The 72,089-nt window shown below is 38.4% G+C and overlaps 2 protein-coding genes and 1 non-coding gene across 3 annotated transcripts; 2 read left to right on the top strand and 1 right to left on the bottom strand.

The window, feature by feature from the left end:
• Window positions 1-18,804: 18,804 nt before the first annotated feature.
• On the top strand, window positions 18,805-59,830 carry LOC133317205 (CASP-like protein 5A1). Its single transcript, XM_061519042.1, has 3 exons — window positions 18,805-19,079; window positions 57,897-58,029; window positions 59,360-59,830. Exons 1-3 carry the CDS (start codon window positions 18,874-18,876, stop codon window positions 59,549-59,551), a joined length of 531 nt encoding a protein of 176 aa, XP_061375026.1. The 5' UTR covers window positions 18,805-18,873; the 3' UTR covers window positions 59,552-59,830.
• LOC133317207 (small nucleolar RNA R71) lies at window positions 49,584-49,689 on the top strand. The gene has a single exon (XR_009752288.1). It is a non-coding gene; the product is annotated as a small nucleolar RNA R71 (small nucleolar RNA).
• Window positions 59,831-64,307: 4,477 nt separating the features above from the next.
• On the bottom strand, window positions 64,308-65,540 carry LOC133317204 (uncharacterized). Its single transcript, XM_061519041.1, has 2 exons — window positions 64,964-65,540; window positions 64,308-64,921 (listed from the first exon to the last, which is right to left on the bottom strand). Exons 1-2 carry the CDS (start codon window positions 65,538-65,540, stop codon window positions 64,308-64,310), a joined length of 1,191 nt encoding a protein of 396 aa, XP_061375025.1.
• Window positions 65,541-72,089: the final 6,549 nt, after the last annotated feature.

Here is a 72,089-nt window from a genome sequence, read left to right as displayed (position 1 = left end):
AGACCATATAAACTACAACGGTTGAATGATTGTGGAGAAATCAAGGTGAACAAGCAAGTGGTAGTTCCATATTCAAATGGAAAGTATAAGGATGAGGTGTTATGTGATGTATTGCTAATGCAAGCTGGGCATATTCTCTTAAGGGCGTCTATGGCAGTTTGATAGACGTGTAATGCATGATGGATATGCCAATAGATAATCATTGGTTATGAATAACAAAACCATTACTCTTGCTCCTCTAAGTCCAATGCAAGTATATGAGGATCAAGTAAGGTGAAAAAAAAAGAGTGACCAGAAGAAAGAAAGAGAAAATAAGAGAGAAAAAGAGAGTGAAAAACAAGTTTTAGGAAATGAGAAAAGAAAAGAGAGAAAAAAGAGATGGAGTCAGGAATTTAAAACAAAAAAATAAAGAACCTTGACCCGTTATCTATGGAAGATAAGAACCAAAGGTATAAGAAGGATAAAGACGCCACACTCAAGAAAGAAGAAGGTGAGTGATAAGTCTGGTTTGAACGCCACAAGAATAAACTTCTTGATAAGTTCAGAGTTCTAGATAAGAACCAAAGAGAAGAAACCTCTTTATTATAATGACTTCAAAATCTCATCACAAGAGTTATTTCCTCCCTTATTTATACTTGGAACATCCCTCCAAGAGTAGGAAAAGACGAGCAAATGAAATGACACTAATTTAAAGTTGACAACTTGGAAAAAGGAAAACACTCTAATCAGCCCACTAAACATTAATGACATTTGAAATGTGAATCAACCCCACTAGGCATTAATAACATTGAAAATGCTATCAGCCCCACTAAGCATTAATTGACATTGAAAATTGCTACTCATTCCACTCAACCTCCCTTGCATTGATGGTATTAACTAAATTCTGATCATGAATAAATTTGGACTTGATGTCTTCATGATTAGCCACATTTGCTGGATCAACCCACTGAGAGCTTCTTTAAACTTATTGGCCCTTGATCTTGTTATTGGCCCATTTGGCAATTGCAATGGATCAGTAGGTGTTGTCTCCTTATTCATATCATCCCCTCCCTCTTCAAAAGGATTTGTCCTCAAATCTGCACCTACATCAAAAGGAGATAAATCAGAAACATTAAATGTTGCACTAACATTGTACTCACCTGGGAGGTCAAGCTTGTAGGCATTATCATTTATCCTCTCAATCACTTGAAATGGTCCATCACCCTTTAGAAGCAGTTTGGAACATCTTTGGGCTGGAAATCTTTCCTTTCTCATATGTAGCCAAACCCAATCTCCGGGTTCAAAAACTACTTTCTTGCGCCCTTTATTGGCTTGGTTGGCATATTATTCAGTTTTCCTCTCGATGTGTTGCCGAGCTTTTTCATGAATCTGTTTAACAAGTTTAGCCTTCTTCTTTTCATCTAAGTTAACATGTTCACTTACTGGTAAAGGAGTTAAATCCAAAGGAGATAGTGGATTAAACCCATACACGATTTCAAATGGTGAAAAGTTAGATGCTGAATGGACTGTCCTATTATATGCAAATTCAGCATGTGGCAAACATTCTTCCCATGATTTCAAATTCTTTTGAATCAAAGAATGCAACAATGCAGATAAAGTCTTATTAACCACCTCTGTTTGCCCATCTGTTTGTGGGTGACAAGTAGTAGAAAACAAAATTTTTGTTCCTAGTTTATCCCACAAAGTTTTCCAAAAATAACTTAAGAACTTTGAATCTCAATCAGAAACAATACTTTTGGGAATACCATGCAATCTTACAATTTCTTTGAAAAACAAGTCAGAGATATGTGATGCATCATTGGATTTATGACATGGAGTGGAATGTGCCATTTTTGAAAATCTATCAACAACCATAAACACTGAATCCTTACCTCCCCTTTGACCTAGGCAATCCTAAAACAAAATCCATGGATATATCTACCCAAGGTTCATTAGTTATAGGCAAAGGAGTATACAATCCATGAGGCTTAACTTTAGATTTAGCTTATTTACAAGTAATGCATCCCTCACAGACTCTCTCCACATCACGTTTCATATGAGGCCAAAAGAAATGTTCATGCAGAACACCTAAGGTTTTAGACACTCCAAAATGCCTCATCAAACCTCCCCCCATGAGCTTCTTTAACAAGAAACTCCCGCAATGAACTTTTAGGCACACACAATTGTTTCTCTATAAACAAATATCCCTCATGTCTAAAGAACTTTCCAAATGCAGTTTTCTCACATGCTTTGAATACATTACCAAAGTCAAGATCATCAATACAATATGTACTCAAATCCAAGCAATCTTGCAGTTAAAGTGGAAAGTAGAACATACCTTCAGGATAATGCATCAGCCACAACATTTTCCTTACCCTTCTTGTACTTAATCACGTAAGGAAATGTTTCAATGAATTCCATCCATTTGGCATGTCTCTTGTTCAGCTTGTGTTGGCCCCTCAAATGTTTTAAGGATTCATGATCTATGTGAATCACAAATTCCTTTGGCCAAAGATGGTGTTGCCATGTTTCTTAAGCCCTAACCAGTGCGTACAACTCCTTGTCATAGGGAGGGTAATGTAAAGCAGCTCCACTTAGCTTTCACTAAAGAAGGCAATGGGACGTCCTTCTTGCATTAGAATATCTCCAATACCTATTCCTGAGGCATCACACTCAATGCGACGTCCTTCTTGCATTGATACTTCCTATATTATCAACCCTTTCTTCATTACGCACTCTTCTTCCTTCATGTGGACGTTCATTCTTCCTCATATAAACTGTAGAATTGGTGTCATCTTCATTTTGATGTTCTGAAGTTCTCGGTTGTGGCTCCCTTTGTTCAACTATTTCTATTCTATCTTGCATTTCATCAAACCTGAAGTTCAATCTTTCAAATCTCTGCGTCATGGCTTCAAAGTAGAATTTGAAATCTTTAGGAATTTGAGCATCACCCTCTTGAGACATTTTTTTCCTGCAAAAACAAAATTTTGAATATCCTCACAAACACACCCTCACATATTTCTCTCCCAATTAGTAGCTCTCACACTCGTGTTTCAAAATTAGGCTTTTACCCTCTTATAAGCTCACACACTCCTACCTTTTTTCCCTTTTTTTGAATTCTCTCTTTTAGTTCTTAGCTGAACTCAATTGAAGTTTTCTTGAAGAAATCCAAACAGATCACAAGATGTAATACAACGAGACAAGAAGAACAAGAGAATATTTTTTTATGTCAAGAATTAGGGTAAAGAAAGGTTGGAATGATAATAAATTTAAGCAATAACTGAAATTAAGTAAGAAAGGGAAGTACACACTGGAATAGAAAAGAACAAAATTGAAAAAAAAAAAATCAAAGAGACAAGTTTTACTTCTAGGAATTTGGATGAGATTTTTTTTTTCATTTTTTTTCTTCCTTTTTTTTGCTTTTGAAGATACTAGATTTTTTTTCGTTTTTTTTTTTTGCTTCTAAGGATACTAAGATTTTGTTTGTTTTTTCGTTTTTCTCTTTTTTTTAACAGTACCAATGGGAGTAGTTGACACAAGGAGAATAAAATAGAAAAAAAAAATTAACAATAAAATAAGGATAGATCAAACCTGATATAGAAGACTAGCTTTGATACCAAATGATATGAACCTCACCAAGAATAGTGAGACCCAAGACCAATTTAGTTAGGATCGTTTCTACAATCAAGAATTTAAAACAAGAAATAAAGAATCTTGACCTATTATCTATGGAAGATAAGAACCAAGGGTATAAGAAGGATAAAGACGCCACACTCAAGAAAGAAGAAGGTGAGTGATAAGTCTGTTTTGAACGCCACAAGAACAAGCTTCTTGATAAGTTCAGAGTTCTAGATAAGAACCAAAGAGATGAAACTTCGCTATTATAATATGACTTCAAAATCTCATCACAAGAGTTATTTTCTCCCTTATTTATACTTGGAACATTCCTCCAAAAATAGAAAAAGACTAGCAAATGAAAAGACACTAATTTAAAGTTGACAACTTGGAAAAAGGAAAAGACTCTAATCAGCCCATTAAACATTAATGACATTGGAAATATGAAACAACCCCACTAGGCATTAATAACATTGAAAATGCTATCAGCCTCACTAAGCATTAATTGACATTGAAAATTGCTACCCATTCCACTCAACCTCCCTTGTATTGATGGCATTAACTAAATTCTGATCATGAATAAATTTGGACTTGATGTCTTCATGATTAGCCCACATTTGCTGGATCAACCCACTAAGAGCTTCTTTAAACTTTTTGGCCCTTGATCTTGTTATTGGCCCATTTGGCAATTACAATGCATCACTAGGTGTTGTCTCCTTATTCATATCAAGGATACCCTCACTAGTTTGAAGGAGATGGGTGGGCTTGGCCTGAAGAAAACAACCTTGATGAAAGATGCTTTTCTAATGAAGTGTGCTTGGCGTATTGAAAATGAAGTTAACTCTTTTGGGACCCATGTGTTGCGTGGTAAATATAAGGTGCAGGTGGATCAAGTGCCAATCGTTAAGGCTGACTATTTTCCTTTTTGGAAGGTAATTTGCAATATTATGTTGAATATGCAAGACAACTTATAGTTGGGGAAATTGGAGACAGAGAGTCAATCTCCTTCTGGAAGAATAAGTGGGTTGATTCTTCTATTTGCCCCTTGGACCAAATTTGAAGCAATGTCCCTGATGACTTGAGGGACTACCATTATAATAACCTGAACTAGTAAAATGAGTAATTATGAATTATTCCATGATTATGGTAGAGTAATTAGATTAAAAATATGATTATCAGATTTTAATCACTTTTTGGGGAAAAGTGCAAATTGTGAAAGTTTTAGGGTAAAAATGCAATTGTGCAAATTTTTTTCTAAAACTTGAAATTGATTCTTTGGAGCTAGGAGGAGATTTTGATCTCTTTGGAGTTGGGAAGTTAATCTTACTACCATTCTAAGGGATTGTATGGTAAGAAAACCTAATATTTCTTGAGTTTTGTGGTGATTCAAGTATTTAAGTTTTTCTTGAGGAATTATGAATAGTGAGAGGTCATGATTTGAATTGGACATGAGTCATGTTGGAAGAATTGTTAAGGAGTTAAGATTAATGATAAAAAAGTGTTGAAACAACCATTTAAACCACCATTGTATTATGTTGGAAGTTAACCTATGAACAAAGTGTAGAGTTGTTATGCCATAAGGCTTTATATAGAAATTTGATGGAGGTTATTGGTTTTTGATTGATGCATAGTGTGGAACCTATTGGTATCCAAGTGGAACATCAAGCTTTGGATGGATCCATTAGTAAGGATATTGTATCTTGATTTGGTCAAGGTTAGGGTGAGTACACTAAACTCATTCTTTTGATGATATTCAAGTATTGACTTGATAATTTGTATGTGATTTGCAATGATAATTGTATTGTCAACCTTTAAATAAGTGATCTTGGTGTGAAAAGTATTGTTGATTAAGTTGCTTGGGCTTGAAGAAAGCATGGCAAGGAAGGAAGCTCTAAGAGGTAAACCTTCAGATTTTGGAGGTTAATCCCTCTTGTTATTCCATCATGATCCTATGGGAGTAATGGTTATTGATTGGATGATTGAGTGGTGTTAGTAATATGGTCTGACTACATTCATATAGAGGATGTCGTATCATTGGTGAAAGGACCAGTGGACAAGTACTATGGGCTATATTGTATATTAGTGGAAGGACCGATATACAATTGAAGTTTTGTGATGATTCAATTTTATGTTCCTTGACCATTTGAACTATTATGGACTTTCATAGTGGCGCTCACTTTAAGTGTTGACTCATTAAGGTGACCAAAGTGTACTAGGTGCACAACAGGGAACTGATGCTCGCTTTGAGTGTTGACTCATTAGGGTGACCTGAGTGTATTGGGTGCACAACTTATCCCTTGGAAGTTCCATATTGGCGCTTACTTTGAGTGTTGACTCATTAGGGTGACCTGAGTGTATTGGGTGCATAAGTTTCAATCATTACTGTTATTTGCCTCTAGCTATATATTGTATTTCATACCATATGTATACTAATATTTCAAGCGGGCAGTAAACTCATGGGTAGAGGAATACTCCAAAAACCCTGGGTTTATTGAGATTATAATCGCACCTCTACTGTGGTATGATATTTCAGGTACTCCAGCTGAAGGAGGTATGATCTCATAGGGCAAGAAGCCCATATAGAGCATGAGGCTCAGATTCCGGAGGATGGATATAGTTTATGTATATGACCATACTTTGGGAATTATGATGCATTACCATACTTTGCGTAAGTTAAATGAATATTTTGTATAGGCTTAAGACATTTATTGGAGCCAAACTTGTAATTATGATCTGTATATTTTCATATGGTTTAAAGAGTGTATTTTGAAATCCCTAAGCATAAGGGTCTTTTGTATAACATATATGGCATTGTACATTGTGAGATGTAAATCAATGGTTAGATGCTATGTTCATGAATTTTATGTATGAATGAATGAAGTATATGATGAAATTGATGGATTACATAGTTGAAGCCTTGAAATGGCTAGAATTATGAATGATATATAATTCAATGTCAATTAGGGATACAAAGGACCCATGGAGGGTTTAAACATACAAGAATGTGTAAGTTTCAAGTATGTATCAAGCTATGTTAAAAGATAACCTATAATGCAAGTTATGTAAGAAATAAATAACTTGATACCTAATAAATAGGTTGGTCTTTATGTACAAACCATTAAATGAGGTCTAATTATGTATGTATGGCCTAGTAATTGATAAATTGGTCATTTAGGTGTACAATGAAAATGGGAAAGTATCCCAACCATCGTAATAGTCCCTGATTACTACATTTTTTATTTTGTCTAGGAAGGATTCAAATCCTTCCAATAGGGATTCAGATCCTTACTGCAAAAATGATGGAATTAAGCCACTGTCTAACTACTATCCAGAAAATTTTATGAAGGATTCGAATCCTTCTACCAGGGATTCGAATCCCTACTATTGCAATGGAAGATATCAATAAAACATGCATATCTTGAGTTAGAGAGTTCCAAATTGAGTGATATTTGGACTTAAGTGAAGCTAACACATGAGGCTATAACCCCATGAAATTTTAGAGTCATTTGTTGAGTGGATTAATTCCATTTTAATTATGAAGTCGCTGCCCTATTTTGTCTCAGGCTGGTTATGATTCTATATTGGTGATTATAGATAGATTGACAAAATATGCACATTTTCTGCTGGTGAAGGTTAACTTCACTACGGAAAAGTTAGCTCAACTCTATGTCTGAGAGATAGTGAGACTTCATGGGATGCCTGATAACATACTCAGTGATCGGGATCCGAAGTTCACCTATCGTTTTTGGGGTGCATTACAAGGGGCTTTTGGCACTTAGTTGAGACTAAGTACTGCTTATCATCCTCAGACGAATGATCAGACTGAGAAGACCATTCAGACTCTAGAGGATATACTGAGAGCTTGCACTTTGAGTAGGGCACAAGATGGATACACATCTTTCGCTGGTAGAGTTTTATTATAATAATAATTTTCATGCTAGCTTGGGCATGACTCCTTATGAGGCATTATATGGCAGGAGGTGTAGGATTGCCACATGTTGGACAGAGGTTGGGAAGAGACAATCATTGATCCTGCAAGCAGCCGGGCGTTATAACCCTCTCAATCAAGTGATTGGCCAGGATAGAAGTGGAAATTCAATTTATTGCAGCAACTGTCTGATTCGAATATGGTGGCAAAAATTTGAGGCTCACTCCCTCCTATTATGCGTGATGGACCTGATAGGAGCTTCTGGTTATTGGATGGTAAGGCTATTGTAAAGGTCAGTAATTGTTATTTATATCTTGCGAAGCATTCTTTCCAACATAGAATTTTCTCTAAGGAGGTTTGGATCAAGGTGTGGAAATGGAAACGGCCTTAGTGGGTACTCATGTTTTTCTGGAGGCTACTACATTAGAGTTTGCTTACCAGAGATTGGACTAGCTCATGGTCAATGGTTGATCCAGACTTTCCTGTTTGTCAACAGGTGAGGGAGACATTGATACATATTTTCTGTGATTGCCCGGTCATTCGTGATTTATGGTATGGTTTCTTGCCATATGATAGGCTAGTTCATTTTTTTGAAGCCGCTTGGGATGATTGGGTGTTTGATAATTGGAATCATGATGATATTGTGTTCAAAGGGATTGCTTGGAGTTCATTGTATATTGTTTGTTGTTGGTATATTTGAAACTGGAGGAATGAAGTTATTCATGATAGTTCATCTAATGGGGATCAACACCTTGCTTGTCCAATACTTGATTGTTTGAAAGAGATACATGTTGCTTTTTCAGACACAACGCCAAGGCCGAGACATCAATTCACCATGGATGTTAGCTTGCAACCTCCTTTGACTTCATTTGTCAAATAAAACACATATAAGGCTTCAAAGGGTTAATCGGCTTTAGCAGCCCGTGGCAGATTTCTGTGTGACCTGAGGGGTGTTTTGGTAAGGGTTTGGTGTAAGAATTGGCCAATGCTCTGCTTTACAGGCAGAATTATGGGGTGTACTGAAATGACTGGAGCTAGCTTGGGAGGCAGGATGAATAAATGTTTTGGTTGAAAAGTGACTGTCAAACAGTCATTGCATTGTTTTTTAAGAAAGACAATGAAGCTCGTGAGTTTCATCTAGGGTGTGCATGATAACCTTCCCGGAGTATTTTTTTTAATTTATGTTCCTAGGAACAAAAATGGATATAAAACTCGATCGGTAAAACCGATTTAATTTTTTGTTCCTAGGATGAACCGATATAACTTTTGTGCTGGAAAAAACAAAAAAAAAGAATAAAAAATTTTCTGCATTTTTGTTCCCGGCATAAAATGAGAAACACTTGTCTTTCTTAATCACTCTCTACCACGACCATCATTACCACCACCACCATCATCCTAACACAACTACCCCCACCATTGTCACCATCACCACGACTTCCACCCATCGCCACCATCACCACAATCACTACCACCATGCCACTGTCACCACCACTACTACCATCACCGCCACCACCACGCCACCGCCACCATCACACCATCGTCACCAACCACTACCATCACCATTGCCACCACTACAACTATCCCCACCATTGTCACCATGCCACCACCACCACCACCATCGTCACCACTTCCATGCCTTCACCAGCGCCACCATCACCATAACGACCACTGCCATCAACCACCACCACCATCATCGCAACCACTGTCGTCGTCACCGCCACCGCCACCGCCACTATCGCCACCACTATCGCCGTCGCCGCCACCACCACACCATATAGAAAGTAAAGTGATGATCATTAATTTTTTATGCTTAATAGGAATTCTTTTTATTATATTATTTGTTGTTTTATCAGGCGTAATTATCATTCTCAGAATAAAAATAGAACATATTATCAAACACATTTTTTTTCTCAGAAACTGTTCCAAGGCACATAAATAGAAAAGAATTATTTCTTTTCAGAAATAGTGCTAGGAACAGAATGGTTGTCATGCACACACCTAGTGACTCGAATACAAGCAATTGTTGGTCGCCAATAGAATATTCAGTTTATGCATGTTCTTAAGAAGGACAATCAGTGTGCGGATTTGCTAGCAAATTATTTGTTGGTGCATTTGGAATTACCCGACGAGACTCACTTTTCTGACCCTCCCCTAGCAGTGACAGACCCATAATTTTGTTTAATAGGGGGCAAAAATAAAATTTAAAATTATAAGTATTATTAAGACTAATAAAAGAAATTAACTATTATAAATATTTTTAAGAAGGGACTAACTATTAGTGGTAATAGCTTATTATAATTAAAAACATTATTTTATATATATAGAAAAATTAAAATTTAGGGCCCTAGGTCCACCCCTATCCCCCCAAGGATATGGTGCCATCTTTAGGCTGATTGTAGGGATATGATGTTCGCTAGGTGTGCCTAGACTTGCTAGGAGTTATTCTATTTTATTTCCTTTCTATTTTTTTTGTCTGTTATTTATTTTTGTCGAGTTGTATATTTTTTATAATTGGAAAGATTTAATTTTTGATTTGATTGACCAATTTATGTAGTAATTAAAGGGAATCCGTTACATGGAGTGATTGTAGGAATTATGTGGAGAGAGTTTATGAGTTTTAATTTCCTGATTATTTGTAATTTTCTTCCTTGATTTATGGTTCATTTGTAGCCTGATTTGTGTCTGATTTGTAACTCTAGGACTTTGTATATAATGACCTCTATTGAGGTAGAAGAAATACAAATGAATTACTATTCTATAGAGTTCTTTGATTTCTAACATGGTATCAGAGCCTCTATTCTAATCTAGCAAAGGGACTGCGAAATCAGTCTCACATCAAAGCAATGGCCACTACCTCTGATGAAAGTCCCCAGCAGCCCACTACCAATGCTGCTTACTCGGATATTGTTGGTAAAACTCCTTTTGTCCCTACATGTTCTAGAGATGATATTTGGATAATTGACACTGGAGCTTCTGATCATATGATATAGGATTCTAGTAAGTTGCATTGTTTTTTCCCTTCTTCCCAATCATTCATTTCTACTGCTAATGGTAGTACCTCTTCTATCACTGCTAAAGGATCTCTTATCCTGTTTAAACATCTTCATTTGACTTCTGTTTTGGTTGTCCTTTCCCTTGACTATAACTTACTTTCTGTAGCACAACTTACTAATACATTGAACTGTACTGTCACCTTTTGGCCCTTATTTTGTGTGTTCCAGGACATTTTCACTCGGAAGACTCTTGACTACGGTGTTAAGCGAGACAAACTTTATTATGTGGATGTCACCAGAAAAAGACAGAATAAATTGGGAGAGGTCAATCATGCCAATAGTAAAGATAAGGCTCGGGAAACAATTTGGCTTTGGCATAAAAGACTAGGACATCTCTCTTTTGGCTATTTGAAAAAATTACATCCAAGATTATTTTCTAGTTTGAATATTGATGATTTCCATTGCGACACATGTGAACTAGCAAAAAGCCATCGTATTTCCTATTCTCCTAGTAGTAATAAAAGTTCAATTCCTTTTGAAGTTGCTCACTCAGATGTTTGGGGACCGGCTGGTGTCCCTTCCCTGTCTAAAGCTCGATACTTTGTGACATTTATAGATGAATGTACTCAAATGACATAGGTCATGTTGTTGCATAAGAAAAGTGATATTTACAGCCTTCCAAAACTTTCACCAAATGGTAGCTGTAACAGGTACACCGGTATTGTTAACATTAATTATGATATTAAGCGCAGTTACAATCACAGCAGTTCATTTATAAAAGTGCGAGTAAACTTTTTTTCGTTTATTACGCGAGCGTTTAAAACAATAAAAAGCGTAATAAATAAAAGTTGTGACCGTAACTGTAAAATCTTTGCGGAATAATTATTTAAACTACTTTTATAACTTATTTTACATCTCTCAAGTCACTAAGGGGTTCCCATAAACCCACTTAGCTAAAATCTCACTTTTATGTTTTCTACCTATCCGAACATGGTTCGGTAATTTAATTACTGCGGATAAACCGCATGCCGCGCGCTCCTCATCTTTTAGTATGTTATTTTAGACTTAAATAACTTTCTAACAAGCTATAACACGAGTCATAAGATTCTCGTTTGCTCCGGAATCGCTGTTTGAAGTTGGACAAGCAAATCTGCCAGCCAACCTCAAATCGGCTCCAAACAACCTTCATTCTATCACACATTCCACAAACTCCACTCAACCAGTTGCTCTCAAATTTTTATAGGTAAACTAGACACCTCAAGCTTCAATTTGACATATTATACACTTAATTTGACCGAGAAACGAAGCAGGAATAAAATTCCCAAAAACTGCTAGAAACAGCCCCTGCACAGGTGCGTTATGGACAGTCTGAATTAAATGGATTCTACAGGGCTGCGTCCAGCCCAAAAAATTTCCAAATTTTCCACAAGGTAGAGGACATCTCAATCTTCAAAACGGCATATGGAATGTCCCTATCAGACTTATGTGGAGGGAGATATGCTCTCCCAAAGTTCGCCTAAATTCTGCCAATTTCTAGAAATTTCGCCAGAGTTTCCTTTGTTTTTCCAATAAATCCCATATTTGCAAATGTGTTGTCTAACCTCAATTTGTGCCTAATAATCATGGGTGGCACACAAGGACCAGCAATGCCTTGGTGCTCTTACAACCCTTCACAGTTTATACTCAATTTGCTCAATATACATAATCAATGTTACTTTTTCAAGTTAACTAATTTCAATCACAAAGGTCCAATTGCATGCATTTTTTGAATCATAAATCATCATTCACATCATAGAATAGGCCTATTGCCTTTTTATCATATAGCATGCTTCAATATTACATCAAGTCTCCAATGAACATATTACAATTTACAACTTCAATGACAAATATTACAACGTAAAACCTCCAAAATGAAATGCAATAACATAAGCTAAACTTAGACAAAATCTGACATGAACATCAATGATACAATGCATAATCCTAACTCAATATGATGTTCAAGTCCTAAGTATAGCCTAGGCCCCATGGCCCCAAAATGCAAAATAAACATAAGTTCTCATGCTCAACCTACGGGCCTCTTGCCCGTCGCTCCAGCACCACAGTCACTACCTAAAATAAAGTTCCCAAAGCGGGGTGAGATATACAGATATATCTCAGTAACCCAGATGTTCTGGAGAATACTCCGTCTAATGGCTCACTTTGATGCATATCAACAACATAATATAACATTTAAAACGGGATAAAGCAAGGGATTTAGTGAAGTAGGGAAGCATAGGGAAACAAAATACGACGAAGCTGGCATGGTCAATGCCAATACCTCGCAATGTCCGGCCTAGTGGCCTCGGCACATAGCCTACGAGTTTCAAACCAAGGAGTGTTCCCAAAACATCAACCAAGGCACCCTCCATCCATATACACCCGAGACTTCCTAGTGTGCTCCTCTCCGGATGACACACCATGATCCCAGGTCAACTGGAACTCCCTCATGGAGACCTATCTAGTGGAAGTCCGTAACGTCCGAAGGCAACTGTCTACTGGCCAGAGACACGGTACATCCTATGTACCACTATACATACAATATGCATGAACATGTTTTACTACATTATTCACATACATTTCCTACCACTACCCTCAACGGGCATGGTTGAGCACACACGGGGATCAAACCCCAGTACCAAGGGATTACCTTACTAATCTCCTTCTCACAGCTCCAGTGCAATACGTTCCCGAGCTAGGTACAACAGATATGCCTACACATAGGACATTTCCAATTTAATTTCCATTCACCAAATACATACAAATTACCAAGCATAAATGCATGGTTCAGGAGTGCTTACCACAATCCCTTTGGCCCGAGACCAAGGGCAACCCACCGAGCTCACGGTTCATGGTTCAATTCCGCGGGAGGTGACCTACAATGATCACACAGGGATCATCAATACAGAGTGCAATCAACCAAGATTACAAAATATCAAAATTCTCCCCTACACAATGGTAGGTTCGGTCATTTAAGTGTTATTTTCCAAAATATTTTCCTAAATTTTCTTTTCATTTTTCTTTAGCATCCCAAGGCTACCACAATACCATTTTAGGTGCCACATTCCATCCTACACCATCACAATCGCATTTTTCCTTTTATTTCACTCTAGGTCCAATTGCAAACTCCCCACAATTCAATTATTTTTTCTTTGATTTTTCATTCATCCATTCACCTCACAACACCTGTAAAAACCATTTAACAACACAACACATTCATCAAATAATTTCACAACATAAAACCCCAATTTTTCCAAATATGGCCGAATTGTTCATGGCCCTACACCAAGAGAAACATTTCCACACAACATACAATTCTACTATTAACTCATACAAATACTCCACAACTCAATTACACGATCATCCCACATAGTCATTTCATAAAGTGTTGAATCATCCAATCCAAAATTTGCCTAAGTTACCAAATAAATCCACAATAATTTTTATTACATTTATCACTCCAAAACATCATTCTAAGTCACTTTTATCTAATACACAATTTTAATTTGAGATCTCTAACTACATCAATCACACAAACATGCTCTAGGTTTCATGAAAATTGATCTATCAATTCAACCAACAAAAAGTGTTGAAACTTACCCACAATCAAGTCACAAGACTCCTCCAAGTGATCCCCAAGCAATGGCTTGAGAAAACAACTCTAAAAACCCTAAAATTTCCTCCTAGGTCGTAGCTGGTTTTTCCCTATTTCTCCCAAATGAGTGAGTTTCAAGGGTTGGGAGTAGCACGGTTGCGTTCGGATGATGTTTTACTTCAAATTTCATGTAGTGGAACATTAATTTTGGTGGAGATTTGATGTAGTTATGGTGAAATGAAGTTTTCAAAGCAATTTTTGCATACCAATGAAGGGGCTGCGGGTTTGGAGAAGAAAGAGGGAGGAAGGGGATGATGAAATAGTGATTTGGCCATGTGGCACAAGTCACTTAAGTGAGGTGGGTCCCACCGCCACCTCACGCGATTCAAACTAATTCAAATCTCCCGCTTAAACCACTAAACGTTCATTAACTCGTAGACTATTTAGAAACTCTAATTATTAACATTAACCATTGTCCTTTAATTACCCTTTGTAAGATGAATCCGGAGTTTTCCGGTCGTTCGGAGAAATCACAGTTTTAAGCGTTGCGTGCGTCGAGGGCACGCTTCCCCAAACACACTAATTTCCATCAATTTTCACCGGAAATCATATTTTCTAGTCCTATATACCATTTATAACTTATATTCAAACCTAGAGCTCAAAATTCTATCGGTGCGCTTTACGGTGCAACTGTACCGCAATATTTTTACTCGGTAAAAACACTATTCACCAAAATTTCTGAAACTTGCCTATCCACTTAATTTTTCGTTCTGAATCCATTTCAAGGGTTATTTTTATTATTTGAGACCTCTTACTCAATTTTACCTTCCTAGGGTTACGTGTTTGGCTAATTATCGTTTTACCCTTCCTTTGTATTTTGACCTAATTTTCAGGATTTTCACTAATCCTACCCTTTAATCCGTATTTACTATATTAATACATGTTTTAGAAGTGCGAGGTGTTATAGTAGCCACTCAATTTCAATGCCAAATTCGAATTTTACAGTCTGATAATGGGACCGAATATTCAGATAAATCTTTTGCGCAGTTCTTGAATCACATGGGAATTAGACATCAGACCTCTTTTACTTATACACCACATCAAAATGGTTTGGCCGAAAGGAAGAATAAACAACTTATGGAGGTTGTTCGTGCTTCTCTCTTTGGCATGAATATGCCCCGTTTTTACTGGGGTGAAGCTGTTCGCTCTGCTGCTTATTTGATTAATCGTACCCCTTCTAGTGTCATCAACTTTGTGACTCCGTAACAGAAGTTTGAATCACTACTTTCAGTTCCCCATATTCCCAATCTTGAGCCTCGTGTGTTTGGCTGCACTGTTTATGTCCATATTCCCAAAGTACTGCGTAACAAACTAGATCCATGTACTAAAATGTGTGTGTTTGTTGGTTACTCTGATGTTCAAAAATAATACCGGTGTTATGATCCCCAACAACAAAAAGTACATATCACTTTAGATGTCTCTTTTCGGGAATTTGAACCTTATTATTCAGGGGGAGTTTCTGGGTCTTCTCTTCAGGGGGAAAGTTACTATGAGGAGCAAGACCAATTAGCCACTTTGAATGGAGGAGGAACTGAAGCAACATATACAGGTGTGGAGAATGTTGAAGTCTTACACTCTGACTCTCTGGTAACAACAAAGATACCTTGCTTAACACCAGAAACTGAGGGATCTCTTCGGGACCACCATAATCCAACAGAGGTAATTTCTAATCCTACTCCTCTTGAAGAAAATATCTTTCAGAATAATAATCTACCCACTACTGAAAGTGTCATTGTGTTTCCTGATATTCCTACTGAAACCATGATTGATTCTGGTGACGTAACTCTCAGAAGATCACATAGGATCAATAAGGGTGTAGCAAAGGAACTGTATGAACCTGACCCCAATGCTAAAGCTAAATATCCTATTAGTAACTATGTGTCTAATCACAGGTTGTCTGAGTCATATGCTCTTGTTGTTGATTAATTGTCCAGTATATCTGTCCCTAGTAATTTGCAGGATGCATTGGAGGATCCGAATTGGAAGAAGGCAATGAATGATGAAATGGAGGCCTTGCAAAATAACTCTACATGGGAGCTTGTGCCCTTATCGGATGGCAAAAGAACCATTGGATGTAGGTGGGTGTTTACTATAAAGCTCAAGGCAGATAGAAGCATTGACAGGTATAAAGCTAGATTGGTGGCAAAAGGATACTCGCAAAAGTATGCAGTAGACTACTAGGAAACCTTTGCACCAGTAGCTAAACTCAATACAATCCGGATAATTATGTCCATAGCTGCAAATAGAGATTGGCCACTACGACAATTTGATGTAAAGAATGCCTTTTTAAATGGAGATCTCGAAGAAAAGGTGTACATAGAGATACCACCAGGCGTCAAACAAAGTTCTTTTAGTGAGAATAAAGTTTGTAAATTGAAGAAAGCCTTATATGGACTTAAACAATCCCCTAGAGCATGGTTTGAGAGATTTTCTTCTGCAATGAGGAGATTCAGATATAAACAAAGCAATGCTGACCACACCTTGTTCATTAAACACAAGGAAGGAAAAATGACCGTATTGATTGTCTATGTAGATGACATGGTCCTGACAGGAGATGACATAGATGAGATGAAACTTCTGCAAAAGCAACTAGCAAGTGAATTCGAAATGAAAGATCTAGGAGACTTGAAATACTTCTTGGGAATTGAGATAACAAGATCAAAACAAGGTATTTATCTTTCACAAAGGAAATATGTACTAGATCTCCTCACTGAGACTGGAATGCTCGCGTGTAAGCCAACAGAAACACCGATTAAGATGAATCATGTGCTTGAAATATTTCAGAATCAAAAGCCAACAAATATTAGTTAGTACCAAAGGTTGGTTGGAAGACTGATATACTTGTCTCATACGAGGTCAGATATTGCATATGCCGTAAGTGTTGTAAGTCGCTTTATGCACAAACCAAGCGTAGATAACATGAATGCAGTGTAGCGAATTCTGAGGTACTTAAAGGGTGCCCCTGGACGAGGATTGTTGTTCTCAAAAAACAATGTCATATGTGTTGAAGGTTACACTAACTCTGATGGGGCACAAGATAAAACAACAAGGCATTCCACATCAGGCTATTTCACCTACGTGGAAGGTAATTTAGTTACTTGGAAAAGCAAGAAACAGAAAGTAGTAGCAAGATCAAGTGCAGAAGCTGAATTTCGAGGCATGGCTCAAGGAGTATGTGAGCTATTATGGGTCAACAACATATTAAAAGACTTGGGAATTTGTTATGACAAACCAATGAATCTCCACTGCGATAACAAGGCTGCCTTTGAAATAGCAAATAATCCTGTGCAACATGACCGAACCAAACATGTGGAGATTGACCGACATTTTATCTAGGAGAAGCTAGATCAGAAAATTATACAGTTCCCATTTGTTAAATCTGAAGATCAATTAGCTGATATACTTACTAAAGCTGTTTCTGAAAGAGTTTTTCAAGGTGCAATTGACAAGTTGAACATGATTGACATCTACGCTCCAACTTGAGGGGGAGTGTCGAGTTGTATATTTTTTATAATTGAAAAGATTTAATTTCTGATTTGATTGACCAATTTATGTAGTAATTAAAGGGAATCCGTTACATAGAGTGATTGTAGGAATTATGTGGAGAGATTTTATGAGTTTTAATTTCCTGATTATTTGTAATTTTCTTTCTTGATTTATGGCTGATTTGTAGCTTGATTTGTAACTCTAGGACTTTGTATATAATGACCTCTATTGAGATAGAAGAAATACAAATGAATTACTATTCTATAGAGTTTTTTGATTTCTAACAATTTTAATGTACAAAAAAAGCTTGTAATTATTAAAACTTCTTATATTGATTTTATCATGTTTGTTTGTCTTGAAATACTTCCTCACAAGTGAGCATTGACTCTTCAATAGTTCTTGCAAATATCAGTACAGTTTGAGATAAGTCAGAAGCTTAGTTTTTGCTTTCGAAAGCTTAGTTTTTGCTTTCGAAAGAAGTTGCTTAGCCTTCCCGCACCAATAATGTGACATGTTATTTTTATTGGATTTTGTTTTTAATATGAATTGTTTTCTCATTCTAGGGTGTATGCGTCAAATAATAGTTTTTTCTTTTGTCTTTCATATTTTTAATTAGTTTATGGGTTTAATTTTTTTTTAAAGATCCAACAAAATTCCATTCAAAATTAATTATATAATATAATAAATAATACATATGAACAAAAATAATAAAATCTTCTATTTATTTTTCATTTTAAGCTTTGTGAAATGCCCAGGCTACAAATTTATTCAATAAATAAGCAAAATAAAGTAATTAACCTTCTATATAAAAAGCTCAAAATAAAAATATATTAGTAAAATATATGTAAGAATTTCGACAAAAATTGATCGTAAAATATACATATAAAGATACATTCACAATTTCTAAAAAATAAAATAACAAATACAATCACTATTAAATTTTAGTAAATTATAATCATTGTGCGCTCTTAAATTTTTTTTTTTTTGATAACATGTGCGCTCTTAAATTAAAGCAATAATATTCTACACATTATTTAGAGCAGCAATTTAAAGCAGTAATAGCGCAGAAAAGCAAAAGGCCCTTATTGATCCACTTGGTGGTGTTGTAGGAGCGGAGAGAGCAAGAGGCAAGAGTGGACAGTGAAGAAGGGGATTGTTCGTTCCATGCTTACCTAATTGCGATGTCTATGGTTCGGCCTTCAGTTCACCCAATCGAAGCCCCACCACTCACTGACCATGCGATGCCAAGGCATACCTTGAAGGACATACAGGGCATGCCTGGCACGCTCGGTGGTTTCATTTTGCGTTTTCTTCAGTTCTCCTTTGCTCTTGTTTCCCTCTCTGTCATGCAGAGCGCCAGTGATTTCTCTTCAGTCACCGCTTTCCGGTATTCTCTCAACGAGATTGTTTATTTGGCCTTTGTTGATATGCTTTGAAATTGGGTCTATGATAATTATTGATATGGCCTTCTGTTTGGTGTCGGAAATCAGCACCCCAGTGAATGTGATGTCGTTTGTGAGTCCTTGAAGTTGATTAAATGGTTTCTTATGTAAAAAGTGCAAGGAATTTGTGTTTGGGAATCTATTAGTAGAATGAAACATTGTTCTTTTTTTTTTTTCTTTTAAAAGTTTTGAAAACTCTATTTCTTTTAATCAGTCTATTTCATGCATTTTAGACCATAAATCACTGTTTCCATTCCATTTTCTCTCTTAATGAATCCAAGGACTAGTTTATCTCCTGTTATGGCAAGTGTTGCTCTCGGTTTGCTTCACGGTCATGTCAAGTAGAGAAACTGTACCAAGTTTGTTTTATGGGTTGAGTGATTTGAGAAGGTGGATAATGTTAATTTTTTTTTTTTGGATACGGATAATGTTAAATTTTGCATGAAACTAAGGTCTATATGTGAACTTGTTATGATGAATATAGCTTTAATTAAGCTATTATTTGTTCTGTTGTTGATCAGTAGGAAAATGTAACCTTTTTTTTTAACCTTGCTTTCATTGTTGGGCTGACAGTACTCATCAATATTTACCAGCCCGCTTTTCTCTCTGTGGTCTGAGAAGTGACATTAATTGTGAATATTTCATTCAGATTTCAGCCTTGAATGTTTTACGTTGTTTTGCTGTTGTAGAACACCATATTGCTTATCCAGCGGCACATAACAAAGGCCTGTTTATGAGAAAATATGGATTGGAATACGATAGTTCTGGTTAATGCTACCTCAAATTTTTATTTTACCTATCATGAAAGGGCATTGGATATGGATTCATCCTTTGTTGATATGCAACTGATAAGTGTTTGTTCAATAATGGTTTTGCCATATTATGGTAACAACTCTGAATTAAGATCTTTTAGAAATGATATATATATATATATGGGGCAGGATATTCTTACACCGGTGTAAGAATTAGAAGTCTTACACTCAATCTTGACCATTGATCCACTTGTATCCAATGGCTCACATTACTAAAAAATTTGAGCCCTTAGATAAAAGTGGGATTAACGGCTAAGATTAAGAGTGTAACTTACACTGGTGTAAAATGATCTTTACCCATATATATATGGATAAACCACAAGTATCATCCATGGGAGGCAATCATGTTCGGGGCGGGTCCAGGATTAAGGCTTGAAACCCCTCCCAAAGATGGTATTGGGGAGGATCGAATACATCCTCTCACCCCATCTGCTAAAAAATGCTGTATATTTTAATCCTAAGGATTTTGAACAAAATTTACTCTAAACCTGTTATCTAGTACTATAAAATATTTTCGTTTAAAATACTATAGAACGTTGTTTATTTGTTATTGGGATAGGTTATTCTACCTACCTCTTTTTCTGCCTACCTTTGTCTATCACTTTAGTTGAGATTCTGATCTAATGGTGTTGGAGAGTGGTAGTCAAAGATAAACAGAAAAAAAGGCAGGTAGAATAACCTATCCCTTTGTTATTAGTGTTGTAATATGTTAAAACAGTCAATGACTTGGAAAGTGTTTAGAAAGGAGTATTGTTAAGGACAATAGGAATTTGGAGACAGATGGATATCGAGGCTGACCACTAGTTTGTGCAGGATGCGGGTAGGTTTCATTTTAATGTAGGATTGTCTTGTTTTGCATTTTTTGCTAGAGGTGTCATTGGTAATGGTCCTTGCCTAACTGGGAGTTCATAGGGGCTAATTCTTAACTTTAGCCGTATGGAACCCTATGCTTTTAAAAGTCTATTTGGTTAGATTCTGGTAGATTACTTCTTTTTTTTGTTTCTTTTTGTTGTTCCAACCATTCTTATGCAGTCTTTTTTTGGTCTAGTGTTCAACTTTATTTTCTTTTTTCTTGATTTTTATTGAGGTTCATGATAGGATTGGGCTCCTGTTTGGCCGTGTTATACAATTTCTACTTTCAGGGAATAATGCTTTTTTAAACTTTGCTTTTGTAAAACCTCCTCCCATTTTGGAGTGATCATTCAAGAAGTATTTAAAGTTACTTTATTTGTTTGGCCATTGGCTGGAAAAAGTGTTTTCAATTGTCAAAATACCAATGACACAATGCACAAGGCGAAAGGAAGAGCAAGGGGGCAACAACATGTGTTGTTCTGATGTTGCTTCTGAAATTCTGCTTGTGTGGTGGCAATGAACTTCTCTACTTTCACCAAACATCCAATTAATTTAGAAAGAAATATGATACGAATATACTATTTCAGGGTGTATTTTAAGTGCAATCATAGGGGAACAGGGGCTCCAAAAGGTGCTGAGGTGGCTAACTAACTTTGCGAGGGAGTTGGTTACAAATAGGAAAGGGGGGGTTTAGTATAGGGCATATGAGAAAGTTGGGACTGGGCTAGGAACCTGGGAGAGAAGGGTCGAATTGCATCTATTGTTTGTAATTCCTTTATGTCATTTACCTTATTAATTTCTTGTCATTTTCACAGTTTTGTAATCTTCCTATTTCAGCGGCTACTGCTATTATTATTGCTTGTAATTTTTCTCTATACTTTCTGTAAAGAACCTTGGGATACACCACCCCAAAAGCTAGCTCAAGGGGTGAGAGTGCCCAAGGCCTTATAAACTTCACATTCGTTGCACATACAACCAATGTGGGACTATATATCTCAACACGCCCCCTCACACAAGAGCCCATTGGGCTTGAAGAGTGGAAGATGCAACAGGCCCAACCTACCTGTGCTAAGAAAGTCCACAAGAGAAAGTGGGGGTGGCGAGGCTCTGATACCATGTAAAGAACCTTGGGATACACCACCCCAAAAGCTAGCTCAAGGGGTGGGAGTGCCCAAGGCCTTATAAACTCCACATTAGTTGCACATACAACCAATGTGGGACTATATATCTCAACACTTTCAATATATAAAATCTAGTTTTTATCCAGGTAATTCCCTTGTAAACCTTTTATTTTTTTGTTTTTGAGTAGAAGATCCTTTTAATTGCTATTAGAGCTTCTGATGTAGGAGCTCTATGAATCATGGCCATGCTAAGAAGAGAGAATATGGATGAAGAAGTTATGCAACAGTTAAATGATCGCTTGAGATCTAAAAGGGCAATTTCCCAAGTTCAATGGAGAAGACAATTAAGCTTTGGGATGGTTAATCTTTTTTGAACTTTATTTCCAGGTAGGCAGAAGCCATGAAGATGAGAAGTTGACAGAGGCTGTGATGAGGCTTAAAGGGAGTGTATTCAGTTGGTACAAATGTTGGAGTTGGCTCAATCCGAATGCTAGTTGGTGGACTTTTTTGAAGGCATTTTTACAAAGATACAAGCCTGAGATATGTTTAGCAGATTAAGATGCAAAATCAGACTTTCCAAAGTCAAAAACGCAGAGGCAAAAAGATTTTTTGGACTTTGGTTGAGAAAACAAAGAACATGGAAGAGAAGGAGACAAAGATCGTGGAAGAGAAGCATGAAACATAGACTATTGTAGAAAAATGCACTATAGACGAGAAGGTTGTCAATACCCCCCCAAAAAAAAGAAAGAGGAGAAACGAAGGGGAATCCATGGCAACAGATAAAAGTCAACCACTCAATTTGGCGATGACAAAGCATAAGGAAGAAGGTATACAAAGTGAAGAGAGTATAAATATGAGCAAGGCTCTAAGTGCACAAGAGCCAACGACGTTATAACCATCGGTAGTAGTCGATCCACCACCATTACCGAAGCCTCTGGACTTGAATCATATGGTGAGGTATGAAGCACGAATACCTGAAAAAAAAAAATTCCAACGTATCGGACACACGTCCGATGCGGAAACATTTCGGATACTCATTTTGGCGTATCAGATGGGTCAAATATAGTCAAATGGCACTTCGGTAAATTTAAAAAAATGAATGGTGTTTTTTGGCCCAAGAATACCCTAAATCAATCGAAATCTGAGAGCTCGCTTAAAGTTCTACTCATCTCGATTTGACAACGTTGTTCTTCTTCCACCGTTTGGTTGGCCGTCGTTGTTCTTCTATTCCCTCCTCCACCGTATCGTTCACAGTCGTTCTTTCTCCTCCACCGTTTGGTTCACCGTCGTCATTCTTCTGTTCCTCCTCCACCGTCGCCGTTTGGTTCACCGTCATCGTTCTTTTGTTCCTCCTCCACTGTTTGGTTCACCGTCGTCGTTCTTCTGTTCCTCTTTTGCTGTGGAGATTAATTTAGAAGTAAAAAAGTTCTTTAGGAGACATTTTTCTAGTGTGGAGGAAAGGTCTACAGTAAATTTGGAGCATGCCAACTTTGTTCAAATGAAGGGAGATTTTAGAGTATTTGAGCTTATTGAAAATCGATATACAATAAAATCGATATCAACCTTTGCTTAAAAAGCTAGCTTTGAAACTCACTGCACAACCCTCTTCTTCATCATGTGCTGAAAGCAATTGGAGTACTAAACGAGCTGAAGACTTAGTTTACATACAATTGAATCTGAATATTATTGTATATTCAAGTGTGTATAAAAGTACAAGAAGACTCTCTATTATAGAGACTAAAAGACCTAATGGGAAGACCTAATGGGCCAAGCCCACAATATGGACTATTCTAATAATAATAGATTAATATTATTTCTAACACTCCCCCTCAAGCTGGTGCGTATATATCAAAAGCTCCCAGCTTGTTACAAATATGATCTATTCGGGGACCTCTAAGAGCTTTAGTGAATACATCCGCAAGTTCATCATTGGAATTGACAAATGCTGTCTCGATCTCCCCTGACTGGATCTTTTCTTTAACAAAATGACAGTCAATTTCTATATGCTTGGTCTTCTCATGAAAGACTGGGTTAGATGATATATGCAAAGTGGCTTGATTGTCACAAATGAACTTCATAGGCCGTTGTTCACAGAGATGGAGTTCCTTAAGCAATTGTCTCAGCCAGATGAGCTCACAGGTTGCATTTGCCATTGCCCGATATTCTGCCTCCGCACTGGATCTGACGACCACAGTTTGCTTCTTACTCTTCCAAGAGATCAAATTTCCTCCGAAGAGAACACAATACCCTGAGGTGGATCGTCTATCTGAAGGAGAACCTGCCCAGTCAACATCTGAATAACTAGAGATCTCTGAACTCCCTTTATTTGTGTATAATAAACCTCTTCCTGGCGCCTTTTTAATATATCGGAGAATTCTAATAACTGTATCCCAATGGGAGTCACAGGGAGAATCAAGAAATTGACTTGCAACACTCACTGCGAAGGAGATATCTGGCCTTGTCACAGTAAGATAATTCAATTTTCCAACTAGTCGGCGGTAGCGACTAGGATCTGGCAGTGGCTCCCCCTGTCCTGGTAATAACTTAACATTGGGGTCCATAGGTGTATCAACGGGTTTACAGCCTAACATGCTAGTCTCATCTAGGATATCCAGTGCATACTTCCTCTGACAGATGGAAATGCCCCGCCTAGACTGTGCGACTTCGATCCCCAAGAAATATCGAAGTCTGCCAAGATCTTTGGTCTGAAATTGATTGAATAAATGCTCTTTCAACTGATCAATCCCGGTCTGATCGCTGCCTGTAATGATAATGTCATCAACATAGACCAGGAGATAAACGAACTGGCCAGAAGAGCTATGCCGGTAAAAGACAGAATGATCGGCTTTGCTTCTGATTAAGCCAAAGGATTCAACAACTGAACTAAAACGGTTAAACCAGGCCCGAGGAGATTGCTTCAGGCCATATAAAGAATTCCGAAGTTTACATACCATTCTAGAACTCTCCCCCTGAGCAACAAAACCTGGTGGTTGCTCCATATAAACTTCCTCCTGCAAGTCACCATGTAGAAAAGCATTCTTAATATCAAGTTGGAGAAGGGGCCAGTGATGAATGGCGGCAAGGGCAAGAAACAGGCGAACAGAAGCCATCTTAGCAACAGGAGAAAAGGTATCCCCATAATCAAGACCAAAGATCTATGTCTATCCCTTGGCCACTAAGCGAGCTTTAAGGCGATCAACAGTGCCATCAGGACCAACTTTAACTGTGAACACCCATCGACAACCAACAACAGACTTCCCGGGAGGAGCACGAACAAGACCCCAAGTGCCATTGGAGTGAAGTGCCTGCATTTCATCAAGCATCGCCTGGCGCCACCCTGGATGAGATAGTGCTTCACCTGTGGTTTTAGGGATGGAAACAGAAGAGAGACTAGAAACAAAAGTAAAATGTTGTGAAGAAAGTCTGTCATAACTCAAGAAAGAATAAAGGGGATGAGGATTTCGAGTGGATCGAATACCTTTCCGAAGGGCAATGGGAGGAGTCTCTGATGGAGGATCCGGAGGAGAAGAGCCGACAGGAAAGGGCGATGAGTCATCAAGAGGCAAAGTCGGAGGAGGTGCAGGCTGACGACGCTGGTATGTGAGGAGAGGACGATCTGCAGGTATGGAGGTAATGGGTTGCTCCTCTGGAATAGGGTCACCTGCAGCTGGTAAAGACAAGTCAAGAAAAGGAACAGGAAGGACCTGATCAACCTATGACACTGGAGACAGAGTAGAGTGAAAAGGCTGCTGAGCAAGGAAAGTGACATCAGCAGAAACGATATAACGCTTGAGATCAGGAGAATAGCAACGATATCCTTTTTGAAAACGTGTATACCCAAGGAAAATACATTTGAAGGCCTTGGATGTCAACTTGTCTTTCCCTGGAGTAAGATCATGAACAAAACAAGTACAACCAAAAATATGTAAGGCAGAGGATAAGAAGGTGCTCCGGAAAACAAAATACTATGGGGAACATCATTATTTAGCACAGAAGAGGGCATGCGGTTGATAAGGAAACATGAGATGATAATAGAATCTGCCCAAAAACGGAGTGCGACGTTCATATGAATGAGAAGGGTACGTGCAGTTTCAACTAGATGTCTATTTTTACGTTCAGCGACTCCATTTTGTTGTGGAGTGTGGGGACAGGTAGTCTGGTGTATCGTCCCATGTGTATCCAGAAATTTAGAAAATTCAAGAGACACATACTCTTTTGCATTATCACTGCGCAAGATTTGAATAGAGGCGCCAAATTGAGTTCTTATTTCTGCACAAAACTTTTGATAAATTGAAAATAACTCAGAACGATTTTTCATTAAATAAACCCAAGTGCAACGGGAGAAATCATCAATTAAGGTTACAAAATACTGAAAATCCAAAACTGACATAGTCCGACTCGGACCCTAAATATCAGAATGAACAATAGAAAAGGGAGCAGCAGCTCTCTTATTGACTCTACTAGCAAAGGAAGAGCGAGTATGCTTTCCCTGCTGACAAGACTGACAATTCAAAGACTTAAGACCTGACAAAAAAGGAACCATATGCTGAAGCTTCGAGAGACTTGGATGACCCAGACGACTATGGAGAAGCTCAGGAGACTCTGTGAGAGAGCATGCAACTGGAGCAGAGGGTGCATGCAGATAGTAGAGACCTCGTGACTCACTGCCCGCTCCAATCTTCTTCCCCGTACACGGATCCTGCATAGAAAAAGACTGTTTAGAAAAGGTGATAGAGCAAGAAAGAGAATGGGTCAATTGACTAACAGAAATTAAATTAAAAGGAATGCCAGGGATATAATAAACAGAGGTTAAAGTCAAGAAGGGAGTTGGTTTGGCTTGTCCAATGCCACGAGCAGGAGTCTTGGTGCCATCAGCAAGAGTAACAGAGGGAAGATTATTAGAAAAGGTAAGGGAAGTAAAGAGATCCTTATTACCACAAAGATGATCAGTAGCGCCTGAGTCTATTATCCAGGGTCCAAGAGACGATTGAGAAAAACAAGCAACATGATTACCAGTATCTGGAGCAGGTGGCTGAGAAGAACTTTTCTGGAGAAGGGCCTCATAGTCTGCAGCGGAAATAGTCACTGATCCGGTAGAGGGCGGCACAACATCTGTTTGAGCAAAGTTCATATGTGGTGGCTTCAAGTGAGGGTACTTTCTGTAGCAACGTTCTTCAATGTGGCCCAGATTTTGGCAATAATTACACCGAGGCCTTTGTCCTCGGCCACCCTGTCCATATGACGTCGTCTGTCCGCGCCTGCCTGGGCCATATGATGTCATGGGCCCACGACCGCCTTGTCCGCGACCACGACCACGACCGCGTCCACCATTGTTCCAATTACCACGAGAGATCAAAGCAGCAGAATCAGACAAGAGGGCAGTAAAGTCAGTAGCTGGCACGTGTGCGGGCGCCACCTTATCTTGAAGATTCAGAAGGCGCTGAAAGGTCTGGGATATGCTGGGAATCTCAGTACTGGTTAGAATGTTCTCACGAACACTTTCTAATGCGTTAGGGAGACCAGAGAGAGTCACAACCGTAAAGAGACGCTCCACTTGCGTCCTGTACACTGTAGCATCTGCAGCATCCAAAAATTCTTGCATCAAAGAACGAATCTTACCAACATAAACTTCCATACGAGCTTCGGGTGATTTGCGCGAATCCATCATCTGGGAGACAATGGAATAAAGTTGCTGAATATCATTGGTGTAGAGGTTTTTGGCTTCCGTCCACACATCATAGCAGGTCTCAAAGGGAATGAAAATATTGAGAAGAGATGAATCAATGGATTGCCAAAGAATACTGAGGAGCTGAACATCAACTTTCTCCCATTCATACGTCTGATCTTTGGAAATATCAGTCGTCTTAGTGGTGAGATGTTTGTCATGGCCTTGACCGGTAAACCAGACCTTAACGGAGGTAGACCAGGTCTTGTAAGTGGCAGATCTGGTCAATTTCAGAGTTGTGATAGATGGAATAGCACTTGAATGATGCCGGAAGGATGTTTACTGGTTCCTTTCATCAGAAACAGCAATCAGACGACCAAAAAACGGTAAAAGTCACGCGAAAAAGGAACAAAGTAGCAACTTTTGCACTGGAAACCCCTGAACGGAAGAGACCCACAACGAACGGGCACCGGATCTGGAAGGAGGAGGCAGAGGCGAGCTTGTCTGCCTTGGTTTGGCCGAAAAAGGTGGCCGGAACAGTGCACACGCGCGGGAGAGAGGTGGCGCGTGAGGCCCACGCGCAGACGGCTGTGGTGGCGCGTGCTGCAGCCGTTTGGGAAGGGTCTTGGACAGAAACGGTCGCCGGCGTGAGGGGATCCTGATCGCGTGGTTTCTCGTCGGAAAGGTGGCCGGAACAGTGATGAACAGTGACAGAACAATGTTTCTGGTGATGTGAACAGTGTTTTCCGGTCAAATAATGAAGGAGGATGACGATCTGAGATCGAAAAAGGGTCTAACAATGTTCGGAGGGTTGAAAAAGGTTGTCGGTATGATGCACGGCGGTAAAAGGGTTTGCCGGTATGATGCACGACAGTAAATAAGAAAGGAAAAGATATATATGCGGAAGCAGAGCCCTCGGATCGAGAGCTCTGATACCAAATTGAATCTGAATATTATTGTATATTCAAGTGTGTATAACTGTACAAGAAGGCTCTCTATTTATAGAGACTAAAAGACCTAATGGGAAGACCTAATGGGCCAAGCCCACAATCTAGACTATTCTAATAATAATAGATTAATATTATTTCTAACACATACATAGCAACCTTCGGCTCTTGTCAAGAAAGAGTCCAAAATATAATGAAGGAGAAAGTCAGTATTGGGACATTAATGGAGATGTAGTTGATACCTTTAATGTTGTTGGAGCTTTAGATGGTGCTGCCCTTTCCCTAGATGAGCCAGAGTTAGAGGCAAATGTTATTAGCAGCACTCCACATCCACTCACTAGTTGAGGTATTTATCAATTTTGTATGGATAATCTACTAGTTGTGCTTATGATTTTCCTTTTATTATATTTGTTAATGTGAAATACACTCTATATTAAAAATATTATTTAATACTAAGGCGTATCAGAACGTATCGAAATATTAGTATTTTTGAAGTAATGTATCGACGTCCCGTGTTGGAAATGTATCGAAAACACAGTGTCGGTGCTTCATAGATGGTGAGGGTGAAGGATTCATAGTCGGGTAGCCTTGGAAGAAAGAGGCTGCTAGGAACGTATAAGAGGTTGAAGGAGGATCATATTAGGGAAAACAAGGAGCTGGGTCATTGATAGGATCTTCGACTCAGAAATAGAAAATAAAAGGGAAACAGAGTAATTTCCTGGATAAACCAGATTTTGTATATCGGAAGTGTAAAAGAAAATTACAAATAGCAATGGCCACTAAAGGAAGATTACAAAATGCTTAAACGACAAGAAATCAAGAAGGTAAATGACAAAAGGAAATTATAGTTAATGGATGCAATTCGAGAAGCACCCTTTTTCTCCTAGGTTCCAAGCCTAATCCCAAGTAATTGCCTACCTCTACATGACCCTTACCCCTAGTATATATCAAACTCCCCTAACAGAATTCACCTCTTCTTCACACATTGTTCCCACCAGCCTACGTCAGCACCCTCTCTCTAGCTTCTAACAGAATTGTCATCTAGAATATTCTTTGCAATAGATGAGTCAGCAGATAGAATATTCTTTGCAACCCTCCTAAAACTTTAACCTTATTCTCAAGGTGAGGTTCAGTCACAAAGACCCTCCTCCTGGATCCCATTAGGTGAATTGTGAGGGCCAACTTATGCATAAGGCATTATGCCCTCTTAAGGACTTACAATCATTATGGACAATATCCTGTGTTGTGAGAAGAACATCTTTACCCAAACAACACAAAAACCAAAGCCACTTCAACCCATCCCGCTACTGTGGGCACAACATTTTCACAATTTTACCCAGCAACTTATTCGTAGATTTTGAGCACTCAAAAGTTTCATAACCATCATTTTCAGCATAATGATCCAACACTTGAACGAAATATTTTGAATTAGCCTCAAGAGATTTGTGCTTCTCCGTCCAGCTTTGCCCAATGGAAAAGTCGAAGTCAGCGATTACAGAAAATTTGGGAACTATTTCATATGGAAGTCCTTCGATCAAATTACGGTCTTCATCTTTTACAGGAGAGTGGAGTGTTGCATTTACCTATGGGTGATCAACGAGGTTATCAAATTGTAGCCCTTTAACCAACCCTTTCTTCAATACAAATTGTTTTTGGGCCACTTGGTTTAGATAAATGCGTCGTCTTACAAGCCCAATTTCCATATGTAGCAGAGTAATCAATCTCTTTAAAATGGGATGAGAATAACTTGGCATTAATTTGGGTTGGGTCTATAACTTGACCCAAATTTAACCCAAATCTGATTTGCTTCGTCTCTTCCCTTTCTTCACGCGTTCGTAATCGTCTTCTTCCTCCTTGGTTGCGCTGCCTAGAGGCCTCCTTAGCCCAAGCCTCCCTCATATTTTCTTCTTCCTCTTTCTCGATTAGCTTGGGTAATGGAGGTGGGTCGACTTTCTCGGTCAATGGCGACAGCCGCACCAACTCTCGCTTAGCCTTCAACAGCTTTTCTTTCTCTTTCAAATTTTCTTGAGGCTTATCCCAACATCTAACATCTTTCCCAAGAATTTCTTTGGTCCCCTAAACCATTTTTGTTTGGCTCAAACTCAGAAGCACCTTATTTGTGTTCTCAACTATGGAAGCTTGAATGTGCTTCGGAACCTCGCCCAACACAATCAGTCGATTCTCCCTCTTCTTCATTTTTGGTTTCAAAAATTAAGGTTCCTTTTTCCTATAAAGGAACAAATCTAGATCATATTTTGGTTGAAAGCATTTGAGAACAGCTTTGAATAAGCCCCACCAAGTTGCATTTGGATGGAGATAACTCCAAATCATACTTGTGAATAGCGCCGCTTTAGCACGCTATAGCAGAGTTGCGTTGCGGTGCAGCGGCCGACCGCTACAGACAGCGCTGCGACGGTCAGGCGAAGTGTAGCGGATGTAGTGGCCGCTATTGCGGCGGAATAGCGGGCACAACAGTAGTTTCTGCAAAAGTGCTCTTGTCATAGAAGGAAGAGATTTACAACTTAGATACAAAGTGAAAATGAAGATGAAGATTTGGATGTTCATGATTTCAATTATGATTAGTTCTTTAAGTTATTTGATTTTGACATTTCACTTAAATAGCAGTTTGAATTTTGAATAATTTTGCCACTTTATTTTGTTGTGTTACTGTAAAAAATCAGAATTCAAACGTGTTACTCGATGGTTCATTACCTTCATTGATGACCATTCCCGAGTTTGTTTGGTATATCTTCTAAAGGACAAGTCCGATGCTGCATCCGTGTTTAAAAAATTTCATGCCATGGTTCAAACCCAATTCCAAGTTGCTATACAAATTCTTCGTACAAATAATGGCAAAAAGTATTTTAACTCTATTCTTGGAGAATATCTTTCCCAACATGGCATCCTTCACCAAAGCTCGTGTCTTGACACACCCCAACAAAACGGAGTTGCGGAAAGAAAAAACCGACATCTCCTTGAAGTTGCTCGGGCTCTTATGTTTACCACGAGTGTTCCTAAATATCTTTAGGGAGAGGTGCTGTTCTCATTGCCTCGTATCTGATCAATCGAATGCCATCTCGCATTCTAAAATTTCAGTCTCCTCTTTCTAGTCTTTTTCGTACCTTCTCTTCCTTCCGAGACGTCTCCTCCTTACCTCTCAAGTTATTTGGTTGCGTTGTATTTGTCCATATTCCCTCCCATCAACGGTCTAAGCTTGATCCTAAGTCTCTCCAGTGTGTCTTTATTGGTTATTCTCCTACTCAACGTGGCTACAAGTGTTATTCACCCTCTCTTCGTAAGGTCTTTGTCTCTATGGATGTCACCTTTTCTGAGAATGACCCTTTCTTCCCCGTGACTTCTCTTCAGGGGGAGTCTATAGGAGTAGATTCAGGGGGAGTCTATAGGAGTAGATGAAGATCAGTCATGGGAACCTACTGATGCCACAATATTACCTCTACTTTTGGAAACAGGGGGAGCTACAGAATCCTCACCATCAGGAGCCTCCTCAAAATGGGGACAAGTTTATAGCAGGCGAAAGCCTCCTCAAAGTGTGAATAACCCAGAGCCTCTACATTGCCAGGATTCTAAACCATGTTCTAGTTCCAGCACCCCAACACTTGAGTGCCATGGTGAAAATGATCTACACTTGCCTATTGCTCTCAGAAAAGGTACTCGATCTTGTACTACTAATCCTATTTCTAATCATATTTCATATGGAAAGTTGTCCCCAGGGTTCCGTGCTTTCAATACTATGTTGGATAGTACAAAGATACCGAGAAATATACATGAGGCTCTCGATGATCCAAAATGGAGGAATGCTGTCTTTGAAGAAATGAATGCTTTAGAAAGAAATGGAACTTGGGAGATAGTGACCCTATCCAAGGGAAAACAGGCAGTAGGATGCAAATGGGTGTTTACGATAAAATTCAATGCAGATAATAGCATCAACAGATACAAGGCAAGATTGGTTGCAAAGTGTTTCACTCAGACTCATGGGATAGATTATCATGAGACTTTTGCTCCGGTTGCTAAAGTCAATACCATCCGAGTTCTCTTATCTCTTGCTGCCAACCTAGATTGGCCTCTGCAACAGTTAGATGTGAAGAATGCATTCCTAAATGGTGACAGACATGAAGAAGTCTATATGGATCCTCCACCTGGTTTTGAAAAGGGAAATGGATCAGTGTGTAAACTAAAAAAGTCTCTATATGGATTGAAACAGTCTCCCAGAGAATGGTTCGACAAATTCACACAAGCAGTCAAAAGAAGAGGCTTCATTCAAGCACAGACTGATCATACTCTCTTCCACAAACACTCTAAGGATGGTAAAATTGCTATTCTTATTGTATATGTAGATGATATAATTCTTACAGGTGATGATATTGAGGAATTGAACACCTTGAAGAAATTTCTAGCAGCTCAATTTGAACTCAAAAGATCTTGGCACTCTCAAATATTTTCTTGGTATGGAAGTTGCTAGGAGCAAAACAGGCATCACTCTCACACAAAAGAAATATGTTCTAGATCTTTTGTTGGAAACAGGAATGTTAGGGTGTAAGCCTGCTGAGACACCTGTGGAACCTAATACCAAGTTAGGTATTGAAGATGGGAATGAGGTGGATAAAGAACAATATCAGCGATTGGTTGGTAAACTAATTTACTTATCTCATACGCGTCCTGACATTGCCTTTGCGATGAGTATGATTAGTCAATTCATGCACTCACCCAAGGAGAAGCATCTTAGTGCAGTCTATAGGGTGTTTAGATACCTCAAGAACACTCCAGGAAGAGGATTATTCTTTAAAAATGGGTATAAAAAGACAATTGAAATCTACACTGATGCAGATTGGGCAGGCTCATTAGTACACAGGAGATCTACCTCAGGCTATTGCACTTACGTGTGGGGAAATCTTGTTACTTGGAGAAGCAAAAAGCAAACAATGGTTGCAAGAAGTAGTGCTGAAGCAGAATTTCGAGCTTTAGCTCATGGAGTTTGTGAAGGAATCTGGTTGAAAGACTTCTTCAAGAGTTGAAGATTTCATATTCCCTTCCAATAAAACTATATTGTGACAACAAGGCAGCTGTTAGCATTGCTCAAAATCCTGTGCATCATGATCGAACAAAGCACGTGGAAGTTGATCGTCACTTCATCAAAGAAAAATTAGATGATGGAAGTGTGCGTATGATATATGTTCCATCCAAAGAGCAAACTGCATATATCCTTACCAAGGGCCTACACCGTCCAACATTCGAAGACTTGGTTGGCAAGTTGGGAATGATCAACATTTACCTCCCAACTTGAGGGGGAGTGTAGAAAATCAGAATTCAAATATGTTTCCGTTTTTATTTCCTATTGATTAGGATTGATTGTGATTGATTAGAATTGATTGATTAGTCATCGCTGAGTCATTCTTAGCGATTCTTTTTGTATAAATACACACTCATGTAATTTATTCAAAATCAATATAAGAAACCTTTTCTCAATAGTTACATTATTTGAGACTTTAATTTCTTCAATTTGCTTATGATTTGAATTTTAATGTTTGAGTTTGAGATCCTTCATATTTGTTTTTTATGTCACATTTTCATATTTTGTTTTATATTTGTGGAGTACAATTTAGTGTATCACTAAGGTGCACTTTGCACAGTAGCGTTGTAGCGCTACTGCTATAGCGCTATAGTAGTTTAGAGAGTCAGCTGCTACGCGTCGCTATCCGAGATTAATAAGTATGCTCCAAATATCGTACCAAATCTGAACATGCCCTTTCAATCCTTTTACAGCTTCTGCAACCTTTTTCTCTGTTTTTTTTTTTTTTTTTGAAATATTGCTCCATGCAGACTAGCCATCCATAGGCTTCTGCTTTAGCATCAAATTTTGGAATCAACATTTTTTTTTTGATACCATAGCTCCCATATCGAGAGCTCTGATACCAATTGATAGGATCTTTGACTCAAACAGAAAATAAAAGGGAAACATAGTAATTTCCTGGATAAACCATTTTGTATATTGAAAATATAAAAGAAAATTACAAACAACAATGGCCACTCAAATAGGAAGATTACAAAATGCTTAAACGACAAGAAATCAAGAAGGTAAATGATAGAACGAAATTACAGATAATGGATGCAATTCGAGAGGCACCCTTTCTCTCCCAAGTTCCAAGTCCAATCCCAAGTAATTGCCTACCACTACATGAGCCGTACCCCTAGTATATAACAAACTCTCCTAACAGAATTCACCCCTTCCTCACACATTATTTCCACCGGTCCACATCAGCACCCTCTATCTATCTTCTAACAGAACTGTCATCTAGAATATTCTTTTCAATAGATGAGTCAGTAGATAGGGGTTGTATCAGTCATCTTCTAGACTGGGCACAAATTTTTTATTCAAGAATGGTAGATTCCTATGAAGCACCGATACCGACACAGCGTTTTCGATACGTTCCCGATACGCGATGTCGATACGTTACTTCAAAATACTAATATTTCAATACGTTCCCGATACGTCTTAGTATAGAAATATTTTTTTAAATATATAGTGTATTTCACATTAACAAAATATAATAAAAGGAAAATCATAAGCACAATTAATAGATTATCCATACAAAATTGATAAAAACATCAACTAGTATGTGGATATGGAGTGCTACTAATAATATTTGCCTCCAACTCTGGCTCATCTAGGGAAAGGGCAGCACCATCTAAAGCTCCAACATCATTAAAGGTATCAACTGCATCTCCACTAATGTCCCAATATTGACTTTCTCCTTCATTATATTTTGGACTCTTTCTTGATAAGAGCCGAAGGTTGCTATGTATGTAAACTAAGTCTTCAGCTCGTTTGGGATCCATTTTATTCCTCTTCATAGAATGCACAAAAGAGTAAGTACTCCAATTGCGTTCAGCACACGATGAAGAAGAGGGTTGTGCAGTGAGTTTCAAAGCTAGCTTTTTAAGCAAAGGTGCAATACAACCGTGAACTCCCCACCAATCATTGGAATTCATTGTATATCGATTTTCAATAGCCTCAAACTCTCTAAAATCTCCCTTCATTTGAACAAAGTTGACATACTCCAAATTTACTGTAGCCCTTTCCTCCATACTAGAAAAGTGTCTCCTGAAAAACTTTTTTACTTCTAAATTAATCTCCACATCATTGTCTGGAGAAACTCGATTTGGATCTTAGCAAGCCATTGATCACTGTAGTATCTACCAAAGAGAAAAAAAATTACACGTGCCAAAATGGTTTAGATTAATAGAATCATTAAACTAAGTTACAATTATAAGAAACTTACTTGGGATTCAAAGCATGTGCCAAACAACGAAGAGGAGTTGAACTTTTGGTCCAACGATCCACAAGAATTTTATACACCACATAATAAAACGTTGATGACTCACCATTCATCCTCCCTTCTTTCAAGTATATTACATTCTTTACCTTCTCAATCATCGCATCCCACATATCATAAACCAAATGAAGACAAGGTTTATCAGTGTCACAAAATCTGATCATATCGTAAATGGGAGCAGTGAAAGCAAGGATGTAATCAATATCTGCCCAGAACTCATCATCCAATATCTTCTCCTTCACTAGTCTTGCCCTTCCTTGATGATCATCTTTATAAATACTCCATTTTTCACAAATGACCATGTTTTGTAAGCCAGCCTTTATCAACTTGAACCTCTTTAACATCACAATCATAGAAGCAAATCGGGTGTCAGCAATAGAAAGCAACTTCAATGACACAAACTCATTAAACATGGACAATCTCATAGAATGACTCATGATGAAAGTCTTGATTGTTGAAACATGACCAATAATTTCAGATATCCAACTACATTCTCCACAAGTAATCTCATTATTCTCCACATTTTTGGCTGCACAAATGTTCTTCAAAGCCAAATTCAATGTGTGAACAACACATGGTGTCCAACTGATGGTCGGATATTCTTGCTCAATAAGCTGCCCTGCACCCTTACAATTAGCAGCATTATCCGTTATTACCTGAACCACCTTCTCCACCCCAACCTCTTGAATTACTTCCTTTAGCAAGTTGAAGATAAAATATTTATCCTTCGTATCACCAGAAAAATCAACACTTTTTAAAAACATGGCTGCACCATCACATACTGCCATGAAATTAATTATTGGCCTCCTTTGGGAATCACTCCATCCATCACTGACAATACTCACACCATTTGATCTCCAAAGAGATCGAGCAGGGATACATAACCTATCAATATTATCCTTCTCCTGAGTCAAAAGAGTAGTTCACAATAAGTTATAGCCAGGGGGCCGATAACCTGAAATGTTATGACTTGCAGTATAAGTGAATGCTTGTTGAAAGTACGGGTTCCTTGCCAAATGAAATGGCAATCCAGCAGAATAAAACATCCGAGCAATAATATGATTCAATTCTTCCCGCTCCCCCATATTGAAAGCCCTCTCAACAGGACCCATTGCAGTTCCTTCATCACTTATTTTTCTTTTAGCAGATGTACTAGCTGTAGTTGAAAAGTTACTGGGTGGTAAAGGAACAGGTCTCGGTGCATTATTCTTCACCCTTATTACTCTTCCAGTTTTCCCATTTCCATCAAAGATGCCTGCTTAACCTTCTTACACACTTCAATCCCTTTACATTTGATCTTTAACAAATGGGCCTTTACTCTTGTGTATGAACTTCTGTATTCAAGTTGGCAAAACTTACACTTCCAACTCATATTCCCTCCAGCATTTGTTCCATCCTCAACTCTAGTAACATACCTCCACAATGGTCTGTTCAAGTTTTCAACTTCAGTGTCCACAACTTGTACATTGGATTGTATTGAACTACTGCTTTCATTTATGTTTGACTCCATTCTATTAAATTCAAAACAGAATTTACAAATAAATTAAAAAAGCATAATTTGCAAACAGATTAAAAACAGCATCAACAACATCATATAATATATTAAATTAAAATCAAAAAATATAATTTACAAACATAATCATATTAAAAAAAACAGAATCATATTTAATAATAGAAAATATAAAATCATGTTAAAAAGAAAAATTAAAAACAGAAAATATAAAAAATATATAAAGAAAAGGCACATAAATGGCAAATATAAAGAAATATAGAATCATATTAAAAATTAAAATTAAAAATTAAATCATATAAAATAAAAATTGGCAGAATCATGATTCTTTTTAATTTATAAAAAGCAAAAAATAAAAGAAAAACATAAAACGGCAAAACAAAACAAAATGGCAGAAGCAAAAGAATTAAATAAAGCAAAAAATAAAAGAAGCAAATATAAAAAAAACGAAACTCACAATCGCACATAAACGGCAAAATCAAACGCACATATAAACGAAAGAGATGGCAGACGAATTCTAAGCAAATAAAACGAAAGAGAGATTAGAAAAAAACTAACTGAAAGTCCAACAGAGATGGACGCGCTGAGATGAAAGAAGAGCGGAGATGGCAGACGAGCAGAGATGACTCGAGCAGAGGCGACCAGCAGCAAAGACGACGACCAGCAGAGATGACCAGCAGAGGCAACTAGCAGACGACGACCAGCAGCAGAGGCGACCAACAGCAAAGACAACGAGTCAGATTTCGATTTGGGAGAATGGGTTCAGACGATTAGTGAGTTACATCTAGTTTTAGGGCTTTTTTTAAGCTAAAATCTTCACCCTTTATTTTTTAAAATTTTACAAAATTTGCCATTTGACCGAATTAATTTTTTTGACTTTTCTGATACGTGAAACAACGTCTACAAAGCGTACCCGTTTAAAACGCGAATCCGATACGTGAAATTTTTTTTTAGCCGTATCCGTGCTTCATAGGTAGATTCATCCCAAACTGATGATATTTTTGTTTATGTGTCTATTTTATTTACGGAATGGGCATGTCAACCCACCAATTTGATTGAGTCAAGTGTGCTAAAAAAATCTAGGTGTCAACAAATTATGCTGGACTGTGCTGTCTAGGAAAGTGGACTTGCAAGCCAAATCCATCGGGTTAGCCATGAACCCTTCAGTCCACTTTTCCTCTCAACTACAAAACCTTCTTATTTTGGTTTGTAATGGGGACAAGTGCTCGGCATGACGTATCATGCGTTTCAGCTATGGAGCCGCTGCCGTTTTCGCTACATGGTGGCCTGGGCTACTGCTAGAAGGCGTGTTCATGCGGTGGAGGATCTATCGCTCCTCCAAGGAAGCGTCCTTTATGGGTCTCAGGGGGGGAGGAGTTGTTAGGCAGCGACTGGTCTAGATGGGTAATCATCTTAATTCTTCTATAAACAAGGAAGCATGGATGCAGGAAGAGGAGTTGGCTCTAATACGTGCTCATCAGATTTGAGGGATCAAATGGGCATAAATAACGACGTTCTTGACTAGAAAGGATAGACAATGATATAAAAAACCGCTGGAATAGTTGTCTAAAAGACTTTGGATTCTTACTTGCCATTGGGCTTGATTTTGATTTCATTATCTTTTGTGTGTTGTTGGATTGGTCGAAACTGAGGTCATTGATGCATGACTATGTCATCAGCAAAAGACTGTGTACCTTATTCGTATGACCTCGTTCGTAAACATGATTTTGTAGCATGGCAATTGTGCTCTGGGAAGAATGTTGTGGAGCATTTCATCTCTGCAGAGCCAAATGTTCTATCCTTTAATGTATTGTTTTCTAACAAGTTCACATTGGCTGGGGAAATGGAGAGAACAACAACCAGATTCACATATGATTGGTTTAGAGCACTGTTATTAGTGCATGATAGTTTCTCGTGCTGGGAAGGGATGATGAAGCTAGTGTGAAACGGGAATGGGATCCTGGTGAAAGTTATCATACATTACACATAAGTTGGCTCCTGTATCTTAAGCAATAGAATCCTGGAAAAGGGTTTTTAAGGGATAACCTTTACCTTGAGGACAAGGTGTTGGAGGGGATTATTGATACGAATATGCCATTGAGGGTGTATTCTAAGCGCAATCACACGGGAAAGGCTCCAAAAGGTGCTGAGGTGGCTAAATAACTCTTTGGTGGAGTTGGTTACAAATAGGAAAGGGGAGGTTCAGTATGGGACATCTGGGAAAGTTGGTTACTAATGAGAAGAATCATTTGGCAAATTAAGGAGTTGTTCATCCAAGTCCGAGAATTGTTCTAGTCTGTGACTCATTAGTCATTATATGAAAGATACTTTGGTAATAAAATGGTTATATAGTTTTTACCAATTATATTTTCTTTAGCAACTTACTAGCAACCGAAAATTCAATCAAGTTAAATTAGGGGCACACCTAGGGTTCTGATGCTACCTGGCAAGTATACCGATTGCATAAGTAATATAATGATAAGAAAAGTATCGTCTCCACAAAGATTGTGATCAAATATCAAATAATCGTTCCTTTTAAGACGGAAAGAATTCAAATAAATGTGAAAAATATTGTGAATTTGAGTAACAATAAGAACTAAAGAAAAGACGTATTTTGGATTTTGTTATGAAAAATAAAACAGATTGATTTTATAAAATAAAGAAAACATTGTAGCTAGAGTGTACTCACCGTATGATCCCCGTTTTTTCACTCTGGATTGATTTACAATACTCATCTAAATAAATATTCAGATAATTTATCATCTAAAAATATTAAATAGCTAACCCTCAATTCCTTGCAAGGTTAACCCTTTAACTCCAATTAAAACCCCAATTCCTTGCAATGTTTCTCATGAAATTAAGCAACGAGCACGATAAATTAAACATCTGCAATAATATATACGTCTATTCTTAGCACGCATACAAATTGTTATCCTACTCCCTTTTAAGATCAAAAACCCTAATACTCCTATCTAGGTTTTTTACCCTCAAACTAACATCAACTATTAGATTGATCAATTCTAACAAAGAAGATAGAAATTACGCACAGAGTAGAGATAAATATAAATATATAAAAGTAATTATAAATCAATCCGTTGTAACAAGGGTTCACATAGGGTTTGTGACCCTAACTACAATAAAGAGTACTAGCCAACCATTGTCATGGCTAACATACAAAAATTCAACATAAACTGTAAATAGAAGATGGAAGAAGAAAGAATGAACACGATTTCCTCGCAAGAACTCTCTCTCTGAAGCACGACGGTTCTCTTCTGCTGCAATCCCCCTTCTGTCTGTTCAGAATCCTTTTTATAGTCCCTCTCGCGTTTTTTTCACTTTTGCCCTTCAGAACACGGTGATATTTTCTGCAAATTGGCGCGGGATCGCGCCACAATGGCGCGGAACCGCGCCACTTCTCTGGACAGTAGCCTAGCTACCTGACTAGCGCCGGATCGCGCCACAATGGTGCCAAATCGCGCCATTTCTCTGGAAAATGGCCCAGGGGACACTGATGCAGCTCAGAACCAACACCCATGCAGATTCGCGCTAACAGTCTTTTAAAATATCGTTTTCTCCTTCTTTCTCCCTATATAAACATAACAAATAGGTGAGAAATATCATTGAAATGGAAAAGTCAACATAATAAGCAAATATGTAAATAAACTGCTCTTTTATGACTTAATCCTTATCATTTTTAGCTTGGAAAACTACATATGCCAGAGGCACATCAAGCCATTTCCAGATTTAAACGTTGCTGTCCCCAGCAACAGACAAGATCCAAACATGGAAAAACCAAAAACAACAATCTAGCATAACATCACACAGACAATCAATAGATCAAAATGCTAAGCATGACTGAATCAATGCAAAGAACTCCTAACAATGCCTTCACCAAGATAACATATAAAACTCAACACTCAAGTGTTTGAGGGAATAACAATCACTCAATCCACCATAGCAATAGCACTACCATAAGCTTGATCATGTTCTCAAGTTCCTAAAGATGAGGAACATTAACACATGCACAATTGATTAAAAGGACTTCACATGAATGTAACTTGGCCTGGTTTAGGGGTAGGAATTTATGGAAAGTAGCTGAAATTATAAGTTGAGATAGAAATACTGATATACATTTGCAAAACAATCAAATCTCAAACAAATTTAAGCTCCACTATTCTTTAAGATCAGGGATCCATCCTTTTTATTTTTCCACATTTTTCACATTGCTATATACACTTTCGCTCTATCTTGATATATATATATATATATATTTTTATTTATTATTTTATTTATTATTTATTTATTTTTATTTTTTTATTGGAGAGATACTACATAGCTTCAGTGGAGCTTACCTTAATTGATTTTCTTTTCTTATCAAACATTTCAATCTCAACAAAGGTAAGACAATAGGAATATGGCTAAGCAATCAGCAGGAATCATGAAAAAAAAATAGGCTCAGGCTCAAAGGGGTTAACAATGGAAAAATCAAACAGGTGGGCAATTTGGCCATGGCTAACAAGAATAAAATTGCCTTAATCATTTCAATCAATGCATGTATCACAGAGAAACAGAGCAAGTTCTAGAATGCCATTACAGTGAGGTCTCTCAAGAATAAAAATAAGTGTTTAAGCACAAAACCTCACCAGCTATGGTATCAAGCTAGACTCTCAAAAGAAACCTCAGGCATCATTAATCATTCAAATTCAAAATTCAGACAAACGAGCAATCATGAATTCTACTCATGCCCATGCAATATCATGCCAGAAGTTCATACAAAACATGCTTTCTATGATGAAATTAGTCAAATTAACTAGGGAAAGCATATCTAGACCTGAGACTTGCTTAGAAAATATTTTCCAAGAATTTCTCAATTTTTTTTTATATGAGCAAAACTAATCAAAATACTAATAAAAATAAAAATAAAAACCGGGTAAGAATATCTCCCCTGATATAAAGTGCATTTCCACTCCTGCAACTATCCTGCATGACAATGCTTTCCCATTATCAGATTTAGAAAATTGTTGTCCCCAGCAATAACTAAACCCAAGACTTATCACAACTGCACAATGGAACAAACATCATAGGATGGATAATAGTAAGAGCAGCACAATATCAAAGTATGAGGACATATACAACCCAAAATATAGTCTAAGTGACCTTAACATCAACCTAAAGGTCACCACTAAAAAAACAGCAAAAGACAAAAGTAAACTAAAAATATATACAATAATTCTCCGACAGCAAGGAGATATCACTCGTCCGAGTCATCACTTTCATCGACGACCATCCTCCTAGCAGCACGGGAGAATTCAGTAGTAGGATGATATAACTGTGGATCCATGAATGACTGTGATGGCATATGAACATCAGCTGGTGGCGGAGCAGGATACTGTTGTTGATAGACATAAGGAGGAGGAATCTCAGGATACACAGGCTGAAATGTACTGAAGGGTACACTAGGATAAGCATGCTCCATAAGTCTGTGTGTATACTCTCCCTGCATAATAAGCACTTCATTCTGGATAGATATCCGAGAAAGCTACTGTTGCAGTCCATATAAATCAAATCCAGGAGGAATTCCTTGTGGAGCAGCAGGATCAGCATGAGCTTCATTAGCAGGAGGTGGAATAGGCACACGTGGTACGCGTGGAGAAGCAGACCTACCAATTCCAACAGTATTGGCTCTTTTCTTGAAATCAACCTCAGATTTAGAGCAATAATCTATGTAGGTAGTAAGAGTCATCTCTGAGGCAGGCTTAACATCCAACTCCTCATCATCAGAAATATACACCCCTGCCCTAGTGCACAAATGATTGATTAGGGAAACAAATCCCAAAAGCTCTTTTTTTCTGCTCCCTCTCACCATGTGACAAATCCTGTCAGATAATACTGCAGCTATGTTTAACCTCTCCTCCCCAGTAAGGATGTATAACAGAGAATCTCGCTCTATAGCTCGCTTTATATTCACATCTGTCAAATTGGAGGATGGCAGGATGTTGGCATTCACAAAATTATGCCAAAAATGGCATTCACCAATGAGTTCCTTCATATTTAACTTCTCAGGGATGCCACCAGCTTTAGTTTCCCACTTTGAATATGGGGTGGTAATTCCTGTCCTGACCATTTCTGGTAACTGAGGGAAGTCATCTCTATACAGCTTGTGTCTTGAAGGCTGCATCCTGTTATACAATGAAACATACTCACAAGAAGTAGTCTGATTGAAATTAGTCAGAATGTAGAACTCAATAGTTGCTGCATCAAAATGAACGTCAATGCCTCGAACCCTGGATGTCTTGGTCAAGTGTAAATCCTCCAGTTCTGCATTTGCACAAAATTCCTTGACAATTGCACCCGAAGCTTCCTCAGCATAATTAACCAGAATCCCCCATTGCCTTCTGTTTATTGTTCTCATGATTGGGTTATCTTCAGGCATATCCAGATCAATATTCCTCTCTTGGATGAACCCTTTGTCTTCATATAGATCATAATATATATCTTGAGCCTCCATGCTCACAAATTTGTTCTCATCTAGATTATGAGAAATTTTTCTCCTCTTTTATCCATCGCCAGCTGTTTTCTTACCCTTGGTATTCTGAAAATCAGAAAAGTAATCCAATACCCAGGGTATAGACAATAAAACCAATCAGACCAAATCACAAAAATCATTCCCAGATTTATCTCAGATAAAATCACATAAATCATTCCCCGATTTATCTGAGATAAAATCACAGAGCAAAATATTCACCCACAGCATGAATCACAATTTTCTAACCATACATATATATATATATATATATATATATATATATATTTATTAGACAAAATAAACACATGATAAGGAAAACACACAAAACACACACACAGAACATATATTCAAAAGACTCAAAAGTGTAAGCCATATCAACACACACTCACATATATAATTATGCTCTCAGTACATAGAACCCAAATAATAACTAATATTACAAGAATGTAGAGAAATTACCTTGGGTGCCATGAAAAGATGAGAAAATGTGCGGAGGATTGTGCTTGGTGTGTGAATGAGTGACTTGGAATGTTGAAGAATCGAAGCAAAATTTATGAGGGAAGGTTAGAAGAAGAAGAAGAAGAAAAAAATAAAATAAAATGAGAAGGACGAAGAAGAGAAGAAGAGAGGAAGAAAAGGAAAGAAAATGAAATGGGAATGAGAGAGGGGGGCGACGTGAGATGAGGGTAGTGAGAGAGGGGGGGGGGGGGGGGAGTTAATGGGTTAGGGCAACACGCTGCAAAAACGCAGCGTTGTGTTAAAAAACAACTGGCGCGGAACCGCGCCATTTCTCTGGGCTTGATATTGGCTAGTCGCGCGGACTCGCGCGAGAAAGGCGCTGAGCCGCGCCAATTCCCTGGTCCTAGTACTGATTTTTTTTTTTAATTTAAGATAAACTCTACATTGGGTTGCCTCCCAATGAGTGCTTGTTTAACGTCACGAGCCTGACGGTTATCTATTTCAAGTGCTGTTTTCCTTGAGAGACAAAGTCTTAGTGTATCTCCTCACAGGTCCTCCTTGATAAAACTTGAGTCTAGCTCGATTGACTTTGAAAGGTCTATTATCATCTAAAGGAGATATCTCAACTGATCCATAAGGAAATACTTTTTTCACCACAAATGGACCAGTCCACCTAGACTTAAGCTTGCCCGGAAACAGTCTCAGGCGAGAATTGTACAGTAACACTTGTTGTCCTGGCTCAAATTCCTTTGGACTGATATTTTTATCATGCCATTTCTTGGTCTTTTCTGTATAAACTCGGGCACTCTCATATGCAGACAATCTAAACTCATCAAGCTCATTCAATTGCAGCAATCTTTTCTGAAGAGCCTTCGTTGGTTCAAAATTCAAGAACTTTGTAGCCCATAAAGCTTTATGTTCCAACTTCACAGGCAAATGACAAGACTTCCCATACACCAATTGATAAGGAGACATACCAGTTGGAGTCTTGAATGCAGTCCTAGATGCCCAAAGCGCTTCATCAAGCTTTCTTGCCCAATCTTTCAAGGAATTTCCCACAGTTTTCTGAAGAATTCTCTTCAACTCTCTATTTGATACTTCAACCTGCCCACTAGTCTGAGGATGGTAAGGTGTAGCCATCCTGTGATTCACTCCATACTTAGCAAACAAACTGTCAAACTGCTTATTGCAAAAGTGTGTTCCCCCATCACTAATAATAGCTCTAGGAACACCAAACCGAGTGAAAATGTTCTTCCTCAGAAAGTTCACCACCACTTTAGCATCATTGGTGGGAAGAGCAACAGCCTCAACCCACTTAGACACATAATCAACAACCATCAGAATATATTGATTGGAATAAGATGACGGAAATGGACCCATAAAGTCTATTCCCCACACATCAAAAAGTTCCACCTCTAATATGCTATTCAGAGGCATTTCGTCCTTGCGGGAAATATTTTCAGCTCTTTGACACTTGTCACACCTCTCAACATAATCCCTAGCATCTTTAAATAATGTAGGCCAATAATAACCACTCTGTAAAACTTTTTGAGCTGTTCTATTACCTCCAAAGTGTCCTCCGTAGTCTGATGCATGTCAATGCTACAGGATCTCATGCACTTCAAACTCTGGCACACACCTCCTTATGATTCCATCAGCACATTGGAAATACAAGTAAGGATCATCCCAGGGAAATCTCCTTGCATCCCGCAAAAACTTTTCTATTGTTGCTTAGTAAGGTTAGGAGGCAACTCTCTTATTACCTTGTAGTTGGCAATATCCGCAAACCAAGGAGGCACAAAGATAGCCATCACTCTCTTATCAGGGAAGGTGTCATTTATTTCTTTTTCAGGACCATCTTGCAATTCCTTCTCCTGAATTCTTGACAAATGATCTGCCACCTTGTTTTCTACACCAGACTTGTCTCTGATCTCCAAGTCGAACTCTTGAAACAAGAGCATCCACCTTAGCAAACGAGGCTTGGCATCCTGCTTATTCATCAAATACTTGATAGCAGAATGGTCAGTAAAAACAATTACCTTGGAACCCAATAGATAAGATCTAAATTTGTCCAGTGCATACACTACTGCTAGCATTTCTTTTTCGGTTGTGGCATAATTTACTTGTGCCCTATTTAAAATCTTGCTAGCATAGTATATGACATGTAACAATTTATTCTTACGTTGGCCAAGGACTGCACCAATTGCATAAGCACTAGCATCACACATAAGCTCAAAAGGTAAACTCCAATCAGGAGCTACAAGGATAGGAGCTGTAGTGAGCTTCTCTTTCAACAAATTAAAAGCTTTCAGACATGCATCATCAAAATTAAATTAATAATCCTTTTCTAAGAGTTGGCTCAATGGTTTAGCTATCTTAGAAAAGTCTTTGATAAATCTCCTATAAAATCCAGTATGTCCTAAAAAACTTCTAACACTAGTTACATTAACAGGATGAGGAAGTTTTTCAATCAACATGAGTTTTGCTTCTTCAACCTCAATCCCATTCCCAGATATCTTATGGCCTAACACAATTTCCTCTTGTATCATGAAATGACATTTCTCCCAGTTAAGAACAAGATTAGTTTCTTGGCATCTTTTTAAAACATGAATCAGATTATGCAAACATAAATCAAAACAAGAGCCAAAAACGGAAAAGTCATCCATAAATACCTCAAGATTTTTCTCCACCATGTCAGAAAATATGGAGAGCATGCACTTCTGAAACGTAGCAGGTGCGTTGCATAGACCAAATGGCATTCGTCTATATGCAAATACTCCAAACTGGCACGTGAAGGCTGTTTTCTCCTGGTCCTCTGGTGCCACTGGAATTTGATTGTACCCAGAGTATCCATCCAGGAAACAGTAATAAGTGTGCCCAGCCAACCTCTCTAGCATCTGGTCCACAAAAGGAAGTGGAAAATGGTCATTCCTTGTGGCGGCATTCAACCTCCGGTAATCCACACACATCCTCCAACCAGTAAGAGTTCTGGTCGGAATTAGTTCATTTTTATCATTGTGGACTACAGTGACTCCTCCATTCTTCGGAACAGTTTGCACTGGACTCACCCAAGCAGTATCTGAAATCGTGCAAATCATGCCAGCATCAAGAAGTTTCACCACTTCTTTTCTCACCACCTCCTTCATTGTAGGATTAAGTCTCCTTTGAGGTTGTTACTGGTCTGACATCATTCTCCATGAGAATTTTGTGAGTACAAAAAGAGGGATTTATACCCTTCAAATCAGAAATAGACCACCCTATGGCAGTCTTATGTTCTTTCAGCACTCCTGTCAACCTCCTTTCCTGCTCTTCAGACAACCCTTTATTAATGATGACAGGGTAATTCTCCTCATCACCTAAGAAGATGTATTTAAGAGTTTCAGGCAACTCCTTTAACTCTACTTTTGGGGCACCATCTTCTTTGTCAGAATCCTTCTTCTCAAGAACCTCAAACACAACACTCTTTTCTTCCTTAAAAGGAACAATATCACGTGCATCAAGTTCTTCATCAAGGCCCTGACTAGAAGATTTTTCTTCTTTCACCTCTTCTTCTAAAATATCAAGTCTGAAACAATCACCTTTATCAAAAGCTTGTCTCATAGAATCAAAGACCTTGATGGTGATAGTCTCATCATTCATCCTTAACTCGAGCTTCCCTTGTTCAACATCAATCATAGCCCGAGCAGTAGCCAAGAAAGGTCTATCCAATAAAAGAGGCATTTCAGTTTCCTCTTCCATGTCTCACACCACAAAATCTGCTGGAAAAATGAATTTGTCCACTTTTACAAGGACATCTTCAATTATACCACTGGGTTTCCTTAAAGATCTGTCAGCAAGTTGCAAGGAAACCATAGTAGGCTTGAGCTTAAATATCCCCAAAGATTTACAAACAGACAAGGGCATCAAATTTATACTCGCCCCAAGATCACACAAAGCTTTGCCAACATTGGTATTACCAATAGCAATTGGAATATTGAAGCTCCCTGGATCACGAAGCTTATGGGGAAACTTCTTCTGTATTATCGCACTACACTCCTCAGTGAGTGTCACAGTTTGGCATTCCTGCAACTTGTGTTTTCTTGATAAAAGGTCCTTCATAAACTTGGCATAATTGGGCATATTGGCCAGAGACTCAGCAAAGGGTATATTAACGTGCAACTTTTTGAAGATATCAAGAAATCTGGCATATTGCTGTTTCTGAGCATCTTTCTTGAATCTTTCAGGATAAGGTGCCATGGCTCTCACATATCCAGGACTCATATCAAATTTCTTCTTTTCAGCAACAATCGGTTGCTCTTCTTCTTCACCTTTCTGAAGAGGCTTCACAACCTTAGAAGGAATTTCAGCTTCTTTTTCTGGCTCCTCAACCTCATTAAGCTTCTCATCAGCTCTCACATTTATGTTTGGCTTTTCTGGGGCTACCACCACTTTACCACTTCTAGTTGTAATAGCCATACAATCTTCCTTTGGATTAGTAATTGTATTACTAGGGAAGGTACCTGGAGTTCTATCAGCAATTTGTTTAGCTAGTTGGCCAATTTGATTCTCCAAATTTCTGATAGATGCATTTGTGTTCTTTGTATTAGCTCTAGTCTCTTCCATGAAAGCATTAGAATGCTGAGCCATTTGTCCTACTAGCTTCTCCAAATCAGAAGGTTCCTTGGGTTGGATTGGTGGAGGCTGCAAATAGTTGTTAGATTTGAAGTCAAGACAAGTTCCCTGAATCCTCCTTTGAAAATTACTACTTCCAGCAGAAAAATTCTGATTTCTTGGAATATTTTGCTGCGGAGGTCTTTGATCATACCAAATGCCATTCACCTGCATTTGTTGAGGAGGATCAGAAGACAACAAAGAAGGACATTCATTAGACTTATGATTGTCCTGGCAATATTCACACACAACAGCAACAGCTTGAACCTGAACACCAGAAAACTGCATCTTATCAAGCCTTGAAGTAAATTTTCCATTTGCTGAGATAACCACTTATTTTCAGCCAGCACAACATCATTTCCTTCCAACTGAAGAATACCTCTCTTAGGCTTAGATGACAACCCTTCATTTTCATTAGCTGCCATTCTCTCAATCAGCTCAAGAGTCTCATTTGTTCTCAAGGATTTAATAGTACCACCTACGGCACCATTCAACACCATTCGAATGTCAGGTTTACAACCGTTGAAGAAGATTCTCACTTGATTGCCAGCAGTCAAGTTATAATGAGGACACCTCCTCATTAAATTCTTGAATCTGTTCCAAGCTCCACACATAGTTTCACCCTCTAACTGAGTGAAATTGGTAATATTATTCACTATCTAATTATATCTCTCCATAGAGAAGAACTCAGCAAAGAACTTTTGAGACAAATCATCCCATGTAGGAATGCTACGTGCAGGCTACCTTTCCAACCAACTAAGAGCTTTTTCCTTAACAGCAGAAGGAAACAACCGCAACCGGATTGCATCATTGGACACTTGAGGATGTTTGGTTGAGTCACAGACCATAAGAAATCTGTCTATGAATCTGTGAGGATCTTCATTCTCCTCTCCTCCAAACTGGGCTCTCTCCACCAATTGAATAGTGGAAGACTTCAGCTCCCAATTATTGTTACCGATTACTGGCTGGACAATGCTTGAGTTAGGCCTATTAAAAGCTGGAGTAAGAATAGAATCCATGAGTGGGTTTTCTTCATCATTATTTGCTGCCATGATTGGTGATTCAGCTGGTATCTCCTGTGTCTCTTCAAACAGAGCATCAATTGCTTTTAATTGAAGCTTTTTCCGAGCAAGTTTTCTATTTCTCCTTTCAGTCTTTGCAATCTCAGAATCAAATAGAAATTCTTCAGTTTTACCTCGCATACAACTCAGGAAAGAGATCAGTAGACTTTTCAAATAAAAATAAAAATAAAAATATTCACAAAATCCAATCTTATAGATCAAGATTATATGATATAAGAAACGTCAATCCCCGGCAACGGCGCCAAAAACTTGATGCTACCCGGCAAGTATACCGACCACACAAGTAATATAATGATAAGAAAAATATCGTCTCCACATGGGATTGTGATCAAATATCAAATAATCGTTCCTTTTAAGACGGAAAGAATTCAAATAGATGTGAAAAATATTGTGAATTTGATTAACAATAAGAACTAAAGAAAAGACGTATTTTGGATTTTGTTATGAAAAATAAAACACAGATTGATTTTATAAAATATAAGAAAACATTGTAGATAGAGTGCACTCACCGTATGATCCCCGCTTTTTACTCTGGATTGATTTACAATACTCACTAAATAAATATTCAGATAATTTATCATCTAAAAATATTAAATATCTAACCCTCAATTCCTTGCAAGGTTAACCCTTTAACTCCAATTGAAACCCCAATTCCTTGCAATGTTTCTCATGAAATTAAGCAATGAGCACGATAAATTAAACATCTGCAATAATATATACGTCTATTCCTAGCATGCATACAAATTGTGATCCTCCCTTTCAAGATCAAAAACCCCAATATTCCTATCTAGGGTTCTTACCCTCAAACTATCATCAACTATTAGATTGATCAATTCTAACATAGAAGATAGAAATTACGCACAGAGTAGAGATAAATATAAATATATAAAAGAGTAATTATAAATCAATCCGTTGTAACAAGGGTTCACATTGGGTCAACTACAATAAAGAGTACTCGCCAACCATTGTCATGGCTAACATACAAAAATTCAACATAAACTATAAATAGAAGATGGAAGAAGAAAGAATGAACACGATTTCCTCGCAAGAACTCTCTCTCTGAAGCACGACGGTTCTCTTCTGCTGCAATCCCCCTTCTGTCTGTTCAAAATCCTTTTTATAGTCCCTCTCGCGTTTTTTTCACTTTTGCCCTTCAGAACACGGTAATATTTCCCGCAAATGGCGCGGAACCGTGCCACTTCTCTGGACAGTAGCCTAGCTACCTGACTAGCGCCGGATCGCGCCACAATGGCGCCAAATCGCGCCATTTCTCTAGAAAATGGCCTAGGGGACACCGATGCAGCTCAGAACCAACACCTATGCAGATTCGTGCTAACAGTCTTTTAAAATATCGTTTTCTCCTTCTTTCTCCCTATATAAACATAACAAATAGGTGAGAAATATCATTGAAATGGAAAAGTCAACATAATAAGCAAATATGTAAATAAACTGCTCTTTTATGACTTAATCCTTATCATTTTTAGCTTGGAAAACTACATATGCCAGAAGCACATTAGGTTCTACCAAAGTTATGGACGCAAGTTCTGAGAATTTTACTTCCCATTTATGATCTGTTTTTTTTTTTCTCTTAATTACTCCATTTGTTTATGGGAATTTGTCTAGATGGACGATAATGTTCTGTAAGGCTTTATGCCTTTATCTCATCTTTGCCTTTTGTCTAGTTTTCTGTAATGTTGGATGCCAGTTTTTTTTTTTAGAAAGTAGAAGTCATTATGTTACTTTTCTTTCATGCCAGAATTTCTACGTTCTAAAAAAAGAGCCCGAATTATTTATTTTCTTTCAATTTCAATTCTACCCTGAACTTCTGTGCTCCAACTCTTTGTCCTTTTATTGCAATTGGTGTGCAACCGTTGGTGAATTTGCTGGGAAACATTTACAGCTTGCTAGAATTAGAGATTGGCGAAGGCTTCCACTAGTTTTTCAGCCAATCCTGGAAGCATTTATTTATTTATTTATTTTTCCTCTTTCAGCCAATCCTTTCAAGAACACTAGAAGATACAGAAGTACAATTCTCCCTCTCTAGGTATTCAAGAGATCTGGCCTCTCTCCTTCCCATTCTCTTCTCCCAGTCTGAAAATTGATTACTATTATTTCCCTCCCAATATTTATACTTTGTCATGCCCTGTTATCTATATTCCTCTCTGTCTGTCTATCTATCTAAATAATTAACTATTCCAAGAACATAGACTGCCCGTTTTTTCGTTAGGGGTCTGCTAATAAAGGGTTTAGTGTTTTATTTAGTATTTACTTTGGTTAGAATTTTACAAATATATTGCATTTGAAAATCATCTTTGTGATCTGTTCAAGTCTTTGCCTCTCTAATCTATGGAGAATTAATAAATTTAATTCGAGTAGACTAAGTACACCGAATAAATAAGAAAAGTCTTAAATCTAAGGCAGTGAATGAACTAAGATTTGGAAAACTTATGAAGACTTCATTCTATTAACCAATTATAGGTCAACACTATTTCCTTAAATCTTTGTTTATAACTTGTTAGCAACAACCCCGAATTATGAGAGTATATCTGATACGATTAAGGCAAGTAAGAGGTTTGGGAGTATGTATAGGAGAAGAAAAAAAAGGGGATCATTAGCACCAAATACAAATGCTGACTGAAAAAGAGTTAGTTAGAAAGGAATCGGTTGGTTAGTAGTGTCATATTCCTTGTGCACCAAAGGAAGACTGATAACCAATACGGGAGGAGGCATAAGTTTGGACACTTTTTGGGTCAATTGGAACTTGGGACTTGGGAGGAACCATAATCTCTCAAATTACTTTGACTTTGTTTTTAGTTTCGACTTTTCTTTTTCTGCCTTTTCAAATCACTGTGAATGTAATTTTTTAATTTTACCCAATACTCCTTGTACTGTTGAATCCGGTTGATTCAGCTATATTAATATAATACAAGTATTTCCTTCCTTGTGTGGGATCTGTTTGTATCAATTAGTATCAAAGCTCCAATCTGGGAGCTCTGTGGATGGTGGTGACAAGAGGCATGGAGGCGCGATTTGAAGAGTTGGTAGATGGGGTTAAATGGATAGAGGAGGGACAAATGGTGATCCTCCGCTGATTTGATGAAGTGTTGCATAACATTGGTGGGAGTAGTCATAGGAACAGAGATCGTTCCACTTGCGATAGTAGGCAGTCGGAGGAATCTAACGGTGTGAATGTTGGGGATTCTTTTCGAAACGGAATATCAAGTCAGGAAGTTGGAGCTGGCGATGTTTCAAGTTACGACTTATATGGGGGGTTGAACAAGGTCGAATGGTACTTTATGGAGAATGAGATCACGTAGGCTGAAAAATAAACGCCTATGTTATTGGTATTGTAAGGTGAAGCGTAAAATTGGTATCAATGGTGGGAAATTAACATGGTGAATGCTTCATGGAGGACATTTTGATCAAAGGTGTTAAGTCGCTTCTAGTCGGAGATGGAAGATAATCCCTATCTTCCACTTCTAACCCTTCAACAAACTAAGCACGTGACTGAGTATAAGGTGGCATTTGAACAGGTGCTTAGTTCCCTTCGTTATGAAGACGGAGAAATGCTTATGGGAATTTGGCCCAACGACTTATGCGACAATATCTGGGAGGAACTTCTCATGTATCCAATGACTAGGTTGTTAGAGGTAATGAAGATGGCCTACAAAATTGAACGGGGGAATTTGGCATGGATGGCCGAGGGATTAACCAAAGTTGGGCTTGGTGCAAGTAATGGGGGCTTCAATTGGGCTTGGTCCAACCTAGCAAATTTGGAATGGGTTATATGGGAAATCGGGTTAGTGTTTCGGGTCTATGGAATGCCACTTATTCTCGACCCAATATGACAAAATTCCCTAAAGTCCCAAATTTGACAACATTGACCTTAATCCCTCACACCTAAATGATGGAAACCCATGGCTCGTGTAGAGCTAGGCAAGCCACAACAATCAAAGCGGTGTTCGAAGATTAACCCAAGAGGAACTACAAGAAAGATAACATTTGGGGCTTTGTTTAAAGTGGGAGGAGCATGGGAATCCTAGAAACATGCAAGGTGCAACAGCTGCACTTGCTAGTGGTAGACGAAGGAGAGGAAGAGCTTGAGGAGCCTTTCATGGAAGATGCAAAGATGACGAAGAGCAAGGATAAGAAGAAGCAACCTTCAATTGTCAATGCAAAGTCTTACGGAACTATCTTCAAGTCACACAATGAAGCTTTGGGGAAAATTAATAGCAAGTAGTGGTAATAATTGATTGTGGTGCTTCTCACAATTTCATAAGGCAAGTAATAGGTTTAAGAGGATGTATAGGAGAAGGAAATGTAAGGGATCATTAGCACCAATTACAAATGCTGACTCAGCAAGAGTTATATAGAAAGGAATCAGTTATTTAGTAGTGTTACATTCTTTGTGCACCAAAGGAGGGCTGATAACAAATATGGGAGGAGGCATCGGTTTGGACACTTTTTGTTTGAATTGGAACTTGGGATAGAACCAGAGCCTCTCAAATTTCTCTGGCTTTGCTTCGGGTTCTACTTTTCTTTTTTCCCTTTTCTTTTCCACTATAAGTGTGATTTTCTCTTTTCACGAATACTCCTTGTGAGAGCGAGCTTTGAAGCAGCGATAAGGTTACTCTTTGTGATCGAAAGGTCACGAGTTCAAGTCTATTGAACAACCTCTTTGCAAAAATCTAAGGGTAAGATTGTGTAAAATCAACCATCATCTCTACCTTCGCAAGTCGGGGAGCCTTGTGTTCTGGGGTTTGCCCTTAACAAATACTCCTAGTACTGCTTGGGTTGAATCTGGGATTTTTTGTATCAATATTTTAGAAGAAATAAGTATGGCCCAACTAGCCAAGTGGACTAGCCTTTGTTAGTTTTTCCTTTTTAGTTAAAATTGTTAGAGAAGGTGTTAGCGTTTGTTACTCAGCCCTCTAACTACAATGGCAGAGGTAGGATATATAGATAAGGAGAGAATGTAAGTGAAGGCAACTAGTTGTTGAGTTTGTTTTGTAGGGAGGGACCAGGCTCTCAAATTCCTTGTGAAGTTTCTTTTATACACCATTTTTGCTCTTATGATCTTTGGATACCTATTGATCTAGAGTTGGAGGAGGAAATTCACTATCTCATATTTTCTTTATTTTATTCCTTATTTGTTATTCTAGTTCTATCATCTGGTATCAAGCACATAGGGCTTGTTTTTGCTCTCAACTTCTGGTTTTGGTGGTAATGGCAAAACCCAAAAGCAACTTGGTGGACCTTTGTGGAAGGCATGAGCAAGCATTTCCGACTAGAGTATGATCTAGATAAGCTATCTAGGTAGGTGAAGAAGAACCAGAATTGTTAGAAATAGAAATCTTAGAACTATAGCCATGAATTGGATTCGACTCTCAGGTTTCGCCTTCCTTGGCCTTGCAAGGGGGCGTGCCTTCCCCTAATCTAAACTTTTATATATTGAAAAAAATATTGGAATTAGAGATATAACCAAAGAGGAGCAACTCCAAAGTGAGCAATGTGTCTACATTTTGGATCAAGAACCAGAAGTGGAAAGATTCTTCAATCAGGGTAGGAGGTTGTTGGATTCCTCTAGAAATAAGCCACATCTAGGTGGTCACATTCCACTTAGTAATATACAGGGTGTAGATGGTGACTGAGTTGGACTAGGCGCTATTGGTGTCTTGAAGGGAATTCTCTCCTAGCACTAGTGGGCTAGGCCCATTTAAGTGATGCAAAGAGTCTTAGAAAAAATGAATGGAGGTGAAATTCCGAAGGTTGAGCTCCTTTTCTGACTCAATAGTTCAGGCTTAATTCAGTATTGGACTATTGGTATTGTTGTGTTTTGTATGGTTTTGAATCCAATGTTTGAAACAAGAAGAAAAGGTTAAGGGACACCTATACCCACACTTAGAACTGAGATTAAACAATAGGGTGACAAATATTTCTTAGAAACCCAAGTAGAGATGCATGATGCATCTTCAGCCACGCCCAATTTCATCCACACTCTGTTTGGCATGCAAGAGACAAAGGGCCATAACTCATGCAATCTAGTCAATACCTCAACCACCACCTAAACCTCCAGATTCAAGCCTAGGCACAATGGATGATAGGTTGGTAGTAGCTGAATTACTGGATTTGAAGTTATGTGCAGTGTTGCCTGATTGTCACAAATTAACTTCATTGGCTTAAACTCAGATATTCAATTTGTTGATCAGCTGCTTCATTTAGATAAGCTCACAAGTACCAATTCCCATTGAACAATGGATTTGATCTAGCCACCACTGTCTACTCTTTACTTTTCCATGAATTTAAGTTGCCTCCAAATAGAACACATTAACTTGAAGTAGTGTGTCTATCCAAGGGAGAGCATGTCCAACCAGCATTAGTGTAACCACAAATCTCTATATGCCCCCTATTTTTATGTAAATGTCCTCTGCGAGGTGCTGCATTGATGTTTTCAAGACTCTTGATGCTGCTTCCCAATTGGAGTCACATGGAGAATCAAGAAATTGGCTCAGTACGCTTACTGCAAAAGAAATATGTGGTCTTGTTACAATAAGATAGTTTAGCTTCCGATAATGACTAGGATTTGAAAGTGACCCCCTATCTTGGAAGAAGTTTTGCATTGGGATCTATTGGTGTATCAATAGGTTTGCATCCTAACATGTTGATTTCCTCCAAAATATCCTAGGCGTACTTTCTTTGAGAGATGGAGATGCATATTTAGACTGTGTCACCTCAATACCTATGAAATAGCATAGCTTTCCACGATATTTAGTTTGAAATTGATTGAACAAATGTTATTTTAGTCGTTCAATTCCAACTTTATCACTATCAGTAATAACAATGTTATCCACATAAACAAGAAGGTAGATGCATTGTCCAAAAGAATTATGTTGATAGAAGATGGATTGATCGAATTGATCAGATCACTACGACGTAAACCAAATGTCTAAACAGTTGAACTGGAGTTGCTAAACCAAGCATGAGAAGATTGTTTCAAACCATACAATGATTTGCGGAGTTTGCACACCATTCCAGACTCCCCCCGAGCAACAAAGTTGGGTGGTTCCTTCATGTAAACCTCTTCTAGCAAATCAATGTAAAAATGAATACTTAATGTCCAATTGGTGTAGGGGCCAGTAACGAATAACAGCCAGGGCAAGGAATAGTCGAACAGATGCAATTTTAGCAATTGGAGAGAAACAGTCCCAATAATCTAGGTCAAAGATCTGAATATATCCTTTGGCGACCAAACGAGCCTTGAGACGATCAAAAGTGCCATCAAGACTGACCTTAACCATGAATACCCAAAGACAAACAACCATGGAGTTGCTTGCAGGTGCAAGAACAAGGTTCCACATGCCATTGGGGTGCAAGGCAAACATCTCATCAATCATTGCTTGGTGCCATCGTGATGTGATAGTGCTTCACCTATGGTTTTAGGGATGAATATAGAGGAAATACTAGATACTAAGGTAAAATATTGTGAAGAAATCCAATCATAACTTATATTAAACAACCATCTCACTTAAAAGATTAAGCTATTAAGTGAATGCCACTTTAAGCTATTAACTTATATTAAACAACCATCTTCGTTGTTGAGCACTTTCATTTCAGGATCTAACAAATTCCCACATTTTCTTTCTGTTATTCCCTAATTTCTGGTCCAGTTCTAAAATACCTCTACCTTAATGTTTGCAAAGGTGATTATTAGCATTTGATACTGGTACCATTCTCCTAGTCTTTATTTTCATAATAGCATAACAGGTTGTTATATTTGCTGTACCAGCTACTTAGTTGCTGCTGTCGGCCTGCAAAGCTTGTGGAGTCTCTCTTTGGCATTTGCTGATATATATGCCATTTTAGTAAGGCGTGGCTTCCGAAATTCAAGAATAGTGAGCTTATTCTCTATTGGTGATGGGGTAAGCCAATGCTGGTGAATTTTGTTAACTTCTGCCACCAATCTTGTAAAATTGATGTTTTCCTTACTATTCTCGCCTTCAATATATAGAAGTAATGATGACTTTGAGTTGCTTAATTAATCAAGAAAAATGTAACCATGGTAGCAGACTTTCTAGTGAAAAAGTTCTGTCATCTTACATGAAAAATATAACCATACACTTGATAGTCGTTAGTTGTCTTCAACCAGGGACAATAATCGTTTTTATGGAAATATAATTGAAGACTTGTACCTGACCATCAGCCTAATATGATATGATAAAGATGTAAACCCTACACATAGCCAAAATGCATGTTAGCTATGGAGCTAATTATTTAGTAATGATATATTATTTCCACTTAAAAAGGGCGAGCCTGGAGCAATAGTAAAACTGCTCTTTTGTGATTGAAAGATCACACGGGTCTGAATATAGAAAACAGTCTAATTAGTCCAATAAGAATTGGGTTATACCACATATGGTTGAGCTTGGTCCAATAGCAGTCTAGATCTTGAAGAGAGATTTCTATGTGGGGATACTTCAGCGGGATCCTTCTGTGAGATGGAGAGTTTGGTGTTGGGTTGTTTGGATTGGCTGAGACAAATGTGGGGTACTTGTAAGGCATTCTGACACTCAAGTTAGTATGTGAGTAATGAGTTTATGTCAAGATGGATTAGATAATCATACCTAGGCATCAAGCCTCTGTTATAGGTTTTGATTGTGCTACTTATGCTGCCTTAGTATGGCAGAATTTAACCTCATTGGTGGGCAGAAGTGGCTCTTGCATGCTATCCCGTGTGTGGGATGTCTATTTGTGGGCTATACCTCATAGTGTGGCTGGAACCAGGTGCCTGCCTTTTAGCTATTGGCTATTAGGGTGGTTGCAGAGTTCTGAGCTACTGATACCGTAGTTGTACGTTTGCAGGATGACATCAATGCAGGATGGATGTGTTTCTTTAGCCTTTAAGTCTTAGTTGTTGGACCTCTTGGGCCATTTATGGATTGGGTCTTATTTCCCATGTGAGATAGGTTCAAATCACAGCTTTGTAAATATGGAAGGATAAAGCTGCGTATAAGGATTGCCCTCAGCCCACACTAGCTAATCAAGGTTTAATGGGAAGTGATTTTTTTATATTATTTTCACTTATGGTAAGGGGGATGATTGGGAATATTTATTTTGTATTGTTGTGCGCTTTTAATAATTTGGTGCACTATACTGTAATGCATAAAAAGAATACACAGACACACATGGTGTTTTTCCTAAAATTTATTCATTTCTGTGAAATTAAATTTTTTCCCTTGAATTCTACTGCAGATTACTTCAACACTAACATTTTCTGCAGCCTGTGCTTCTGCTGGTATTACAGTCCTTATTGGCAATGATCTGAATGAATGTGCACAGAACCATTGCAGCAGGTTTGAGACCGCGACAGCCATGGCATTTATGAGTTGGTTTGCGGCTTCACCCTCATTTATTTTGAATTTTTGGACGCTGGCCTCCAAATAGAAGCAGCGAGAAATGCTTTTAGCTATAGGTATGGCATAAACTATGGGGATTGATGGCCCTGACTGATTGTTGCAAATCATATTCATGGGCCTTTTTTAATCTTTTGAAATATTGCCACTCTTCAAGGCATAATCTTCAAAACTTTAGTTTTGTTTATGATTTTTTCAAACGATGATATAATACCTTTTCAATTAAATTATGTCTGCATGGCACGACATGAAGTTAAGAAGTGCGAGTTACCTAATGCTACATAGCAATAATTCACGCTTGCCAAAATTTAGATAGCTTTGATGGTGATTGTTTAATAGACAGTGTTATGCAATACAGTCCATCCAAGATTCAAATGAGCATGCCAACTTATTATGGCTTGTCAAGATTGTTAGGAAAATTTCAATTTTATAGGGAGGGGAAATGCTGCCCAAATTTATCGTCTCAAGATTGCGCCGCGATCTCTCTCACGAATGTGATCTTACACCATTACATTATTCTTTTGAATTTTGAATTGTTTTAAATTTGAATTTGATTTGGGGTATCTTTTTCATTCACATTTTTTTAACTTTAAAATATTGGTTTATGTGAAGGATCAACACATTTGCAAGTGTGTGATTCATAGTATTATTAGATAAAATATTAATTTTAAATAGAGTTGGGCAAATGAGTTTAGAACTGGATCAGTTTTTCGTTAGCTTATGATACCTGATCCTCTAACTATTTAAAATTTTGTTAATTGAAGCTCAGCCCGATTAACTACAACTAAAGTTTAGGGCTAAGATAAATTAAAATTGGTTGTTGACTCGCTAGAGCTATTGAGTTAATGAGTTATTAGTTCAATTGGTTAAATTAAATTTATATTAAATTATTTAATAAATATATTTATATATGTTAAATTAAATTTATATATGTATTTTTGTAGCTTAGTGGTAAGTGTTAGTGGTAAATGCATATATTTATATATGTATTTAATAAATATATTTATATATATTTGTGGTAAACACTTGCCATATATATTATTCTTTTATTAGGAAATTGCTCGAGACCATGAACAGTAACTGAGTTATTGTTATTAGGACCATCAACTAGTGCAATTACCTTTTGTGCAATTGAACTAGTACTAAATTAGTGAATTGATCACAAGCCACGGTTCAATCTCCATTGGTTTTTCACTTGAGCCGATTTTTTAAAATTTGTGTAAAATATTTATTTTAAATAACACTTACCACTAAGCTACAAAAATGCATATGTAAATAAATATTTTACACAAATTTTAAAAAATCGGCTCAAGTGAAAAACCGGTACTGATTGAACCGTGGCTTGTGATCAAGTGAATTGATTTAGTACTAGTTCAATTGCACAAAAGGTATTGCACTAGTTGATGGGGTTTTTGACCCTTTTGCCCCTAATTAAATAATTAATAACCAATTTGCCCCTCCCCCATAACTATCCACCATCCTGCCCCCATTTAGTCGATTATGTTGCACTTGTAATAGACTAAATGGGCTAAACTCAGAAATTATGAAACGCGAATTTTAGTCGACTAAAAACTCACCTTAATCGACTAAATTGTTTGCTCTTTTAGTCGACTAAGCACATTATTTAGTAGACTAAAGATCGCGAAAAACCCTATATCCAGACCTCTCTTGGGCTCATTTTCAAAATATTCGAAATCAAAACTTCTCTCTTGGTCTCTTTCTCTTGTTTGTCAGCTGGGAACCTTCCAATCTCCCTTCCATTTCATCCCACCACCTCTAAGACATAGTAATTGTGAAATCATTGTCATTTTCCTTTATTTCTCAATTGTTTCCCCCAAATCTGAACCCTAACCCCTAAAATCTGATTCCTACCCCCAAAATTCGTGTGAAAGATGAGCTCAAGTCCAAACATGTATGTTACCATGATTTACTATGATGGAAAGCATTATGAAGGCCCCAACGGTGTTCAATTTGAAGGAAAAACGAAAATGTTGAAAATCAAACGGGGCACTACGTACAATGAGCTGAAGGGGAGGATTAACCAAAAATTGGGGCTACACGAGAGCCATGGCGTTCAACGGATGATCGCCAGGGTAGAGTCTACAGTTGGTAAGGATGCTATATTCTACATTGGTAATGATATATGTGACGATGAAGATGAGGATTGTGTCATAGATGCAATTGTGGACCGAAAATTTCAAAACTTTATTGAGATATATGTTGAAATAGACTGTGGTCAATCTTCATCTGCACTTGTGCATGGAAGAAGTCAAAGTCAAGAAGACAGAGTGGTCGGTTTATCTGCACCTGCACCTGTCTTAAGTCAGATACCACTGAGGGAAATAGACGAGGATGAGGATGGGCATGACGAGGATATGGACAGTGAAGACGATGGTGAACCCGAGAGTGTTATTCCGCTGGGTGACACCTCAGATACGGACGTAGAGGGGAATTTTGACGCTGATACTAGTTCAGGAAACTTGAGTTCCCAGGTTATGCCACCGCTCCGTGTTGACCCTGTTAGCAGTGGTAAGATTGTAATATAAAGTTTTAATTTTGCATATATATATATATATATATATATATATATTTGTGTTTTCTTTCGTACTGACGGATAAGTTTAAATTTGGACGTAGGGTCTGAGATTGAGCCATTTTGGAACGACAGCCCACACTATTCGTTCATTAATTGGGCTCACCCTAATGATGAGACGGAGATATTGTATGGCGACGATGACATCCACGGTGGCTGGCATTTAGGAGATCCATTATATTTGTACCAGGAGTTTCGAACTAACTCTGAAATGCAACATGCTGTCAAATTATATTGCACGATTTTTTTTGGCACGGAACCGATCGAATATCAATGTACACGCATATAATGACTTGGGGAACACACTTTCAGGTACAAAATAGTATTGTACAGGTTATAAACCACGAATGTGCATGTACTACATAAATGCAATAATTAAGGGTATCCGAAACTTGTGTTCTTATTTTAACTCTGTTAAGGTCACCTGTTCTGAATTTCATTGGACATTTTAGACCCGTTGGACTGTGATTAGACACAAATTGAAAACATGAAGGTAAAAGATATTTGTTCCTTCATTTGGTAAACAAGAAAACAACAATAATTACGTAAACGGTTCACAACATGATGGGAACATCAAATAGTTCATTTCATAACCATAATATTACATAAGCTACAAATGTAAAATAGGAAGACCGAAGTCAATTACATAACAACATACACTAGAAACGTAAAATAGAAACATAAACCCTAAATCTAATCCTCATCCTCCTCGGACGCCGTCTCCTCGTCATCCTCATCTGACACATCAGCCCCCTGCCCTGCAACATCCTCAATCTGCTGTCCTCGTCCAAGCTCTAGACGAGCAAGCCTATCTTCAACACCCTTGAACTGTCCCTGTATATGTCTAAATCTTTCATTTCCCTTCTGCACGTGACTCTTCCTCCATTTTTTGTGTTTCAGCGCCATTTTTCCTATTTTCTTCAGCGTGGCGTTTATGCCCTTCATGACATCACGTAATGAAAACCCACCCTCAGGCTCAGCTATCTCCTGCTGGTCACCCTCATCATCATCGTCATCATCATCCTCCACCTCGGGGTCAACCATGTCTACAACTGGAGCAACATCAGGAACCTCAACATCAGCCGCACCTGTGAACTGCCACACTCCTGTTTGGGGGTTCTTTGTCATCTTGCACTGCTCCAGTAGACGTTTTCCAAACTTATGATTATACCCTGTGGTCTTCTTCAAGGTCACATTACCCATGGGAACATCAAAATGCTCCAATATCCTCTGAACAAGACAAGCAAATGGAAGTGCACCCTTGTGTTTGGCCTTATACATCATCCAACACACGTAGTGCCTCCAGTTCACCGAAGTACCATGTCGGATAGCCCACATGATGGGAATGTCATGCTCCAACACCCTGGAATGATTGAACGCTCGCGGAAACAAAATGTGGGTGATGACATAGTGTAGTATGCGGGACTCCACAGTAAGCAACCCCACCGTATAGGCAATGTGTTGCCCACGGACTCTCCTCTGCTCCTGCACGGCATCACCGCGTGTATATCCTGGAAGTATGGTCCCGCTGTCTGCGTCATATTCCACAGTCTGCGCAGAATCAAAGTCATACCCCAGTAACTCCAACCATACCGGAGCCGTCATGATGATGTCCACCCCACAGACCCTAGACCTCAGCTCATCGTGATGGTAGCTGAGATTATGGTAGAAGGCCCGTACATGCAGCTCAGAATATGAACACCGAAGATCTATTTTTGAAAAGACTCTGGCACCTCTCAGTTGATCCATCAAATCATCAATCCTCGGGAGTGGATACTTATTCTTCATAGTCACTTTGTTCAACTGACGATAATCTACACAAAGACGTAGACTACCATCCTTCTTCTTGATCAGAATTGCTGGTGCACCCCATGGAGAGGTACTGGGTCTAATAAATTCTTTTGATAGCAACTCTTCTATCTGCCTCTTCAGCTCCCGTAGTTCCAAAGGTGCCTTACGATACAGAGCAATGGAGATAGTCCAACTCCGGGAATAAGTTCAACGGGAAACTCAATTTCCCGATGAGGAGGTAATCGAGGAATTTCATATGGGAACACCTCCTCGAATTCATTAACAACAGGAACACTCTGAATTGGGTTGTCAATCGAAGTCTCGGACTCAATCAACAACAAATATCTCGCAGCTCCCCTGAGAAGCTCTTTTCTAACTTGTAACAAAGAAATAGTAGAAAGAAGCTAAAAATTACCATCTTTAGGAGGAACAACGACATTCGCTGCTCGACAGTCCAATGTTATCCTGTTCTCCGTCAACCAGTCCATATCGATAATCACCTCAAAGTTGAATACTGGTAGAACCACTAAATTCACTGTATAAGTGTTTCCTTCAAATTGCAAAATAACACCTCTGCAGATTTCTGAGGCTGTACATGATTCCCCCGTAAGAGTACTGATGTTCAATTCATAAGGTAACGGGGCTGGAGTGATGCCTATTCTCATAGCAGTGTGTTTCGCCATAAAAGAACCTGATGCTCCAGAATCAAAAATAACAGATATTGGATAGCCATTCAAAATTACATTACCTCGAATCAGATTAGGATACTTCTGAGCTTCCTTTGCATCGAGAGTGAACACCCTAGCTTGAGTGGGATTTCGATTAGGATTCTGCGGGCAATCAGATACAAAATGTCCCGACTCTCCACATCTGTAGCATAAGTTGTTCCTGCTTCGGCAGACTCCAGTATGATTCTTTCCACAAGAGGGACAAGCATTGGAACCCTGTCGTCCGGCAGATGTTTGACCAGGAGCATTGTTTCTCTTGAAGTTTCCAGTCCGAGCTGGCAACTGCGGACCTTTGCCTCAATTCATGCCGGTAAATTTTCTGAAGAACCTGCCCACTTTGCTTCCTCCCTGAGCTTGCATTGGCTGCTTATTCAGATTCTTTGCTTCTTTGATAATGTCCTCCGCCTGCCGACTCTGATTAATTAATTCAGGCAGAGTGCGAGCAACTGTAGTCAGCATGAGCTTCCAGATTTCTGGGTATAATCCGCTTTCAAACTTCTCCACTTGCCATTCCTCGTCATAGATGTTCCTATCAAAGTTGGCATATTCCATCAACTGCCCGAACTTGGCAATGTATTCATTTACTGTCATGTTGTCCTGTCTCAAAGACAGCAGCTCAGTGTGCTTCATTCTTCTCATAGCTTTTGGAAAATACTTGTCCAGGAAAACCCTCCTGAACACGGCCCAGGTCAGTTCAACATTATGAGCTCGCAACAGAGCCCTCGCACCGGTCCACCAAGTCAATGCCTCTCCAATCAGCTGGTACGATGCATAATCGGTCTTCTGAGCTTCAGGGCATCCCATTCGCTCGAATATGTGCTCGATCATCTGCAACCATCTTGCTGCAGCCTCAAGAGCATCTCCACCTTCAAATGTAGGTGGCTGGAAGTTGCGGAAGTCTTTCAACATCCGTCAGGCAGTTTCCTCAGCATTGTCATACATATGAGGTTGAGGCATCTGGGGTTGGTTCTGGTGTTGATGTTCTCTCCACTCTCGGCTCATATTTTGCACGAAAATGGCCAACCCCCCGACAGTAGTGATGAGGTCATCATCTGCATTGCTAGGCCTTCGCCAAGTAGAACCGTGGTTACCTGCCATGATTCTGCACTCACAATATCACGAAATGAGCTGATCAGACTCATTGCAAGCTATTTATGACAGCAATCCCAAGTAGGTGCTCGAGTTCAACTCGGATAAGTTAACAATGCATATGTCCCTTCTCACCAGATGATTTTAGCATTCTAGCTATAACAGTTAATATAAGCCTAATAACTTAAACAATTTATCACATAGCAGGCAGAAAGTATCTAAATAGTCAATTTACAGTCATCAAACAATTCAGCAAGCAGGAAACAATTCAATCAAAAATTGACACCTTGAACCAAAACTGCTCTGATACCAATTAGTGTAACACCCTCCCTTGTAGGCCTCCAAGGGAGTTGTTTGCTTGTTGGAATTAGAGTTCTTTTGTCTTATAAAAATTGTTTTTTACGTTGCTAATTAAAACTTGTATTTGAAGTCGGGTTTCTTACCAAAAATCAGAGTGCACTTTCAAAATTTCTTAACTTGCTGAAAATGGAAATTTCTTGACTGACCTTGCTGTCTTTAAAAATTCGTATAAAATCAGTTTCGACGATTTAACAAAATGTTCCACATAATCTAGAAAGAGCACGTCTGGGGCTTCGCGTGCATATAAAATTCGGAGTTCGTTTTCCCCTCAAAACATAACTCGCAAGACGCTCTTGAAACTGTTTAAAATTCAGCACTTAGTAAAACGTTAGAAATCATTTTCGCAAAACGCTTCAAAAATTCGTTTTCAAAATACTGGATGATCATAAAAGTCTTAAAACAGTAATAATATCATAGTCTAACAGTAATCTAAATTTCTCAATTTAATACAGTCATCCAGCAATAGAAAACAACAGCAACAGCATTCCCACATAGCAGAATTTAACAGCAAATATCCAACTAATCAGGCCCTCAAATGCTCTTCCGCCCTCCTGCCATTTTATAAAATAGCAGTCCCAAAGGGGTGAGAAAAATCCCAGTAGTGTGATAACAAAACCAATACAGCAACAGTACTAACTAGATACAGAACTATAAAACAGTCGCATCATCAAGTTAGATCCGTCCAAGAATAATAATATCATAGCGTATATAACGCCTAGAGGTTGCGTATATAACGCCAGGAGTACGTTCATAGCACTATTGTGCACGTACTAACAGGATGCGTATATAATGCCAGGAGTACGTTCATAGCACTCTAGCGCACGTACTTAACAAGCACAGTGGATAATCCAATTTGGCTCCAACAGGAAGGATTCCAACTGCGGCCTATGCGGACTGAAGCCAAGTGTCCCATACCCTGGTACCGAAGGGATGCCTACATGATGCGTGCTCAAGTGTATGCATACTTTTCACAATTATTTTCAGATATAAACATGAAATTTATGCATGTATGCAATGTCATGATTCACACACGGTCATACAGTAAAAATCATGGATGTGTATGCATGACTAGATAATAATCAGGTTTACATAAAATTTATGGATTCAATATCAGGATGCCGAAGAATAAATAATTCACAAGATAACGGCATATCAAGTTCAAGATCAGAATCCAAGTAATATTTTCAAGAAATCCAAGCATGAGAGCAACGTTCACAACTCATGCACCAGCTAGCGGTCACAAGGGGTAATGTCACCTGACACATACCTTACGTGTCGCAATAGAATTACCGGGCAGCAGCGAAAGGCCCACAAATTCAAGAAATGTGCGCACCTAACAGAGGCATTATTAATCAGCGTTTGTCACAGAATTATTTATACGCAGTAACGTTTTAGCCTCTTTCTTCCCTAATTCCCTTATCGGTTTCTACCTTATTTCTTTCCAAATAATATACTGACTTTACAACAATTTTTCCAATGTTTAATAATGGCTAAACTTTCCAAACAGAATTGATTTAGTGCATAAGGAAATCCTTAATAATATATCACACAATTTTCTACTTCCCTACTCATAAGGTGCACAAGGGAAGTCTATTATCATGCTGTATTTTAACATTAAAATGAGATTTATTCTAAATCCACACTCATCGAAACATAATTGGTTTTTAGCAACTAAGATGCTTAAGGCATGTATTCAAATTTTAGCTTAACAAGGCAGAATGGTGGGTGAAGGGCAACCTAATAACATGTTATAAATTAATTAAAATAAGACTTAGTTCATGACAAGCCACTAAGACAGAATTTGTTTTTAAACTAATCAAGGCATCAAAGGTACTTTATCCTAAGACTTACTATCCCACAATGGTGCGCTACAAAGAGACCTAAACATGCTGTCATACTAATTTTTATTTAGCGAAAATAGTAAGCATAAACAACATGCAACAACGTTTTACGGCATATCTTCATGTATCTCAAATCATTATTTGCTACGGCTATATGCATTAACAACTAAGACTTAAAACAGAAAGGATAATCAACAAAAATCCAACTCCCCTACCATACCCTAAGACCGAACAACAAACCCAAAGAGATAGAAGTTATCTACGTTTCCTTGTTCTTCTTAAGAGTTCAACTCAAAGAACGGAGAGCTTCCTCTTTCCGAATTACCAAACGTTTGATCTAGCAACGTATATAGAGTAATGACTTCACAAAGTCTAGCGCATGCAACAAAAGGAGTCTAGTGAGGACCGATTAGAGAGTAGGAAATGGTAAGAAATGAGCAACAACTCACCTCCTTAGATGCTAGTACTCCGCCGAACAAAAGAGGAATAGGAGTGTGTTTTAGAATTTGTTTATCCTTTAAGAGGCTCCACGATTCCTTTCTAAGATGAGTAGAAACAATTTTAATGGCAACAAGGTTGAAAGTGTCCTAAGGGGAAGGGTTACGGTTTGGCAAGGATGGAGAGGGGGTTTGAAATTCTTATCTTGGTTTTGCTACTCGTCAAGGTCACGGTTTTTTGTGAGGGAAATGGAGAATAAAATAACTGTTTGGTTGTCTACAACTTCAGTGCTTGGGTGAGGAAATGAGAGTTGTAAAACTGATTTAAAGGCTTAGGAAAATTCAGAAAAACCTCCCAACCCTTCTTCTCTCTTTTCAGCGCATCAAGGCAAGTGAGGGCAGAATTTCTGCACCACTAAATGGGCATGCAAGCTGACCACTAGATGCTTATTGGTTGCATGAGAGAAAAGATGAATGAGTTTGCATAAAGTAACAAGTAAGACCAGCTTTTTGTATTATCTAAGTGCATGTGATGATGGGAAAGAAGTGTGGCTGATTGGTGTTATTTAATGGGACTTAATCAGAATTTTCAGCCCCTTTATCTCTACCCTAGGCGCACACTTGAAGGGGAACAAGGTTAAGGTTTTCCAAATGTCCTACATGCAAACAAAAGAGAGCTAGGTGGCGCACATGCATTGCTTGACTAGATTTATTTTGCCACCTAATGGACATGCAAAGGTTGAGTTGAGATTGTTTTCAAATGTGTAGAATCATAATTTTCCTCTTACGCATAAATTATAATTTCCCAAGTCTTGTAACTATTTTTAATTCTTCCAATATTTTGCTATAATTAATTCCTACACTTTTTCTAAGGCTTCACATGACTAAAGTAGACTCTCCTTATCATCATAATTTTAATAATTTCCCCACTCAATAATTCTCTTCTAATAGCTATATAATCCTAAATCGAAGCATGTGTAGTCCGTTACTCGAACTTAACAAAAATATCAATATTCCTCATAGCAATTTATATGAATATATATATATATATATATATATATATATATATATATATATATATATATATATATATATTCCTAATTACGTGGGATGTTACAATCACTGATGATACTCTCGGGCACTCTATGAAGCCTCACAATCTCGCGAACATATAGTCTGGCCAACTTCTCAGTGGTGAAGCTCACCTTTACCGGAAGAAAATGTGCAGACTTGGTCAATTTGTCCACAATGACCCATGTAGAGTCACAACCAGCCTGAGTCTTAGGCAAACCCACCACGAAGTCTATGAAAATGCTATCCCACTTGCACTGCGGTACCTCAAGAGGTTGAAGCTTACCAGACGGCTTCTGGTGTTCAATCTTTACCTTCTGACAAATCAAACACTTGGACAGATAGACAACTATATCTTTCTTCATGCCCGGGCACGAGAAATTTCTTTTCAAGTCCTGATACATCTTAGTAGCACCAGGGTGGATAGTGAGTTGGCCCTTATGAGCCTATGTCATCACCTCCTAGTCAAAGGACCTCGAGGAATTACAATCCTCTTATGGAACATCAATAACCATCCTCATTCCAAGACACGCCGTCCTGATTCTTCACATAATCAAGACACTCTCTTTGCACTTGCTCCTCTTTAATCTTCTCCATCAGCTTATTTATAACATCTGTTGTTTCCATCTCGAGAAGTGCACCCCGAAACAAAGAGGTCACCGTCAAATCCCGAAACTTCTCAATGACATCAAAGTAACCCATCATCAAATTGGATAGACTCACGGATTTCCGACTCAGAGCATCAGCCACCACATTGGCCTTGCCAGGATGGTACTTCAACTCAAAGTCGTAGTCCTTCAGGAATTCCATCCATCTTCTTTGTCTCATGTTCAGCTCCTTCTGATCAAACAGGTACTTCAGACTCTTGTGGACACTGCAAATTTCAAGTCATACAAGTAATGCTTCCAAATATTGAAAGCAAAAACAATCGCCGTCAACTCCAAATCATGAGTCGGGTAGTTCTCCTCATGAGGCTTCAGTTGCCTCGAAGCATAAGCAACAACTCTACCATTCTGCATGAATACACAGGCCAGCCCCTTCCCAGAGGCGTCACAATATAACTCAAACTGCTCTACAGGATCAGGAAGGATCAACACTGGTGCAGTTGTCAACCTCTCCTTCAACTCCTGAAATCACTCCTCACACTCGTGAGTCCATACAAATGGAATCTTCTTTCGGGTAAATCGAGTCAATGGTAAAACCATCTTGGAGAATCCCTCAATGAACCTCCTGTAGTAACCTGCCAAACCCAAGAAACTCATCACTTCAGTAACTGTTTTGGGCCTCTGCCAATCTAACACGGCCTCAATCTTGTTCGGGTCTACTGCAACTACTTCTGCAGAAATCACATGCCCAAGGAATTTCACGGACTTCAGCCAAAACTCAAATTTTCAAGGCTTTGCATAAAGCTTTTTCTCCTTTTGCACTTGCAAAAAAATCCTCAAGTGCTCCACATGCTCCTCCTCACTCTTGGAGTAAATAAAGATATCGTCAATGAAGACGATCACAAACCGATCCAAAAATAGCTGGAAAATACGGTGCATGTAATCCATGAACATTGCGGGTGCATTAGTGAGTCCAAACAGAATCCCCAAATACTCATAATGGCCGTATCTCAAACGAAATGCGATCTTGGGGACATCCTCCGGCTTAACCCGAATCTAATGGTATCCGGACCGGAGATCAATCTTCGAGTACACACAAGCACCCCTAAATTGATCCAACAGATCATCAATACGAGGGAGGGGATACTTGTTCTTGATCGTCACCTTATTCAGTTGTCTGTTGTCGGTGCACAATCACATAGTCCCATCTTTCTTCTTAACAAAAATGACTGGTGCTCCCCATGGAGACACACTCGGTCGGATGAAGTCTTTCGCCGATAGATCCTCAATATGCTTCTTCAGCTCTGCTAACTCTGGTGGAGACATCCGGTATGGAGCCAAGGAAATAGGCCCCACACCAGGTATAACACCTCGTATTTCTAAAACGTATAATTATATATGAAAATAAGGATTAAAGGGTAGGATTTGTGAAAATTTTGAAATTAAGGCCAAAATACAAAGGAAGGGTAAAACGGTAATTAGCCAAACACGTAACCCTAGAAAAGCAAAATTGAGTAGGAGGTCTCAAATGATAAAACTAACACTGAAAATAGATTTAGAACAAAAAATGGAGTGGTTAGGTAAGTTTCTGAAAATTTGATGAATAATGTTTTTACCGAGTAAAAATACTGCAATACAGTTGCACCGTAAAGCGTACCGATTGAATTTTGAGCTCTAGGTTTGGATATAAGTTATAAATGGTATATAGGATTAGGAAATATGAATTCTGATGAAAATTGACGGAAATTTGTGAGTTTGGGGAAGCTGTTAGCTATAAATTATGATTATTTTAATGGCTTTGTTTTTACAATATTTGAGCTAAAGACTAGTTATAAGTGCAAAGTAATGGGCCAAATGAGTACCAATTAGCCCAATAAGGTAAAAGAGAGAGAAAGAGATAATTCGATGATTTACTATAAATTTACTGCAGTTAGAGAGCCATTTGAGTTACTTTTTGGAAGTGAAAAAAAAAAGAGATGGACCGTTGGATGAGGACAGGCATGGATGAACAACAATGAAACTTTGGATCAATGGTTATTTTTAGTTTTAAATAGG

Source organism: Gastrolobium bilobum, unplaced genomic scaffold, assembly GCF_033153095.1.
Source record: "Gastrolobium bilobum isolate Gb01-03AN ecotype WA unplaced genomic scaffold, APGP_CSIRO_Gbil_v1 utg15859, whole genome shotgun sequence".
Lineage (NCBI taxonomy): Eukaryota > Viridiplantae > Streptophyta > Magnoliopsida > Fabales > Fabaceae > Gastrolobium > Gastrolobium bilobum.
The sequence above is the reverse complement of the archived record's forward strand: the minus strand, read 5'-3'. Positions and strand labels throughout refer to the sequence as shown.

Coding starts and splice junctions, on each gene's coding strand:
- LOC133317204 (XM_061519041.1), bottom strand. CDS start 65,540: ATGTTGAAAGACTTCCGCAACTTCCAGCCACCTACATTTGAAGGTGGA. Junction 64,922..64,963: donor TCAGGGAGGAAGCAAAGTGG/GCAGGTTCTTCA, acceptor ATTGAGGCAAAG/GTCCGCAGTTGCCAGCTCGG.
- LOC133317205 (XM_061519042.1), top strand. CDS start 18,874: ATGTCTATGGTTCGGCCTTCAGTTCACCCAATCGAAGCCCCACCACTC. Junction 19,080..57,896: donor TCTTCAGTCACCGCTTTCCG/GTATTCTCTCAA, acceptor TTGCTGTACCAG/CTACTTAGTTGCTGCTGTCG. Junction 58,030..59,359: donor TATTCTCTATTGGTGATGGG/GTAAGCCAATGC, acceptor ATTCTACTGCAG/ATTACTTCAACACTAACATT.